The sequence below is a fragment of the Sipha flava genome, unplaced genomic scaffold (genome assembly GCF_003268045.1).
Source record: "Sipha flava isolate LNK unplaced genomic scaffold, YSA_version1 35a_pilon_pilon, whole genome shotgun sequence".
NCBI lineage: Eukaryota > Metazoa > Arthropoda > Insecta > Hemiptera > Aphididae > Sipha > Sipha flava.
Genome location: NW_020273058.1, coordinates 1129085 through 1201173, shown reverse-complemented (window position 1 = coordinate 1201173; position 72089 = coordinate 1129085). Strand labels below are relative to the sequence as shown.

Here is a 72089-nt window from a genome sequence, read left to right as displayed (position 1 = left end):
AGACTTCTCTTGGCAACGTGCCTGCATCCACAAGGCTCGATATTGCAGTTAATTTCACAAAACGGCAACTGATTTCTGCTAAAAAATTGTTTACCATGGGAAATATAAAATCCTGGGTAGTGTAAAAATGTTTTCGCGAAATGGACTCTGCAACTTTACACCGTGAAATATTTTGTGTTGTTCTTTCATCCTACGGGTATTATTATTTATTCCTAGTATTTCACTGAGTGTAAACGAAAGGTTCCAGTTCTACGAGGTCGATGATTTTCCATGCAATTTACAATCTTACTAAGTGGATGATACATATTGAATATACAATGTGTGTAGTATAGACGATCGCAAGGTTTTACGTGCTGCGAACATTTTGCTACCGACTTTATACTCCTTACGAATAGCAATTGAATGTTTTATGAAGTGAACTTAATCCATTCAAAAACGTATATCTAAAATGTATGTATGTACGGCTCGTTAACGTTGAGTTTCATCAGGAGTGATTGATCCGGTACAGTTTTGGTCGAATCTTTCGCTGTAGTGCAACCGATATTTCTACACCAGAATCGGTGGTTACCCGATGTGGTAAAATACGATTGAGAACGTTATTTTTGGTAACATGTTTCAGAATCCTCGAGTTTTTATTTTTCCAACGTTGGCAAATGTAATCGATCGATAATATGAGCACAATAGTCTGTTGATATTTATCGGACTTTTATCGGATTAGCAGGATGTTAGTAGTAATTAAGATACCAGATACGAGAGAATGACGGTTAGGCTTTGCAGTCATAGCACAAACTATTCGTCTATTCGTATTAGATATTTTTATAAGTTCTACATATTTTTAATATTTATTCATATTATATATTACATATTATTAGGCGCCTATTTGTATACGATTATAATTATTAGTTTATGACTTTTTCAAGAATATTGATTGCATGTATACTGAATTTTTCAAAATCCAAATAAATGATGTGGCAAACTATGGCAACGTTGCACATTAATTCGTTCTCAATCGTAACGAATTTGGGTGTTTTTTTTGGGTCGGCGGTTTGTTCTTTGTTAATTTTAAGTGTTCTCAAGCGTTCGGGCAAAAAGGTATAACGTTCTCAATCGTTCAATAGCCACCCGATGCGAGTCCGTCGAACCCAGGCCGGCGTCGAAATGTGATGCCCGCGGGGAAAACGCGCTCCCGTAATATCATAACCACACGGTCGACCTAATCGAACTCGACTCGTAACGGTTACCGCACACGGTGGTCGAACACACGTACTCAGCTAAGGTTATCGAACAACGAGCGCCCAGCGAAAATCAACTGCGTTACGCGACCTGTGCTGCTGTACGCGCGTTCATGCAGACGTTCGGCGAAAAGTCTATCATCGACTCCTGTTGGTGATCACGAGTGCCGGTCGTAGCAACTAATAGATCACCGCGCGAGAAGTTCACTCGCCCGCCCGTACGTTCAAGAGGAGTTACAGGGACCCGCGTACCCGGCGAACGTCGACATCTAATACGGATCCGGGAGGCTCGCGACCGCGGCAGCCGTAAACGTCGTGCACGTCGCGCGCTACGGCTCGCGCTCGGTCGTTAAAGTCTCTCCCGGACGATTTCATTCGTGCGAAACGGCAGCACCAGCAGCATACGAGACGCGCGCGCGCGCGCGAACATTGACGGTATCGTGTTCCGCGAAAATAATACATTATTATTATTATTGTACATTCTCGTCTTGGCGAACGCAGAACTGCGATCCGATAAGAACCTGTGTAGGTAACTCGCGGTGCCCGGTGTTGGATTTCCACGCGGACCGCGGGGCTGACCTTTGCGCACCGTCGACGTTACACGCCCGTAACCCGTACCGTCTGGCCGCAGCCGTGTGCGCAACCGTCGTCGTGACCGGTCCTCGCCACCGCCGTCAAGATCAAGGACGAACGCGAGCAGTCGCCCGGCGTTGCGGGACCGGTTGTCGCCGCCGCTGCACTCCTCTTCGTCCTCGTCGTCTTCGCTGGACGGTGGTCATCCAGCGTTTTTGCTATTATCTCGTTATTATTACTATTACTCGCGCAGCCAGTTTCGTTTCCTTTTGTGTAAACGCACGCATATCCTACACGCACACACGCGCGCGCGGGCACAACCCGTCCGCGGCGACACAAAGCCTGGCCGTGGTCCGCGTGTAAATATTACTTGTTTGTTCTTGCACGAACAGAATCGTCGTTCGGGTACGAGTTTCCGACCGAAGCATCTTCACCGCTACCGTGTTTTTCTGATCGTCCGGTTGGCGGCGGCGGCGGCGGTGGTTTTTTTTTTTTTTTTTTTACAAATATCCGTCCGAGTTTTTTTTGCGGACACCTTTGTGTGTGTGTGGCTAAGAAATATTTCAAAAACGTCCACGTATTTTTGGTTCAAAGACGTATACATCGTTTGGCACAGAGGAACGCTCGCAGAATTTGGGTTTCAAAATTTAAAATAGACGTGTTGAGAGGAAAAATCCATTTTCTCGCGTTATGAGATTGAGAACTCTTTATACAAAATACTCACACCTACCAACATATAACGACTTTGGCTCATTATTTTTTTTTCCATCGCACACAAAAAAAATTAATAGACTGCACGATAATACCAAATTTTTGCACGTAGTTTCCAGTTAAAAGTCGTAATAACAACAATAACATAAATAATATACTCATCATGGTTAGCTACCATGCTCGTACTAGTCCTTTAGAATTCGTACCAATATAACCGTTATCAATATTATTAAATGTACACCGACCGTAAAGTTAAACCTGTGAGCTTTTGGAAATTGGAATAAATATTTTGTCAAATGTATACGAAGATATAGACCATAATTTATTGTTTTTGGCACTAGAAGAAATTCTATATAGATCCCTCAGATTTTAAATGCTGTGGGTATTATTGTAGTAATTTGGGTTTGTACACGAATCATATCATTTTTTAATAACAACAATTGACCAATAGTTATTATTGCAAAATAATTATTTTGGGGTTTATATTAATATATAAAAAATTGCAACCACCCCGAAATAATAAAATATACCTACCCAAGGCACATAAAGTTACCTATCAATGCTAATAATCGTTCATATTTTTTAATACTTTACATGCGATTACGTTATATTACGAATACGTTGTGTTTCTCAAAAACAAATATATTCTTTCTAATCGAAGGAATTAAATTAAAGAATAAACAATATTTTACAAAAAAAAAAAAAAATGCTTGAGATATAGAAAATGTTTTAAATTAACTAAAAATTTAAAAATCTTAAGTTAGCTCATTTTAATCAAGATACGGAATAATTGTAACTTGTATTGACTTATCCACATTTTTCAATTCAAGCAATTTAAACACATTTTATCCAAATTATTTAACTGCTTAAATTTGTTTTAAAACAAAGGTTATTCGTATTTTTTAGTAATTTGTTTCGTGTTAAATTAAGTACCGCTTATAAGAAAATTAAGTACATTTTTATCCTTGCAATATATTATTTACTTTTTAAAATAATACATTTTATAAATCTTATTTTCATCCTTCTAAATAAGTTTAATCCTAAAACTCACTAGATTGTTTCAATGTCAATTTTTTTTAACTTAAATTGACGGTTAAAAAAATCTATTATCTTGGCCAGCCTTGAATAGAGATCGTAGATTCTAAATAGATACTGATTATTTCATCAACCAACAACGATATAGTGATTTACATATAAATACCATGATAGAAATGATTGCATTTTATAGTTATTACTAGGGCCCGGATTTCAATGCAAAGTGCATATTTTTTTTGATTTATCATACACAATGCTCTCTAAGAACATAATTCGTTTCATGTAACGAGGGTTTCAAAACTACAAATTTTATTTTTTTTTTTTTATTTTTACATATTTCAACGTTTTTTCATTTTTAATATTATTGGGTCATTTTTTTGGTTTTTGATGCATATTTATTCGATATACTAAACAAATTTAGCCTATTCAAAATAAAATCAAAAGACAAATTATTTTCTTGATATTTAAGTAGGTTTATCGGTTTTTTCCAAACACATTGTTAATCTTTATTAAATAAATATTTTTTTCGATTCAGTTTTTAACTTATCTTAATTTATTATTGACTATGGAACGTAACCAGTATTCGCTCAAGTAAAAAATTATTAGATAGTTCGTATTACCTCGCAGACGTTGCTCGTATTACGTATGAATGTGATTTTAATGTATTAATAGTGTATTAAGTAATACCCAAAATATAAAAAAATTTGTCATTTTTGGCTATTTTTTAAAGCATATTCGTATAATTTTAAGTGCATTTAAATCCGTGCCCTAGTTATTACCTATTGCATTATTTTATTGTTATACATTACTATGTGGTTAAAATTTATCTGTTCTAAATTTAATAATCGAATAATAACCAATCACTTTAATTTTTCCAAAGAAATAACACGTTTGGTTATTTTAATTTCAAACCAAAGGAATATATTCAAAATTTGAAGATATCATTATGCTTACGTTCATTATGTTATTGTTACGCACATTACGTTATCGTTATACTATTTCATTATGCATTTCAGTAAGTTGTGTTAAACTAGTACACCATACTACGTAACACCAATAGTTGTATTTGATCCCCATTGCCTACCATTATTGAAGACCAACTCCAAAAAGAACATCTGTGATGATTCATTAATTTCTATGGAAGCTGCATTTGTGTATTAGTCAGATTTTATTTTAGTTACAATAGCTTATAGGCTCTGAAGACTAAATGATAAATTAATATTAAATAATCAAATTTATCTTCTACGTTTGTTTTTTCGTCTTAAATATATTTTAATAAATACGATTTATTATGCACTCAAATAAAAAACGTTCGTAAAACAGATGCAAATTTCGATCTTTATTGCTTACTACGATTAATAGAACCGCGTTTAAAATAAATTTTCGTTGAAAATACGTTCGTAAATTTGTGAAAATTGTTGGTTGCATTTTTTTTCTTTATTTCCGGTTGTTACAAATGAAAACCGATGTGTAAATGTACGAACAGCATGCTGCTGCAGCATAATTTTTTACTTGAGCTTGCAAAAAATGATATTAATTATATAACTTGGACACTGTTCAATAATCTACCTCAACCGGTTATTATAATAGCGGATAGGAATCGTTTTAATATTATAATAGTAAAACGTTATATTCGAGTGTATCAAATGTTAGTCATTCGTCCTATGATTTACTCGAAGATAAACTATTATTTTTTGTCAAATAATAATTTTTTAATGGTATTAATGTTGTTAACAATGTGTGAACGAAAAATGTTTTATGATTATGTGAGTGGCCTGATGTACAAGTTCCACGCCAAGGCCTGTTACGAGTTACCAAACGATTTACTCTCGAGGTCCATTAGACACAATTAAAAAATAATTTACCATCAGAAAAAAATAGGAAAAACACTGCTCTATACTTATTTATAATTATATCGTTTACTACCCACCAATGCTGTACAATAAATTAAATGATACCATTGATCGATATAAACTAATAAATAATATACCATTTGTGATGTTATTGGATACTGTTAAATATTTTTCAATTTCCACGTCCAAGTGACTATATTTACCGATCATTAGTACGCGCTATACGTCAAATCAAAAAGTTATCCTTTATGATTTGTAAGACCAAATAAATGTGTGACATTATGACAGTTGATAGTTGAATAGCTGTCTTTAAAACGTAAAGCTCATGAAATATTTAGCGAGTCATAGCTCATATGAAATAAACAATATTAAATATGAGTCAGCTATCCGGATCGGACATACATGATTCACGCGCTTACATTTAATGAAAAAATATGATCCCCCCTATCTGCACATACTGCGGGGTCCTCCTCACTGTTTGAACATATTCTCACCACATGTAGTGTTTACGACACGAAGATAAAAAAAACTACAAATGTCCGACCACCTAGCTGAAACATTAAGTCCGGAACCAACCAACATCTTCAAGCTCTGCCAATTTTTATCGATAACACACCTCATCGACCTTGTGCGACAAGCACCCATAAACCTTCCTACTACATCAGTATACTTCAAACGTTATAAGCCTCCAAGTATATATATTTATATCTCCAAACCTTATGTTTATTTATGTACTAATGTTTAATTTATATATGTATTTACTTTATTCGATCTGTATATTATGTTTTGCGCTGTAATGTCCAATGGCCATAGCAGCCGCGGTTTGTAAATTAATAAAAACATTATTATAAATGCCAAGAACTGCTCTATAGATTTTCCAATATTTTTGTGAAACAATATCGTTTTTATTTTAAAAAATATACCTGTAATATATGTAGTGGAGAATGAAAAAAGATATCTGTTGAATCAGATATTTCAATCAGAATACATTATGAAGTATGACTATACTTAGCATATTGAATACAGAAAGCGTATTGCCAAAAAATATTTAAACTTTAAAATTTTATTTTAACTTATATTATTAGCCCAACAGTGGAGTTAGCTTACAAATATTATTAATCGATGGTGCCCCCTTGCCCCTTATCTAACCACGAAGCGTATCAATTGCGGTCTTGTTGTTTGCAGACGCGATTCTTCGGCTGCATCCCGAGGCGCAGGTGCACAAGGTCCGCGATCGATCGTCTGCGCCCTAGAACCCAGGCACAGGAGCGGTCGCGGTAGAGACGGTTAAGTAACGCCGGCAGCTTCATGGTGTTTGAGCACGGGTCGAGTGGACTCAAGACGTACGCCAACGTCGTGTTCCGCTCAGAAGGCACGTGCACGGTGACGGCAACACGACGCTGCGGTGCCCCAGGGCCGTGGTTGTGCCAGGCGTTTCCCGACGCTATCGGCGGACGGACAGGTGCCAGACACTAACCACCTTGGTGACCACCTGTCATCACATGTACGACAGGCAAGTGGCCGGCGAACGGCCGGACGTCAAGGAAGCGGTGCGAAACCGCATCGAAGATGGCGACGTCAATTCGCTCGTAGATCACGCGGGTACGTAAGGGTCGGTAAGCGGTGGCCGCGGTAAAGTTAGCAGTTGCAGGGAGACAGTAGTGCCGGTGGCGGTGGATCCTGACAACTCGCATGGTACGAACGCGGCATTACTGCATTACTACCGATGGGCGTTCGACAGGGAAGCACCCGAACGCCAAATGAGCGGGATGCGACCGTTCCGAGGGTGACGTCGAGCAAGGTGTAGCGTCGGTCCGGAACACATAAGACGCCGTATGACGTGCGGTACGAATGCTGCGAGTGGGCACGCCAGTGACAAACCTGCCCTAGGTGAACGTGCGCGTCTGTGTGAGTATTGATACGTTTCATACTGTTTTGTGGCAATAATTATCTATACATTTTTTACTTTTTCACATTTTTTTAGATTTTTTCATTTTTTAGCTATTTTTTTCGAACGAACCGTTATGTCTGTAGACATGTATTAACTATACTTGTTATGTGATTGTTTTTTTCCCAATATATTAATTTGTTCTCATTGTTCATCGCGTATGACTTGTTGTTCGCCTATTAATTAACTTTCAGTGATTTTATTCGATATTATATTGAACGTCGTCAACGTTATAATATCTCACGTATAAAACGTACAAAACGTATAATACGGTTTTTTTTTTGAAATTCACTCTTAAAAATTAAAAATACTTCCTATTTCAGATAAGTATGGTTTTTAATTTTTAAACATAGTAAAAATACATTTTACTACTATTTTATATTATATATTTACTTTAATTTTTCGTTTATTATCTATTACTATAAAATATTAGAAGTGTTACAAATATCACAAGTACAATACATTTACTGCAAATACTTCTGCGATGAAATAATGATAATTATTAACAATAAATTAATATCACTACAGTTGTTTATTTATAATTTATATTTCCTTGTTTTATTGTGTTTAAATTCAAAATGTTTAAATTATAAATGCTTTTTTCTTTATAAGGGATTATCTTTTTATACAGTACAATACGTGTTTTATACTATACCGTATTATACGTTTCAACCCTGCTTTATATACATGGTATTTATTAATTTAAAACACTTTTTCAATTTTTTATTTTATTGTATACCTAATTTAAAAACCGTATCATTGATAATAAAACTCAGTATATGTATGTAAAATATACATTATATATATTATATACCTATATATGTATTTTATATTGAAGAAATTCTAACATAATTTATTGTTATACTTTAACACTTACGAAGTTATTGTAATGTTTATGATCAAGGCAAATTAAAAAAATTTAAAAAAAAAAACACTAACGAATTATTAAATAATAACACAATATTTACACTGAGAATGTGAAAAGCTCATGGTCTAAATTGGATTTATATTCGTACAACATAAATGTAGCTTTTAAAATGTGAATAAGACGGTAAACATGGTATTTTGCTATGTAGATAATATATCATGTAAAAACTGAGAAGTCAACGTTTCGCACACCTTCCACCGGACGAAACTTTAAATGTCCAAATAAAATATTTTGAGTTGCCAACTATTGCAACATTTGACTATTTATCAACTGATGGAGCAAAAAAAAAATAAGTTTTTTGATAACTATAAAAATACATGTACTCACTCATGCAATTAATAAAAATTATTCAAGGGAGCTCTATTGTTGTAAATGTACATCGGTATAATATACTACGAGAAAAAAAAACCGGTTTAAAATAACCTTTAGCTAAAGATGGATAGATCAGCTTATTCATGTTGTAATATTTGTTGACAACAACGAAATAAATAATAACAGCTGTTTATGTATTCCGAAATTTACCAAATTTTCTCTGTGGAAGCTGTCGAGTTTTTATACCAAAAAATATTTCAACGGTGAAATCATCACTGTAATTTAAGAGCAGTTTCAACTACCTATTTCAGTGTTACTTATAAGTTGACAGTACTTATTACCATGGTAATAGGTTTATAAACTTGGTCTTACGGGAACCCATTTTGTAATCGTAACCTTAAGGATAAAGTGTATATATCTCATAAATAAAAGTAAAAATGAGAATTTCTGTAACAGATTAGCTCTGGAACCACTTATTTGATCATAAAACGATTTTAATGAATGCATTATTTTGCAGAATAGACTATAAAAATAATTTTAACTCTGTATGATGTTATTCCGTTTATTTACCTTAAGCTGGCCTAATCATATAAAGATTTCTCTATATAAAAATATGTAAACAATAATCAACATTTGTATAAATATAAAATACGAAAGCTGAAAACATTTTATTATCCTACTTATCGTCCGGGGAAACGCAATGATTCTAAATATTATACTATTAATAGTGAATTTAGGATTATTATTTTTAATAACTTATCATTGATAATTGGACTAGTGTATCTGATTTTTAGAGCATAAGTGCAACGAATTCCGCAAGTTTATATTTTACGTAAATACTTACCGGGAAAAAAACGAAAATTGATAAAAATATAAATAGTGCTTTAACTATATAAGTACAATTATACATTTATTAATAGTACTGAATATTAATATATGTATTATTTTGTAAGGTTTTGATATTTTTCATTTTAAATTTCAAAAATCATTAATTTTCGATGTTTAATTTTATTGAAATATATACTTTAGGTAAACACTAGTTCAACACAAAATTAGTTGCAATGACCCTTTAAATACCATTAACAACTTAAGGAAATTATGTGAAAATAATATTAATAGAATATAGAAATATTGCATACATTTACATCAGAAAAAGTATAAATTATTCACTGTTATAAACTTCTTTGTTCTTTTCAGACTTTTTTTTCTTATTTTTGCGACAATGTATCCACTCCTCCTCTGATACTTGTTTCCTAGAACGTTTTTCATGAGTACGACTTCTAGAACGATGATGATAAAACTTGTGTTTATATTCCGTTTCTTCTTTATTGGTTGAATCTGGACTTTCAACACAACTCGCTCTGTGTCTACTACGTTCCCTGTTCCTATCACGTTCTCGTTAACGTTTCCCATCACGATCTCTTTCACGGTGCCGATTACAAACTTCACACTCTCGTTCATATACTCGATCTTCTGATTCTTTGAGGCATAATACTCTTCATCTCTTACCAAATCAGGTCTTAATTTGTTGTAAGAATCTCCATTTGCCATTCCAACTAATGATTCATTACAACGCATTTTCCTTTGCCGTTCATAGTGTGCTAACCATGTGTTTTCATTAATCCCGTAGCTACAATAATCAGTTATATCTGCACCAGGTGTTAACCAGGGTTTTCCTTCAGTAGTTTCAATAGAACACTCCTGAGCAGGAACAACATTTTAGTGCCCATACTTTCAAAGTCTTCCATCATTGAAGATAAAGTAAAATTCCCATTTACTACAATAATATCAACATCACTACCTTCTTCAATGTCCTTGTTTTTTTCAAAAATGTTTTCAGGAACATCCGAGTCTTCATCAATTGCACTCGTTTCGACTAAATTTTTAAGGGCTTCAAGTAAAGTTTCAGCCATCGTATTTGTATTCATATTCGTATCTGCCATCGTATGATAGTAATACGAGTTCCAAATAATTATAACAATAATACTAAAATATTATTTAATATAAATATTTTATAATAAACAAACGTTAATAATAACTGTTACCTAGTAATTTTTATCATGATGTTAAAAAATTAGTTTACCAAAGATGATACAATCACGAATCAAACAAAATGTTTATGGGAACTTTCCTAGTACACAATATAGAGACTGATAAATCGTCGTCAAACTTCACTATTCTAATACTACCAAACAACTGTTATCGCAATGAATAAACAAAAGTACTCGTAATATATATTAAAACAGAGAAATCTACTGTAACTGGAAATTTGTGCTCGGAAACTGAACTGAGAAGTGTTGTTTCGATGGGCAACGAATCACATAATTCCAGCAAGCTTTGGATTTCACTAATTATAGTGTGTAATAAGAGACACGTGTAACTATATAAAACTAAAAAAAAAAAAAATTTCTAAATTTAACGACCTGTGATTTAACTATTGATGACTTAGTTATGTTAAAAAAGTGTTGTTATCATAAATTTGATGACCTGCAGATTATGCTGGCTTGCAATTTGAGATTAACCCCGAGACTTAAATAACTCCGATTTACTCCACTTCTGTCGACCAGATTATAATTTATTAAAAAATAAATGTGTAGAAAAATTTTCTCATATAATTTAAATGTTGAGAGTTTGTTTGCAACAATGAGTTTTTAACTTTTTTCGTGATTGGCGAAAAAGAAACGTTTTTAAATGTTTTCACGTTTTGTTATTTCAATTAAAACGTCAATAAGAAAGGTAAAAAAATTAACAAAAATTGACCAATAGATGGTTTGAAAAGCTGTCTACGTATATCATATTTGTATTATAACATGCACGCAATTCGCTCAGATTCAATTTTAAATTAGCATTATATTTAATTGACATTAAAATATTTATTTTTCAATGGCTTACAGACATCCAATATAAGTGTACACATAAATGTATTTAATATCATATGCAGCCAAATATAATAATGAACTATGTTCAAAACAATGATAAATTTTCAGAATAAAGATTACTTATAGTTGATATACAAGAAACATTAAATGTGTTATTTAAAGAATAACGTAACTAAAAAGTTTGATGATTTATCTATAACATTATCTTGACAAAATGACTATACTCGTCGCTAGAAAATGAATATAATTATCAAATATAAATAAACAGGTATAAGTGATTTTACAATTTATAATCCCTAATGCAAGAATTAGGTAATGGATAATAACGTTAAAATATTAAAAAACTACATTTTTCGAACATTTCATTATGTACTTTTTTTTTTACTTAAAAAATCAATTAAAATATTTAAAAAATATGATGTAATATCCAAACACTTAATTTACTTTAGTAAACATTAATAGTTTGAGTAATAACAATTAGAATAATATTGCATAATATACATTCGATATTTACCCACACGGCTCATTATTATTTATTGCTATACATTTTTATGTTACTAATAAATCTATGTGTGTTACGAAGTACAGCATTTGTGTTCATAAGCCACACGCTATGTTTATAAATTACTTATTATCAGGCTATGAGAAGAAAATATACATCAAGATACTCATTGCATATTTGTATCTACATTATTTTTAACACTCAGATCATGTATGATTTTATATACTATACATAATGTGGTTAATAGAAGATTATAATTTGTATTTTGTTCATAGAAACATTGAAAGTTGATTATTTTCTACTCAATAATATTATTAACCTGCCCGGGAAAAAATATGTTTCTACATGAGCCAATATTCTACCCGATCTTATGATTAATATCAAAGTATATATTTTCATTGCACAACTGTATAACTGTTCATATTTTTGTTTACATTTTCAGCGGATGAAAATTGTTGAAAATATTCAAACAACTTTTTTCAAATACTCCTCCGTATAAACCTATATTAAAAGTTGAAACAAATTCACTCAGCACTCTCGCTTCTAGACTGAATAAAGTTTTGTTTCTAATTGTGTCAGAATATTTCGTTTTATTTTGTTAATTTTTCAAAAATAACTGACACCCAAAAGTATTAAATTGTAAAGCAAATAAGTTCCAACAATAATGTTTAAGTGTTTATAACAATTTTCAAAAACTTGATCGATCTATGGATCGTTATCTTTGTAATCTTATATTACATATAGTTTATTATTTTTACTTAGTAAAAAGCGTGGTAAACACAACCGTTCCAACTCGCAGTAATAATTATAGTAATATTACGTTTTCTCTCTCTCTCTCTCTCTCTCTCTCTCACACACAATAATCATACTTAACGATCGCGTACACTCTAGAAATGACGTATAAGTGCAACAATTATACGTTAACACAATGGCATTATAAATCTTTATCGGAACGGTCATCAAAGATACCGATCGGTGGTTAAAATCTCTCAGTTAGATGGTCGGCGGTGACCAAAACGATCCGGCGCAGTGGTTACTACTACAAAACAGTCGTTGAAAAACGACATCATTATTTTCCAGGTATGCATTAAATCTGGTGCCTTTATAAGCGTATATCATATGAGTACGTGTACACCTGTGTACCTACACTTAACGTTGCGACACGATGCCGCTGGCAGAGGGTCGAAGACCTCCGAACGGATCGATGACTTGCCGCCGACAATATAATGATTATTTCAAGAATGATTTTTATCAAATCTAAATACAGCGATGTGGAATAACACGAGGAGCAACGAATATTATCACTGTAACACGAAATCACTTATGAAGTGGCACTGAAGTATTGACCGAATAATAAAATTAAATCATAACTATTGCATTTTTATCCGAATATTTTTCAAAATACAAATTTTATTACTAATAATGAATTATTGCTTTATATCAAATAATCTTTTATTTAAATTTCAAATTTTATAGTATATTTTTATCTTAATATTATGAAAATTTATTATAAACCCGTTATCATAATATGTCGTGTTCTAAATTATTGTGTTTGAATACACTTAAGATGGCTTATCATTTAGATCGTAATTGGGGAGGGGGGAAGAAAATATAATATAATGGAATTGACGTAAATATATTTTAATATCTATAGTTTATAACTATATTAAGTATGATTAAAATTAAACGATTAACATTTATTTAATATTTAATTTTTTATTTAACATTACTTTTTGATGAAAAATATAATGTATGTAGTTAAGAGGATAAATTTTAAAATATGTCTTTAAAATTTCTTTTTTTGAAATTCAATTGCAAGATATATAAAAATGTTAAAACGTATAATAAAGCTTTTTCAACACAAACGAAAGAACAAACAACTACCATCAATAGTTTTACAAAAAAGTTGTAACCTCTTTATAATAATACAGTGATATACAATGTATATTGATAAATATATTAGCATTTTCGTGTATTTTTTAAGCTCAATGCACGTATTTACAACATAATAGTTTTCAATTGTGCACTTGAAATACCAATATCATTTTTATTTTCATATTACTGTTTAAAACCACTTTTCTTAGGAATTGTAATAAACATTTTATACTTTTCTGTACCTCCATAATAATATAAATTTACAGAAATAGCTAATAGATTTCACATCAGGAACGCAACATTTTTATCTTAGTTTCTATTTTTAATTTATTTTGTTATCAAACCACATTTTATAGAACCTGTCCAGTAGGATACGGAATTGGAGACTGGGTTTGGTCACTGAAGCGAGTGGTTGGTTCAATTTAAAAGCAAATATTCTACACCATATAGCATTCAAAAAAACTAAATGCATGAAACCATTAAACTAACCATGCATTTAAGTCTCTCTAATAGAAATGCTCTGGGCATATTTGTATCATAGATCTATAACACAAAATGCTCAGCATGTTATAGTTATGTTAATAGTTATTCAATGAACGTTGTTTAATAATATAGTTAAAATATATTATTTATTGTCATTCAATATCAATTATAGTGCTAAAATTAAGTTCTTTTTCACTCTACATAAAAAGAGTGGTTAATTTGTAAAAAACAATTAATATTATTTATAAATAAAATTCTTATTTTAAGTAGAACTTTTAAAATGTTATACAATATTAACTAACCCTTGAAAAACACTTGTTAACATTTTGAATTACCCGGCTTCAAATGGAACAATCTTGGCGGGGACATAGTATTTAATGGATAGCCATACACTAAGTATAGCCTTATTTGGTATAAATGCTTATACAATCAAATAAAACGAAATTTCAAATGAATCGGTAAAGCAGAGTTTAGGTTCAACGCTGAACTAATCGGTTCTCCATCATGGAACCATCATTGCTGGTGCTAATATTTTTTTAAAATCCCTTTTTATTGCACGTCTAGAGTATTGAAAACTATGTAAAATTTCAATGTATATCAATTTTATCGTTTTTGAGATATAACAATGATCAATGAGTTAGTGATATTTGCATTTTTTTTTAAATAGATTTTTATTTATTTATAGTTTAATTACACGGTGCTTCCCGGTAAGAAAATATGTTTTACTCCTCTTTAACTCCTCTTGGGTGTTACTCGCTGTAGAAGCCTTTTTAAATGTAAATTACTCGAAATAATGATTAAAATAATAATTTGTAATGTATTGGAATTAGTAAATACAATCCAAAATAAGCGGTGAATGTCGATTTTGAAGGAGAATATAGTCGCTCCTAGAAATCATTCTCAATAAAATAAACACGTTAACAATTTTCTAGGTGCACAGTAAAAGTCCGTTTACAATCAAAAACTTATTGTACGTTCTATTGAGCATGTAAAATAGACACAAAAACGTACATTTTATAGAATGTAATACACTTTCCAGTTTTTTTCCACTCCAGCTTTCCATCTTAGTTTCAACAGTATTTCTCTTCACTCTTCAGTGGTACTCAGTTATTTTAGTGCTTGAAAGAAGTGATGAAAGAAGCACTGTTGTGGTTTTTTTACTATCATATTTCTAATACGTGTGCAACGGGATTTTCGTAGATCGTACATGTTCACAAAAAAATCAAAAATATCACTCGAATAAAATTGAATATTATTTATTAAAAAATATTCGTAAATATACTATAGTATTTTATAGTTACAAAAATAAAACGAAATTAAGTGGTTGAAACTTTATAGACTAGAAGAATAAAAATTATACTTAAAACGGACGAAAAGTTGTACAATACATCAAGCCTGTATTTACATGTAACGGGTTGTCGTTCAGTTTCACGTAAAATGAATCCGTACCCATCAATCTTACGATCCAAACTTGGATTTAATTTCGATTCGATAAGACGTACGACTTACTGTATACACACTACATTTTACTTGATACGATTAGTCGTGTTCGGATAAGACGTACAATAAATCGTTGCGTGTAATCGGCCTTAAGATGAGGTGAGAGTGAGGTTCCTTTCTGTTTTTTCGGTTGTAATAACAACAACAAGACAACAACTGCTCGTTTGGGCCTTATTAGGTGTACTGATGCTTCCTTTCCTTTTTTTCACGAAAAAAGGTAACCTATTTTCTTCACCAAGGTCTAATCTATATCCGTACAGAATTTCATTAAAATTGATTATGTAGTATAGGAATATATATAGACCATACGTTGAAACAATTTTTCAGTTTTATTGTTATAGATATACTCGTATAAATATACAATAATTATATGTATAATATATATAAATATGATACCGGTAGTACAGATAATCCGTCATTATGCATAACGCATTAGCGCAATACTTATATTAAAGTCTAAAATGTCCATCTAACGTACATAGTTATTAAATTACCTGATAATTATAGTGTACAATGGTGAAAACAGAGTTGGAAAATGTTATACAATATTTTATATGAAGACGTATGCAATTCAAAATATCACCTATCAACCATCATTTCAAAATAAGTAACTTTTAATTTAAAATTAGTGATAAATTATTATAAAAATAAATAAGTAGTTATATTCTTTAATGAATTATTAATTTTTTCTTAAATATCACGAACAAATGCAATTTCTTACTTTGCCTATACATGAATTACATAAAAATATTCTTCATTTGACAACTGATTCAATTGAACAATCAATATTTGATTGCTATTTTCATTAAGTATGCGCGATTATAGATTATCTAGAGAAGAGGTGGCCAAACTTTTTTCGGCTACGATCTACTGAAAATATACTTCACCTTTGAAGATCGATTTTCTTGGAAAATTTTTTTATAAACCAGAATAAAAAATATAAACTTTACAAGTAAAACTCATCGAAAATTTGTTCATAACCACCAATTAACCACCATTAATTTTTGTGCACGTGGCCTAAAAATAAATTATAACATTTTCGACTCTGAAATCGTCCGCGATCGACCGTTTAGCCGCCCCTGATATAGAGTATAATGGGTAAACGACGATTTTTCTTGGTATAATTATTTTTATAATTTTTCAACTATAGCGTAATCGGTCATATCTATAGACTGAAACCAAACTGTATAGTACTGGTGGTCTAGAAATCTGTGAGTAAATACATACGCATTGGTAATAATAATACGTTGGCCACGTTGGCTGTTTTATATACTTGCAACTCAGGCGTACTTAGAAGTCTCGGGCTTAAATTTGTGTTTTGAACGTGTATTTACGTCGAAGTATATACATTTACAGGTACAGGAAATGATTCTCGGTTGAGGAGCCATAGCATAGTAATGATAATATACAAAAGTTTACGAAAAACGTGTTATGCTTTATTTTATGGCATTAAGTAGTGCGGTAGAGTTAAAATAAACAATAATAATAGTAATTATAATGTCTTATGTGAGGTGAATAGAGTCAATGTTCCGGATCGATATGTTCATTTCTTCTCAGTCGAGGCCTTGGCGGGATCAGCGAAGACGGCGGACGCTGCGGAAGCAGCGGCGACGGGCGACGGGTTGGGATTGAAAGCTGGGTACTGTTGCGACTGGAATTGCTGAGACGGGCTGTATTGATGCGAAGGGTTGTACTGTTGGCCAGTGGTGGCGGTGGCAGCAGCGTTGAAGAAAGACGGTTGTTGGGGCTGGTAAGCAGACGGCAGTGCGGAGTACGACGTGGCCGTGGGGGCGGGGGCGGCTACGAAATGACCGTTGTACGGGGAAGCGAACGCAGGGACGAACTGACCGTTGTACGATGAGAAGGGATACGATGAGTAGGAAGCGCCGTGGTACGGTTGAGCGGCGTACGGTTGAGGTGCGTATGGTTGAGCGGCGTACGGGTAAGTCGTGTACGGCGACGGGTAAGACGCGGCGACGGCGGCGGGCTGAGCGGACGAGTAAGCGGACGGGTACGGAACGGCGGCGGCCGCTGGGTAACCGGAAGCTGGGAAGTACTGTGGGTACGGCACGTAGTTGTACTGTTGGTGCTGCTGCTGATGCTGCTGCGAGTACGGTTGGTAAGCGCCTGAAAAACGAAACGAAACTTCAGTACGACGAAGTGTGGTCGGTCGTCAAGAAGTTTAGAAGTTTGCCCGAGGAGTTTGATGATATTGAGAACGGTGCGATTGATGGTATATCCCGTTATGAATAACGAAACAGAAACGACCACATCTATTAATATACTAATGATTTCCGTTTCGCCGACAGTTTAACGACGGTTCGGAAAACGACGTATCGTAACGATCCTTGCTGTTGAAAAACCCGATGTCGTTTGCACTTACCGAACGACGACGGGACGGCCTTGGGGCCGAACGCCGACTTGGCGAACGGGCTGCTGTACTCGGCGGCGAACTGATAGCTCGGGCCCGGGTAAGCGACGGCCGCCGGTCCCTGGTAGGAAGCGGACTGGTGCACCGGCGACGGGACGGCGTTGGATTTGTCCGAAGTTGACGACGTCGCTGTCACGGCGGCCACCACGGTGGTTAATAGAACCGCTGCACACGAAACCTGGTCACACGAGCAAACCGCATAAAATTTCAAGATTAAAAATATAACAGTGACAATCAATATATGTATTTGTGTACACTTAAAAAATCGAAATAAAAAAAAAAACATTTTATGGAAATTAATAGTGATATTTATGCTTCGGACAATAGGAAATGTTATTATGAAAATATAACATAAGCCATGATCCGGGCTAGAGCCGTTGGTCATATGATATGTTGGTCATAGTTAAAATCTATTGGCATATGAATGCCAATAGATTTTAACTTTTCAAAACGCGTCGAAAATATAAAAAATATTACTACCGACCACGCTTTTTACCAATGCACTCGAAATCGAATTGTACGCAAAAGCATTCGATTTGTATGTTTTGTCACAATCAAGTGCGTTGATGGCTATTGTTATAAAACTGTATGGAAGCAATTTCTATTAACCATTTATTTTTTCAACTGCATCGAATCCGAATTTACGACCTTGACAACGTTGGATAATTTGACGTATGAATACCGTGATCAATAGCTTTTCTGGATACGTGCGCGCCTGGTGCGGTCCCTCCTACTATAGTCACTCAAATTGTTATTCGTTTTGATGGCAATGAAAAAAGTGCTATTATACTATAGAAGAAAAATGGCCTAAGGTTTTTGATCTCGTAAAAACATTACGTCATACTGTTGATAAAATATAATATTTTAATAGGAAATAATTAATTCTATAATCGAATCCAAGCACCGTTATTCCTTTTTTGTGATTTTTTCATAACGACTTTTTAAGGACATATTTTCGAAAAAATAAAAGTATAGTAATTCAAGTTTTATAGTCAATACAAATTTGAAATTAATATACAAACGGAAATGTATACTATAAACTATTGAAGTTAATTAAACTAACAAAATAGGCAACAAGAAGAAGAAACAAAATTAATTTTGAAAGATAATTCCAGTTTTAGTTAGGTACCCAATCAAATCTTAAGACTAGAGAACATTATAAATAAGTGACAATGAATGTGCCATATGCTCGTGAATCGAGGAAAATTTGTTATTATTACCCAAATAATACAGCTTAAACCTCTTTCTCTCTCTGCGCGCTTTTCTATCTGAACGGTCAAAACGTTAAACTTTTATTGTTTGCAGTTGTAAGTTCTACTATGATCAAAATCCAAGTTTGACATTAACTTTAAAACAATAATGAACAATTATTATTACTTTTTACCCATATCGACTAGAACAAACAGATCACAAGTTTTTTATTTATTACTGTGATTATTCAAAAAAAATGTTACTCATATCATCAAAGTATTGCTAACAAAACTCGGACTTTGATGACTTAGACGCATGTATAAATATGCCACTGAATACGGTACAATATATGTTTATATGAACACTTACCTTCATATTGACGGATAAAAGTTTAAAAACTGCGAATTCTTGAAAGTGCTAGTGCGTCTCTTCAAAATCACTGCAGTGCAACTGTGTCCCGATCGCTGAGCGCTTTGATCTTAAATAGGTAGTGAGCTAAGGAAGTGAGATGGAGGTGTAGTAGAAGAAGGTGGAGACGTTGAGAAGAAGTAGAAGACTATCGGAAGATGAACAATAATGGAACAATGACGAACAACGGGCACGAACAAAAAGCGGCGATACCGCACGTACGTAGACTGACGGGGTACGGATGCGGTAGTGGTACCCCCCAAGGAGAATTCCCCCAGCGGAAGGGGGGCACTCGTTGCCAGCAACTCCTTTATCCGGTCGCAGATGCGTCTCGGGGCTACGTTTCTTCGGGAACCGGTCCCGGTCGGCTGTTTGCCATTCAACCGGTTGCGCGGAGGGAAATAATGATAATAGTACGTAGGGTAGGTGTGGGGAGGGAGGGAGGAAAGGACGAATGAGAATGATGTGATACGGTCGTGCGCAATCACGACAATCGTTTGAAATATAAATGCCAACTTGTCTGGAGACGTAGGTATTGATGAAAAATATTTTTTTCCTCTCTTCGCCCCGGTCCGCGCAAAACATTGTAGACGCGCACGGCGCACGAGAACCGATTTTTCACCGACGCTCCTTGCCCGTCGGTACGACGTCGCGTGCATCGCACGCCGGCACCGAACTGCTCCCGCGGTAGCGGTGAGGGAGCGGCGAGGATCGACCTCGGCCGTTTGAATGTTGTACGCGCCGCACGCCCTGCGGCTACGGTACGATTCGCACGTTCCGACGGACGTTCGCCGGGGGAAACGTTGCCGAACGGCTGCGCGCCGAAAAACGTACGCGCGACCATTTGTCTCCTACTACCCCATTGTCTCCTCGATCGCGCGACCCTCGCCCGTCCGGCGGCCGCCGACAGAAGTTCGGGGCGAACGAATGGGTTCGCGAATACTAACGCGAAACACGTCACAGGCGGTGCCGCGCAACGGATACGACGTCGTGGGGTTGCGCTTGACGCGATAATTTACATAGCTACTCGCACACACCGTTCTGGCACCGCGTTTCGCAGTCGGCGGCGCGACGGGGCGGCACATCTCGGGCTGTCCGAATCCGAGACCGTCCGCCGTCTAGCCCGCCGCCTTGACGCGCACGTCCAGATACACCTCGAGGTGCGCACCGCTACGACACGCACGCGCGTTGCGTGACGGTGCGCGAAACGTCTAATCGTTGTTGTGATCGGGCCGCGAGTCGGACTGACCATTTACTCGGACGGTGATCGCGGGCGGACGTTAACCGTTGCCGCACGTTTCGTACCGGACGGCGACCGTCGTTATGGTCAGCGCAATGTTGCGCGCAGCGTTCCGAATCCAATCGTAATGATTACGCGTGGCCAACAGCTGTAATGTATCGGACGCGGAGTCGCCGGAAGGGGCGGAAAAATGATTCATACACAAACCCTGCGCGCCCGTACATTGTATTGCGTTCCATTGTGATCGCCGGGTTCGGCCATCGGCCGCCGGGAATGAAAATCGAGGGAATCGATTAGGTGTAGGCGCTGGTGAATTTCAGGTTAAAGCGCCGCGCACGGTGTGCACGATGCAGACCGGATCAAAGAACATCCAAGCCGTCGGGTAGGTCTTGGTGTGCGGTAGCTCGTTATTGTTGTTGCAGCGGTTCGAGCAACTGCATTGTAATATGTTTTGTACGTGCCCATTGTGTGTTCGAATCGTATTGTTTTACTCGAGATCGCCGATGATATTATCATCGGGTGGGAAAAGGAACCGTGAAAACGCCCAAAACGTTTGTACGTTATAATTGTATGTACATCACAAATACGTGCGCAGTCAAATTGAATATTTTTAATTATTAACGAAAACCCATCACTATGCGATTGTTATGATTAAAAATTTATTTCTCGCCTGTGCGGGTTTACGACAAAATACATTTTACGTTCCAGCTGCAGGTAGACCGGTAGACAGTATAAAACTTAAAACACGTTATCGAAATGAATCCTGGATAAAATTTAAATTCAAAAATAAAACCTAAGAAACTAATCTTCGCTAAAAACACAAAGTTATCGATATGTTACGAGGTGTTGAAAATTAATAAACCATTTTCCACAGACGAACGAGAATTCAAATAGATTATGATTTAATCCTCGCATGACCTCTACGACCAAATCGTAATGTTGTGTGGGTAATTTTGTATTTGAATTGCGATTGTGTTTAACACACTTGGTTCACGGTTCACTTGTACACAAAGACCTGCGCACGAGGGATATAGGGTGTCCACGGACACCCCCCCCCCTCAAAAAAAAACATGTTGTAAATTGACCCTACCAATTTAAGTCTTAGAACGAGGGATCCGTATTTTAACTAATGTTATTCAAATTAAATGCAATTCGTTCTGAAATAATTGACAAAAAATAAATAATGTTTCGTAATAGAAAAAAATAAAACTAAGTTTTCTAAATTTTCGTGCAAAAACTTTTTATGATAATATAACAGCTAGGTAAAATTAACTACTAAAGCACAAATCATAAATAGCTGAAACTATGTGAGAAAAATAGGATTGAGATTCAAAGAAAATATATTCAATGGGACTAATATACCACTTATAACTTTAATTTTATTATTTATACATTATACCTAATATATTTAATATATCTATACATCTTGTTCAGATAGGGCCCAGAAATTATTTAGGCATATTATTATAGGCACTCTCTGAAATACAGGTCTGCGTACGCCAATGTTTGTACACTATCACTGCATTAATTATTTATACGAACATTTTTCAACATTTCTGATATACATCATTGTCGAATAGAACGTATAGAATTGCCGCGGAATCGCAGGCACGTAAAAAGTACGCGACGGCAACAAATATAAAAAATATTGTGTTTGATACTGCACTTGAAACGTCTTATTCGAGTCCGGCGATAATTTTAATTCAATGGCAGCGGAATAATTGCCTCGGAATTAGAATTTATAACAATTTTTAATCACTTTTAACGAGAATGACTAACGTAATTAACTCGTAATAATGTTACCTATTACGGATTTACTGAATTTATAGAAGTACAAAATAGTAGTTGGTCGAGACCATAAAATAATTTGAACGTTTACTTGAAACAGCTGGTTACCAGCTCTAATAGTATCAAGAAATGATTCTTAATCATTCGTCATTTACATACGAATAACATGAAATGGTCATTTATTCGAATATTTAGCTGGCTTCCGTATTCAATGAACCGAAAATAAAAACTAAGATCAAATATTATTCACACACTTAAAATTATTTACAAAACTTTTTTTTCTCATTATTTTTGAAATTGTAGTATCTTATTTTTAATAAGTAATATATATTCAAAGTTATTAGTATGCTAAATTAAGAACCTTAAGTGCAAAATTATTTACATTTTATAGTTTTTTTTTTTTTTTCTATTATTTCATACTGCTAAAATATTTCAAATAATTAATCCACTTGACCATATCATAAATATAATTATATGTTATTTATATTCGATTACAGTTATATTGTTACAATGGTCATAATAAAATACAATTCTTACAATGTTCATAACTTAAATAAAAATAATTATTTAAAAGCTATAAAATAAAAAAACATTTGCTAGAGATATAAATGTAATCTCTTGAAAATGTATAGTGCTAAAAAAAAAAATACAAAAACACTGCGTACAATTTTACTTGGAATGAAACAAAAATTTCAATTTTCTTGGATTTGGATTTTATGTTTTTATTAAGTAGAATTGAATTAAAAATGAATAAAAATCCAGTATTATACTTTTTAGGTGCTATATATAAGTTTATTTTCTACTTCTCCGAAATGTTTTCATTGATGATATTTTACATAAACACAATACTAAAAAAACAAATGAATGGTTTCTTCATTTGTAGTTTCATTTACCGAATTCAATTATTTTTACTGTTTTTATAACTATAGTTCTTAATATATTTTAAAATTCATGCATCCTAATTTAATAATGAAAAAATTATATGAATAACTGACATCACATACAAGAATAATATAAAAACCAATAATTTAAATAAATGTTTTTTTATTTATTTTTTTTAATAATTAATTAATTCGTAATGCACGGTTTTTCATTAAGTGGATACATCCAATTAAAAAAAATATTCATATTTTAAAGATGAGTATTTAATTTAAAAATCTTATATTTAGTGCCTCTTCATTATGGACTAATATTCTTATATCATCGTAACGTTATATTTAGCATTTAAATTTCTTTATAGTGAATGCCCATTAAAATACATTATGAACAACATGTTATCGAATTCCATTATGACCTTGTTTTCAATAGTATGATATAATCGTACACAACTAAAAAAAAATCGAGTTATATTATTCGTTAAAATTCATTATAGTTATAATATACCGTTATATTATTCGTCAATGTAAACCAAAAAAGTCAAGTTTTTTTTATATATTAATAAAATTACAAAAAAAAAAACTAATCTGAACATGTTATATACAAAGTTTATAATTTTTTTCTTATAATTATTATTCATGATTGTTTTTGTTAGCGATTGAATGCTAAATTTTTTTATTTTCTCGTTTTGCTAAACTGGATTTCGTGCGGGAAGGGACGTATGCGATTGTACCGTAGATAATAAACCGCGTCTGCAAGTCTGTAAAATAATGGTGAAAAACATGTTTCGACTTTAACGAACGTACACGAACCCACTAGCTTAACATATGCAGTTACATTATAAGCGTCCGAAGAAAAAAATATAATAAATTGGCACGGATGTCTCATAAGAAAATTTGATATGGGTTTTGTAATTTTTTTTGTCGAACCTATTTAAAAATTTGTCATCACAACCAGTTTTACATTATATTATATTAATTTGATAGCTATACAAATTTATACTGTTGAACTATCGTATTAATAAATTATATGTTCGTTCATTTCACTTAAATGAGTTTATAATTTGTCAATATTTATTAATCTCTTCTTACGGAAATTTTAAAAAACATTTATTCCGACAAGAATAACTTCATAAAAAGAAAAACAGAATTTATCGAGAATTAGTTTGATGAAAATTCTAAATTTTGAACTATAGCATTTAAGATAAAATATATTACTTTTTCAATTCACCTATCGTACTAACCGGCCAGTAAGAAATATAAAGAATATCACGAGTTTCTGTCATTGATCTTTTTGAACAAATATAGATAACGGACAGACCTTCTAGCATTCAATTATTTCGATTATAGATATTTTAGTTAAGTTTAGGTAATTTTTGGTTTTCTAGAGAACTAACGATTGATTAGTAAACACAATATTGGTATTATATTGGTATATTCCACTGAGTTTTTCCGTCGTCTGACCAACAATGAAGCGATTAACTGATAAATCAAGTCCAACACGCTCATTTACTTTTTTTTCATCTGATTTTATACAATAATTCCAAAATATTTATTATTTAAGTATAATTGTGTTTTAAGATAAATACATTTATATTTTTGATAGAATGAAACATAAGGTAAAAAATTGAGAGTTAGTAAATCTCTTTAAATTCGATTCCATGTACAGCCGTTATATCGTGAAAAAAAAAAAGAAAAGAAAAGCTACAAAAACTGTTTAGACAAAAACTAGTTAGAACAATTTTATATACTTGTTAGTTTTTAACCAGCAACGTTTATTATTTTGAGCAATTTACAAATGTATCTAACCTAACCTAACCCTATTAATATGTATTTTGTATTATTTGTAATTGCCTATTTTGCATGACCGTAAAACTTTTATTAGTATAAACCTTGTATAAATCTTTATATATTTTATTTTTTAAATGGATACATCGATTTTTAATTTTATATTCTGAAAATAAGTATCAATCAAAAATCAAACTGATAAATAGTTACAATTATTTAAATTTAAAATCGGGAGAGTGAAATGTCAAGGATATATCTTTCAAAATATAAATCCACTACTGTGCTTCTATTTTCAACTTGAAAAATGACAAAGTTATTAGGAATGGATTCAATAATTGATTTTTTACATTAAACGTTTTATCAAAATATTCTTCTTCAAAAAACGAAATTAAAAATAAATATTAACACAAAATAGAATATATGGCTAAGAAAAATTATGACAACAGAAAATAGTAAAAAAATATTGTATTACAATTATATGAAAACCTAAAAGTATATTAAATACATACTTTGACAAAAAAGTTACTTGTAAATTTTCCTTGTTGAAAAATAATATACGGTCAAATTTTCAAAATTAAAGATTCTAATTAATATAATTATATTTGAAAAAATTAATTTAATCGATATATATGGATTAACGTATTTTTGATAATCTGACGGAATTGGTTAAATATTACATTTTAGTTCGAACTTAGTGATTTTACATCATTCATATAAATACTAAAATTATCTTAAAAGTAAAAGTGCCAATTTAAAAAAATCCAATAATCGAACTAAAAATCGTCGATTTGTATATTGAATGATAATACATCAACAGAAAAAATAATAATTGAAAATATCAAATTACTATTTCTGTCAATAGAGTATTAAATTAAAAACAAAGTTGCCAAATTGAATAATAAACGTCAGTAAAAATTATAAGTTAATAGTTTGTGTGTTGTTTTTATTAAGTTTATTTTATAACCAGTGGTTAGTTACATTAAAACGTTTTAAAACGTACATTTTCAACATGGTTTTTATTCGTTTACTAGTTGTATAAAATTATTTTTAATGATTAAAATAACGTTTCATTAAATTCTAAAAAAAGTCAAATATTCTCAATAAAATCGTGTTTTTCAAAATTGCGCGTGGAAATTCTAGAATATTAACATGATTAAAATGAACTTACTATTTGTCTGATTCGAAATCGTATTTCTATTAGTATCAGTGTAAATGTATTGCTATGCTACGTGTACTACACTTGTTAATGTTGTCTGTACTATTTTTAATACGTCGACGTAATATAGACCGATGGACGGTTTTAGAAACGGATAGAAATCAGGGTGGATACAGTGATCATTGGATTTTTTTGGTCAGTGAACTGAGATAAAAAGAGACGTACTTAATTCTATCGTGTACGTCTGTGTACTGGTACTAAAAAAAAATATTATTCCTGCGACACGAAAACGGTCTCGATTCGTTTAAATGCACCGTAAAATCAATCGTATTTTTACGTCCTAAAACGGTGACGATCAGCAGTGGTACAGCCAAACGTAAGATCGTCAACGTTTCTCCGGGCGCGCGCGTTCGACTCCTAAACGTACGCGGTGTAGACAACACCTGGAGTCGCGCGCGCTCGTTAAGTCGACTGCGCACGCGTTCGGGACCGTATCGTCGTCGTCGTTTTTTTTTTTTTTTTTTGCGGTCCGTACGGCCAAAGCGCGCTTGTAACGCGGGTATCAAACGCTTGGGAACAAAAATCGACAGCGGCGCTCGTCCGCGGGCACGGAAAGACTGGCCGGCCGCGGGAAACAGAAGAGAACGAACGTTATGGGACGGGCGCGCGAGGACAACGTTTCGCCCGACGGATTCGGTTCGTCCGTTTTTTTTTCGGGCCGACGCGGCCGAAGGAGACGTCGTCCGTTTGGCACGCGGCCATCCGGTTGCTGAGCGGTTGCGTTTCCGCGAACGGGTTTTCCTGGGCGCGCGCCCGGCCGAGGAGGGGCGGAGGTGCAGAAACTGGATCCGCGGAACACGGATCCCCACCGCGCGCCCGGTGCCCGACCAATGGCCGTCCGGCCCGTCGCCCGTCCGTTTCTCACCCCCGGTGTGCACCAGGCATCGCAGCACCTTTGTCACCGGGGGGGTTACCGGTCGCGAAAAAGTTCCGTATATAAGCACCGTGACCGGCCACCGTTACAGCACAACACGTTCTGCACACCCACCGGAGCACCCAAGCACACTCAGCTCGTCCGCAGTCAGAAAACGTCACCGACACCCGTCAACATGAAGGTAAGCGCGAACGGCCGAAAACCGGCAAACGCTTCGGGCACCGGACGAGACCGGGCCGTCGCGTTCTCCCGGTCTGCGTTGTTAATCCGTTCCATTTGTCCGTCGCAGGTCTTGTGCATCGCATTGTTCTTGGTCGCCGCCGCACTCGCCGAAAACAAGGAACAACCGCAGAAACGTTATGCTTCCTACGCAGTCTCCGGATCCCCGGCTCTAGCTGGTAATTTATAATCGTTCTCTCCACGTAAACGTTACCCTCGTGGGAACAAGACAAACACCAATTATTATCATTGTTGTCCCTTAGCACGTCCGCGTGCGCAACGACACGAGCGCCGGTGTTCGAATATTACCGTAACGGACGAAACCGTGGGAAAACGACCGTCTTTTTTTTTTTAATTCTAAACAGTTATGTTTTTAAAGATTATCATAGTTCCGTGTATAGGTACGATCATAAGAGTACACCAGTAACAGATAGGTACACGTATTCGCTCGGTTTATTACATTTTTTTATCTCCGGTATATCTACTAACGTTTTTAAAGTTTGAAGGATTCCTTAACTATTTTATCAAATATTTCTACAACGTCGATGAAAATCGACGTTTCATTTTCAACTATTTCAATTTATTTCGATGTCGTTAAAAACATTTTTTCGTAGAAAATCATACTTATAAACTATTTCCAGTAAAACGCATATAACGTTTAAGTTACATTAGGTGGTTTTTGCTATTACTATACTTTTAATACATATCGTGTAATTTGTTTGTAATGAATCGCACTTGAAAATATTTAAAGTTAAAAACATTCTGATTTCACGTGTAAAGAAATATCAAGAACTGAATGATTTGTTTTTTTCAAACACTTGATTTTCTCATCTCGAATACATGATCTGGAAGTATATTTCGTTCGAAATTAATTATTCGACCAACTATTCTAAACAATTTAATCTATTTATTCGAATAATTATGATTCTAGTGAACCGTTTACATACAACGAATCACTTTAATATGTACATATTTTTATAAAATTAATAATTATCATATAATACCAGTGTATTCTCATCGAAACCCTTAAATAGTTAAATTAATTGGTTTTATCATTTATTCTTCTTAAATTTTAATAAAATGTTGTGCTATTAATCGTTGCAGGATACGGATCTGGTTACGGCTACCAATCTGGATACAATTCAGCTGCATACCCAGCATCCTACTCAGCCTACTCCACTGCAGCCCCTGCTGTGGCCTACTCGACTGCTGCCCCTGCTGTGTCCTACTCATCTTACCCAGTAGCTGCTCGTGCCTCATACCCGGCTATCTCTGCCGCTCCAGCTGCATCTTATGCCTACCCCTCATCTTACTCGGCTTACTCTGGTGCATCTCCAGCTGCCTTCTCTGCCTACTCCAGTGCCTACCCATCAGCTTACTCCAGTGCATACCCGGCATCTTACTCCAGTGCCTACCCAGCATCTTTCTCCAGCTCATACCCATCATCTTACTCCAGTGCCTATCCAGCAGCTTACTCCAGCGCATTCCCGTCATCTTACTCCAGCGGCTACCAATCATCTTACTCCAGCGCATTCCCGTCATCTTACTCCAGCGCATTCCCGTCATCTTACTCCAGTGCCTACCCAGCATCTTACTCCAGCTCATACCCAGCATCATACTCCAGTGCTTACCCAGCATACTCTGGTGCCTACTCTGCCTCTGCTCCAGCTTCTTTCTCGAGCTACTCCAGTGCCGCTCCATCAGCTTACTCTTCCTACTCCGCTGCATCGCCAGCATACAATGGTGCCTTCTCATCATACTCTGCATACTCTGCTGCTCAACCGTTGGTAAAATCCGGAATCGTCTCCAGCACAGTCGCACCAAAAGCTTACGGTGCACCCGAATACCTTGGCTCTCAATCTTTCTCCATCAAGAAATAGATCATGGGCAAATATTTTTCAAATATATTTACGGAACGAAAACATTACAATGCAAATCAATGAATAATATGTCTTTTAAAAATAATAATAAATAATTTCTTTTCAAATATTGTTAATATCTTGAAATATTTTCAACTGTTCCTTATTTCCTATTTGCGCATTGATAACAGTCACACTGATTTAAATGATACCAAATCACTCGTGCTTATGCAAATATTGTTTTATAGTTTTATATTTTATAGTTTTGTATTCCATAGTATACTGGTATACTATGCATGATATGCATGCAATTGAGTGCAATTAGCTATATGTAGATAATTACTGAATATTTATTGAATATATAGTACATAAATCATATCCTGGTCTCCGGGTATCAAGCTATGGAAAAAAATGGTTCACGGTAAAAAAAATTAGGAATAGTTATTGTTTCTTGAATTTGGACAAACTGTCAGAAAAAAAATCAAATTCCAGTAAACAAACTTAATAATATAAAAAGCTTACACAAATTATTTTATTTATCTTATTTGTACGATATGTACATTGAATTGCGATTTAAAAATACAAGTATATTTAGAAGAGATATAAAAGAATAATGTATTATTCTAAATAAATAAAACTCAAAATTTCCAATTGTATTCCTAAATTATAGTTCAACAATAATGAAGAAAAATTATTTTTCCAACTCAAAATTATAAATCTATAGTTTTTTAATTTATTTAAATTTGTAAGTACTTGCAGATTTAATATTAATACTATATTTAATCTATTTATTTGTAGAAAAAATTTTTTGTTATTACACTTTCGGTTCAAGTATAGTTATTAATAACTTTTATATTTACTGACTATTTCCTATTCATAACAAATGTATATTTTGTGCATTATGACACGGTTTATGCATAAAAATTGACGATTTAATATATTATAATAACCTGTATTATTTAACTACTTGATTAATATTTTTCTATTCTTGAGAAATTGACACCTTCAATCATTTTTTAAACTTCCATTTTATTTTTCAGAATTTGATTGAAAAAAAACACTTTTAGTTATAAGTTATAACTTATTAAATAGTTTTGTTATTGTTATTCGAGTATAATTGCAGAGCATAAAAGTACTCAAAAATTGTCTAAAAAAATTACAAGAATACCCTATAATTGTTCCAATTTAATGAACATATATAATTTAAAATCTAATTTATTACTTTATTGTATACATCAGCGATGCACAACTTTTTTCGATCCATGATTCCCAAGTTAGTTTATTTCAATAAGAAAAACATCAAAAAGAAACTTCTTTTTTCTTAAAAATGGAAAGAAAACCATGAAAGTACTATACATGTTGTAGAAAATTAAATTTTAATCTTAGTTTTCTAAACAATAATATCAACAATGTAAAGTTTGCAATTTGTCAATTTATACTTGTATTTCTTACAAAATTGTACCAATCTGTATACAATTGTATAGTTAATCAATTTGTACAAATTTGTTGTTTTATTTTTTTCTTTTGTTATTTTTTTTTTTTTTAATATTTTTTAAAATATTCTTACTATTTATAGTACACAGGAGTATTCTGTTATGCTTAGGGTGTTATATGAAAATGGTAGGAGAACATGGAGAACTTTTCAGTTTACCTTGAATTAAAATATTAAATTAAAATATTATACCTTACAGGGAATTTTTAATATTAAATAAAATAATAAAAATAAATAATGTTATACTAATTTTTGTACTATTTTTTCATTACTGTATAAAAAAAAAAAATTAATTGTTTATCTAATATAATTTTTCAAAATCCAATGTACTAATAATTATTATTGTAAAGACTATACGAAAATTAAAAACATTTAATTAAGCTAATGTATTTAATGAATAGAAAATAATTACAAATTTTATATCAGATACTCTATGTTGGTATGAATTATTATTGATACAAATATTTTAAATTGTTTCATTCTATTTTCATTATTTTACATTTTGATTAATTATTTATTATTACTTATTTTTAAGGTTTGAAAATAACTTTGTGTCATTATTAATATTCCTGGTTTTCTTAAAAAATATAATTTAGTGTTTAGTTTCTATAGTAATGTTTCATACTAATATAAGCTTGAAAGTTTTTATTCTTAATAAAAGCTTATACCTCGTTTAAAAAATTTATAATCATATTTCAAATATACATTTTTTTATAAGGTAGGTATGTATATAAATTAAAATTCCAAATCCAATCCTAGTATTCATATAATTTTAACTATGATAAGCTATCAATAAAAGTTTTTAACGAAAGAATATGATGCATATAATATAATTTTAATGGAAAAATTTGAATTTAAATTAAATTATTAATTTTCTAAAAATATTCAAAAATTGTCCATATTGAATTCCTTAAAAATTTGTCTTACGCGCCTTAAATCGAAATATTATTATCTAATCACAGTGTATAACAGTAATGTATAAGAAGTTGCTTTCAACAGGCTAACAAAAAATATATTTTTTTATTATCCAATTCCTCAAATCCTTAATACCTCTTATGTCATAGAATTAAAACTCCCATGTATGTAGTAATTTATCTCATAATATTGATTATTAGTAATTAACTAAATTCTATTTCAAACGTATTTATTTATAAAATATATAAAAATAGTATTTTATTGATTTTATTAAAAAATATTTAATTGTTTTTTACTTAATTTTTTTTAATTACATTTTTAAAAATAATCTAGCTGATAGCTTATATTAGATAGGCGCTTACAGTTTACGATATTTTGATATTATCCTTTACATTATTTAAATTTTGTTTATATCATCCACATATGTTGTTTTATTAACGAATAAAACTATTCAGAATAATTTTATTCTTTATTCAGTACACCACAATTATTCAGAATAAAAAATTATTCATAAATAAATTAGTTATTCAGGCTTTTATTTTTTATTCATTATTTTGATTTATTTTTGCCCAACTCTGTCCACAGTATGATAACAATTTAATTCCATTTATGCTTTGATAGAGCATACATTTAAATTTTAAAACAGCAATTATCATATAATTTTGTGTAATTTTGACATGATTAATTTATACGATTATATTTATTAAATATTTATTTATTTTCTACTAAATAATACCTTTTTTTAATGTTTAATACTCTTAATTTACAATATAATGACTCTAGAAATTGTACTGAATGACGAATATTAATCTAAAAAAGTAAATATATATTTTATATTAATTTACTTTAAAAATGTTCATAATTATTTCTGAAGAATATAATTAACTCAAATATTCTTAGGTCCATAATGACACTGGAATCTTATAACTGGACACATTGATCAAAATACAGTTTCCACTCAAAACTTCTTTCAACAGAAGGAACCATCCATTATAAAATCGGGGAAAAACAAAAAACTACAGACTAAAACCACGCCTCACACAAGTGGATTTTTTTATCTCCAAATACATCATAATCATTATCATCATCTAAATCCGAATCATCTTAACCACTATCATTATATCACTAAAAAAATAAAAGAAAAAATTATTTTTGCTTGTTCTCTATTTATTTATATTATATAATCCTAATTTAATATGAGACACAAAAAAAAATGTACTAATTTTTGACACTAATTGTTAAAATTATTGTAAAAAGAAAAATAATTTGTTGAAACAACTAATTAAATAAATTAAAAAAAAATAAAACTAATTTTTGATGCCAGTCATTTCCTGGTAAAAACAGACAGTTGGTGACCGAAAGTCCATAAAACACAATTATAAAAAAAGTTTTGTAATTAGTGAACATGCAACTCTATAAGGCTAAACATCTTGGAATTTCCCATATAAGGTACTTTGTGATGATTGATGCTCAACTACTGCTCTTTACACAAATTATTAAATATGTAAAACATTAATATATTTATACGAGTATATTTATATACATTGTATACAGTATCAACTTTGTTTTTTTTTTGTACTGTAAATCAGTGCTTACGATATATGATACTCGTATAAATTAAAATTTAAGAACTACAAGATTGCTTTTTTAGATCGTTATAAAGAAAGTAAATTTTTTTTTTGCGTTTTATCTGTTCTGTGGCACAAAATTATTTCGATAAAATAAAAAGGTTTGCAAAGCTTTTTGAGTAGAATGTTGTATAATTTTTACATTATATACATATAATGGAATAATTAAATTTGAATAATTAATATTAATAATATATTTTTAAACCTATTTTATTATTTTAATACATTTTCAAAAGAAATCATACAAAAGTTTTAAATTGTTTAATAAATATTCTTTAAAATAGTCCAAAAATTTAAGTCATAGAACTTATCTTGTAATTATAAACTTTTTTTATTCAACCTTTATAAAGAAAATGTTCATACATAAAAAAAAATATATTACTTCTTATATTTAATTTTTGATACCAATTCATCTTTTACTTTTTTATATTAATTTATAATATTCCGTTTTATCTTAGAAGACGTAACTGAAATTTCTAATCAAATATGTAATTTCTAATTTGAAGAAATTCAAAAACGCAAATTCAAAATGAATAAATATTTTTAGTATTATTTTAAATCTTTACTTCTAACACTTTCGTGGATTGAATGAAGATCATCATTATCAATTTGTAAATACATTTTTTTCGGTACATATGCTGAAATTTTTTGTTTACATGGTTTGCATTTTTTTCTATTATTCTCATCGAAAAATTTTATTTTTAAAAATTATATATTGTGATAAAAAATGATATCCAATATTTTTTAAAAACTCATTTACATATTGTAGGACTGTGAACATTACTGAAATTACAATTTAATGATGACCCATCCTTTGTACAAATTTTTGATTAGAAATTTCAGAATATTCTGTTTATCCTTAAAAATACAAGTGTCCGATTATCTATAAGATATCATTTCATTTTCATAGTACATCGGGTACACTTTTCTTAAATTCTTCCACCACAATGTTTTTCCATCAAGTTCACAGGTCCATTTACTATTTTTAAACATTGACATTTGATTAAAGAAAATTTTCCCCGAATAAAGTGTTGTGTTAATTATATTTCAGACAATAACATGATAGTTTTTTTTTTTCTAATCATCACTTCAATCAAAAATGTTTTTAACTTCAAATCAGAGTCACTACTACAATAATTTGGACTTGTGTATAAAAAATTTAAATGCCTTTTCCCGCGACTGAACGCTACGGAAAACCGTTTATTTTTAATCAATTTTAACCTAGGTAAGTATTTTTAATTTCTGTTATGCAGACCGCACAAGACATGTTAATGTACGATAATAAGTATAGAATAAAATTAATCATTCAATCTCCATTAATAATTATAATGACAAAATAGTTTTATTTTCTTTCCATCTATATATTTTTCAATTTTTGCACATGTGCATACCCGGTTATTACGGCATTACTTCATATTATTGATGTTGTATAATTATTTTATGTTTGTTATTGTTAGAAATATCTAACTCATTTAGATTTACATTATATGGGTAGATAAAAAAATAATAATTTTAATTAAAATACCATGTGTTCAGCAACACGTGCGATAATAATATAAATACAAGTTTCGTATTTTAGCCATTAATTTAACTTCACATAATCAATCAATGTCATTAAAAAATCAATTTAAAATTCAGACTATATAAATTTGTATATGCAAATCTTAAACGGCTTAGTAAATATATCAAAAATATATTTAAAATGTAACCTTGATAAAAAAAAATAAATATATAATATGAATTTTCTAGTTCATAAACACTTGGAATATCAAAAGAGTAATTGACCCTTTTAGAATAACATAATATATAAGTATTACATTGTATGTAGTGTAAAAAATTGTAGATTTTTTTTTGAATATTATAACATATTTGTTATACATCAAATATAAATATTAAACTTAATTATTACAATCACCACCGCCTAAAACATCATTATGAATCTGTTTTTAATGATTTTAAAAGTAATTCATTACTATACTTAATAATATATTTGGTCTATTAAATAACAATAAATAGAGTGAAGCCGAAATTTGAAAAATAATTATTTAGAAGTCGTCTATAGATAATATTAATCTATATTAAATTTATATTAAGGTATATCAGTATATGAATTATTATTCAAATTTCTAAGAATACTCAATAATACTAATTTTAAATTAAATAACAATAAAAATATATGAAGTGTATTTACGTTCATATTAAATATAACTAGTATTTTTTTCTAAAGTTTAGAAAAAAAGTTTAAAAATAATGTTTCCATACACCATTCTGAGAGATTTTTAGGGGCTTGGTGCAGATTTTTTCAAATACCCTGTTTACTTTTTTTTCTGAAGCAATTTGAATATTATATTTTATCATAAAAAAAAATACATTATTATTTATTAACTTTTTATCATAGATTTACAAAAATTAAATCCCGTAAAAAACGCTAGGCCCTTAAAATAACGTGTTGCTAGGCAGCTGTCTTTTCTGCATGTCCTTTTACCGATGCTGTTTCCAAACACCACATTTTTATGATATTTTATGTATTTTTTTTTACTTTTTGAAGGTATATTTATTTTTGGTCTGGTCTATAAATTTATAATTTTATATAATAGTATATTATAAAAATTGGCTAAAATTTTCGATGGAAATATAAGATATTTACAAATCCTTAAATATACGTTTTATTTTCTTGTTTATATCGTATATTTCCATAATATTTAATCATTTATTTCCTTATTTTTAATTGCGAGAGTGATTACGAATATGTTACTGCATGTGTTCAAATTAATATATTTTGAATTGTTATTGTTTTTAAAAATGCATAAATTTGTTTTCTAAAATTACTTTAGATTAATAATATGTTATTTTATGTGACGGTTTTTTAAAATAATTTTTTAATGTTATTGAGTTCTTTTAAAATGTATTTTTAGTACGTTTCTAATGGTTATTCAGTCATCAAGTTCCGGGTCCTAATAATAAATAATAGTATTTCAATGAAAGTATAAATAACATTTTATATTTTATATAGTGCTTGATATTTTCAGTAATCCTTTTACCGTATTTATCATGAATATATATAAATTACCAAAATAGAACATATTTCAAATGAAGTACGTCATCCAATAACATCTTGAAATACTAGTTTTTATAACAGTCAACAGACAAATAAATCGAAGGATTATATTACAATTTATATAATATTTATGGTTAAAATATCAAAAAGTTAATTCAACCATTATTTGTATTACTTAATTATTTTTCGCAGGAATCAAATATTGTAAGAGTCACTAGAAAGTATAAATTTTACATATCCTACATTAAATATGTAAACAATTCATAAAAATAATACTAATTGGCATAATTTAAATAATATAACTAAACATACATCGCACAACTTCTAAAATAATAGTAATTAATTATAAATATAATAAATTAATCATATTAATAAAGTTTTCATTAATTTTATATTTTTGATAGTTTTTAACTTTTAAGTTCAATTTTTTGAATATACTCGTATTTTTTTATCTAGATGAATTACGTTAGAAAACTAAAGAATTGATGGCAGATCATTCATCAAACAGCCATTATTGTTTATTATCTATATAAGATAAAAGATAATTAATTATTTATCTAAATAATGCTCAACATTGGGTATTTATCGAGTATTTATTGAGTATTTATTTTAGTTTGTGTACGTACCCGTAACCTGCATCTTTGGATTCAAGGAAGGTACCATGTAAATGTAATGATAGATATTATATTATTTAATATCGTAAAATAATAAAAGTAATACTACTTGTTTAAGAAAACGTTAAGAGGACGCCATACCCGCTGTGTTGTCTCCGTCTTACACATATCCGACATGGTAAATTTGGCTGCATCCGAGTTGGGGTCAGAGACGATTTTTAAGATAAGGACATATAACAGTTGCGGTCACGCGAATTGTAGGTAATATCCTAGTTGCGGTCATATACCTATTACTTATCTGTAAATTTTGTAAATAAAATAAATAAAATTGTACAGTGGCGTACATATAACTTTTGTATGGGGGGGATCAATTGCAAACAAATTATTATGGGAGAAAAATTCCTAAACAAAAGGACTTGCACATTTAAATAATAAATTATAATATATATATATATATATTGAATGTGTTAAAATAATAATTTACTGTAAATCCTTGAAATATTTTTTTGTTTCCTTATAATTTCCTTACATTAATAATACTATATTATATAATTTTTAAAAGACCTATGGGGGAGGATTTGACCCCCACATCGCCCTTGTATACGCCCCTGCAATAGTAGTATAATCACGAACTAGATGATCACCAATCAATGGTACGGAAAAGGTTAGTTACAGTGTTAAACGTAAAACAGTGGAGCAATTGAACGAGCGTCCCTCCAAAATTTTTTATTCTGAGATTTCAAGTACAGTACTCAGTGTCCTGGAGTCAAATAGCGTTACATTGATTAGAAAAAATATACACACTGCAAGAATGAATGTTCACCCAAAGTTGCCCCGTGACTTTTCACAATTACAACTGTGAATTCAAACCTACACAATAAAAATAGTGTAGACAGTCCTAAGTCTGTTTATAAAATGGAAAAGAAAATTTTGAAACTTTATTGTAAATAAAATAGCATCGTATATACCATAAATATTAGATGTATATTTTGAGTGACCGCAACTAGTATACACCGGTAAATTTTCGTTCACCAGTTCTAATGGTGTGCTTTTAATTTTGATATTAGAGTGGATTAACCTATTATCAAAATTATAGGTAAGAACGTTATCTGTGTTCTCTTGTCGATTTTTTACGATATTTTAATTTTTAAGTGAGTTAGGAGTACGAAAAATATTAATATTTGAAAATGCTCATAATTAAAAACCGACGAGAGAACACAGATAACGTTTTTATCGAAAAGTTTAATAATAGGTCAATTCACTCCAATATCAAAACTAAAAGCAAACCATTGGAACTGGTGAACGAAAATTTACCATGTCGCACGTGTATAAGACGGAAACAACACAAGCGGGTATGGCGTCCTCTTAACGTGTTTATTTTTTAATATAAATTATCTTGAATTGTTATTTAAAGTTGACGTCCTAAGCGGCGTCCTAAGCGAGCGATTTCAACGCGAACGCGGTATTCTCGAGGAAGTGTCCTACGTGACCAAAATCCAGGGACGGTGAGAGGTTGGGACAGGGAGGGCTATAGCTCCGAGTGGGCCCATCGTCTCAGCCTTTTATACAAAATTGTTTTTTAATCTCATTCGCCGTAGCATTAGATGCCAATTTAAATATTTTTACTGTAGTAAATGTATTTTTAATAATAGATATCAATTGGAAAATCAAAAACTGTTAAACGAGGAAAAAATCGAAAGATCTTTTAATCAATATATGTATAGTTTATCTATAAGTTAGAATATTGAATAATAATATCATATGCGTTCATATTTCGTTTGATATATATTTATTTTTTTTCATACTTTCGGTCTTAACCTATCCGTTTTATGTACAAGCTATAAGATCAACGAATTACCATTTTCTTCCTTTTTAGTAGCAACTTATGGTAGATATATATTTTAACCGCATCCAGCAATATTACAAAACAGTATATTTTTATCTTATCTAAAGATTATTATTACCTTACGATCTATGGTTCAATAATCAAAAATCGTCGTGGCCACTGATTTCATACAACCCTATCGCGTTATTATTACATGACTGATTACAATATTAATTAAGATACACAAACAAGATAATATATTCACGTATTATACACCTGAGTTCTTTGAACCTAGTATTATTTCGACTACCTATGTATATCCGTATACGCGCATTATAATACTAAAATAATATGTTCAATGTTGGCGTAAAAGCATAATACGGGATTTCAAATAAATAATGGCATTAAAAGTAACATAACCTCGCGAGATTTACATTTATATGTAATAAGAAATCAAAAAAAGGTTAATTTTTTTATTTTTTATTCGTGACTGTAATGTTTTGCATAAAATCGATTGCTTAAAAATATTACATACCATGTTACTACTTACTCGTATTGGCCAAAATAAACGCCAAATGTGTTTTTTTTTTACATTTCAAAGAAAATCATCAAAACCGGTTAATCTACTTACTGCGAAGAAAAACAAATAGCCGTTAAAGTAATTGGTTTCATACCACGACTGGATAGTAAGTATTATTTTCTTTACGACGAATATTACACCTGCAACTTAGTGCACCTATAATTTAAGAACCCAACACCAATAATAATATATAATTACAACTTATATTCGGTGAAAAAAATAAAATGTTTCTAAGACCAAGGTATTATAATGTTATACTATAGGTATAGTCCCGATTTTGAAGTATGGTTAGTGTTATATTCAATGATCATCAATAATCATCTTAAGACTATCATATCTCAAGATCTTAAAATAAAAATAATACCGCTTATTATAATACGTACTGGGAATTTACAACAAATATCTATTGAATTTGAAAACATTTTAAAAGCTAAACATTTACGAACAATATTCTTAACGACCATAATATAATTAATACACAATACATTATTTTATTACATAAAAATTAATTTTATTATATAAACTAAAATTTTATGCAAAACTTCGACAATGCATTCAAAATTTCAAAATTTTCAGTCCTCAATTATAAATAATATGTACAATTATAATATAATTATTGTACTATTCTATTTTTTTCTTAAATATTTTACACTCATAACTTAACGTTGATTTGTGGGTCTTTTCTTTTTTAGGTTTTAACTTATCTTATGTAATAAATATTTAAATAAATCCACATCATATCAAACCATAGTAATCTTACGTATTTTGTCAAATATCGAATAACAGGAAAGAAGTCATCATTTTGAGTAGTCACATGTTATACTCTTTCATCGTAGATTCATATTTAATACAACTTATATTGTTTGGTATATTTATAGTCATATAGATATAAAGTTGATTATTATTTTAATATTATTTAACGGTATGTGCCGAAACAGGTTACATTTCATGTATATAAAAAAGTAGTTAAACATGAAACATAATGTAAATATCGATCCAAGTAAAGAATACTACAAAATGTATAATTATGCAACTCTACTATTTATTTTTCCGAAAACATGTGGTATTATAAAATATTTAACCTATACTACATTATTATACTAATTTATTTGACAGTTTTTATTTATTCTACACGTAATTAATTAATTAAAAAGTAAGAAATTTGAATGTTTTCAGTCAAAAATAAAATAAAACTGTCAATATCATTTAAAATGTTAAATTATATTATTTTACCGCATCCTGCACCTGTGCGTTCATTAGCGTCCATGAACTATGCATGAACTACGTGTACATTCAACTCGTAAGGTTATGCTACCGCTGTATTACTTCACCACCACAATAAGATTACAGAATTTTTAATAGTCATTTAAGATATTTTTAACATATTAAAGCTCCCGTTTCATAGGTTTTTCAATTCATAGGCATTGCGAAGTCTGTCGAATATTCTTTTATCCTCAATTATATCTTCTATAGTTCATATGATCTCGGTGTCTTTAAGTGCATGACCAATCATTTTGTAGAACGTATACTATAATAACGCCTCCTGTCGGCTAATCCCTCTTAACTTCTCGTCGATCATTCCCATTATTTAATGTATTCGTCACATTAACGCGAATGCCGCATTATAATTAGCATATTTTACATTATTTTCTTTGATTTACGTTTATGGTCTATATTTTTCAGCTATACTACACACTCCAGATAAAGGTTTTGATTAAAAAAAAAAAAATGTCTAATGTCTCGCGATTCGTGTTTTAATTCATTCAATGTTAATGATTCATCTACTATTTTTGAGTACATTATGTTATAAATCTTATTCGTATATACCAGGGATGGGCAACTCAAAGTTACTAGAGAGCCAATTTTTAGAAAATTAAAATCTAACGGGCCAGAGCATAAAAAAAAAATCATTCAAAATATGAATTTTAATATTTAAAATTTATAATAATAAATTCAACACACACGACAGCACGATACGAATGATACGAAGAAACTGATATAGTTAAATAGTTCGGTGCAAATAGCTATGGTTAAAAGCTATACTTATACATATATATGACATTTAAACATTTAACAATGTTTTATACTAAATAACAATTATTATATCGAAAAGTCAGAATATAGACGGTAAACTTTAAAATTGTATGGTGTAATTTTTAAATATAGTACGGGCCAGATAAAAAAAGCTTGCGGGCTGACAGTTGCTCACCTCTGGTATATACCAAATGTACATGACGATAATTCTCAACTTGAGTGAACGAAAATTATCGAAATTCTTATGAAAACTCTTCAGCAACAACTTGTATATTATTGTATATTAAGCATACATCAGAACTAGTAAATGTTATCTTGAAATTAACTAAGCAAATTTAAACAACTTATAATATAATAGTTCGTTTATCGATGTAATTATGAAAATATTAGTGTTGATAAGTCTTGATATTGTATATTTTATAAACCTTTATAAACTGAATAATAAATCGGTTTGCAATCGATTTATAAGACGGTAGTCGAACTAATACAAAAAATTCAATATTTTTAACACTATACACATTTATTGGAATTAATATATAGTAAATATTATACTGTATGAGTTATTTAATTAAAAAAATAACATAATATTAAACTTTATAGTTTCAATACAATTTAATATACTAGCTATAAGTTTAAATATTCTGTTTAATTAACTTTTTATCTTGACGCATTTATTACAATTTTAACGATTTTTAAATAGACTAAATAATTACACAGTTATGTTATATAGGTAGTTCATGTTTTTTGTAATACGTAACATAATCCCGTATTGTTTAAAACTGAATTAAAATCATAAATCAAATTCCTCGGAATCGTATATATATAAATAAAAAATAATGTTTTGACTTATTTGCTAATCTTTATTTACTAACGATTTTAAACTCAATAATATTTCAAAAATAGATTATTATACTTCAGTCATAATAAAATGCGTACTTCGCTTCACTAAGAATTAAAAAAAAAATAATAATTGTATCGGAGGGTTGTTAATTCCATTGATTTATGGAGACCATTATAAACTTATAATACATTTTATCACGCACCGTTTAAAAAATACTGCTAGAACGAAAAAAATATAGAATTTCATCCTTATTTGGTTGCCCATAATGATTTAATAAAAAAAAAAAAACTCAAAACCAACAGAACGAACAAAAAACATTCATCGCATATCAAGGCCGTGTATTACACTGCTAAAAATTTACCATGATTATTTTTGTAAGAGATCTCGTTTTTGTCGTGTAAAAAATACTACATTCCACGTGCGCACTAAAAAAATATTGTCTTTCATAAAACGTACACTCGAAACCAATTTATCAAATGTTCATCCAAATTGTATCCCGTCTCATTTTTCGTTACGTTCATGACGTTGTTTATATACTATTACTATTTCGTTCGACAATCATCGTTAATCGGCTGCAGCACGTAAACTATAATAACGCTAATTACACATTATAATCACTAAAAAACGTATTATTTTCGATAATTATGCAAAACTTTGATGTTTGCTGTACAGTCCACAGCGTTATTTCATATTGTATTTTACGTTGCATATGCAATTTTTTTTTAAATTTTTTTTCCCCCACTTCGTATCCAATTATCCAGTCTACGGTGTACACACAATAAAACGCGCTGCGAACGCCCGTATAGCTGTATAAATACATTTCTGTATTATAATTCGTAATTAGTTTCACATCGTGTATCCTTCAATTGTACAACGCATCCGCTGTCCGTTATACCGATTGACCTATTGGCTTATTAACTGGGCGCGCGCGCGCGAGTAGGTAATGTTATTTTTACGCACCCGGAGTCGAACATCGGTGATGGGTTGGATAGCGCGCGCAGTATATTCCTATCATTCGATCGGCCGATAAACGTGAAGCGATTTGTATGCTAACGGTACGGATAATCTTATGAAATTGAACTCGTGCAATGTTGTGTGCCGGTGGAAGGTTAAGAAGAAAAAGTGTTCCGCGTTTGGATTTCGCGTGTCGTCAAACGTTAATCGTATGGTAATATATGGTCCTCGCCGACTTTCTTCCCCCTGCGTATTGGCGGCGCTATTGTACGCGGTTTGGTTTGCTCTCGGAACGGTTATCGTTCCGTTACCATCGGATCGAAAACAATACACTGGTTCAGACGATCCGAGAACAATTTGTTATCATACTCCTTCGCCAAAAACGAATGTGTTGGGAACCTTTATTTTGGACACTTCTATCGAACCGATCACAACAGTATGACAATATCAAACTCGTGTACGAACAAACAGTATTGTCAATCATTCAAAAACACGTATTTATATTATGATTTTAAATACACTACTAATTATTTTTGTAACATTCAGAAGAAGTATTTTTAATTAAATGTACCTAAATCCATTAATTTAAATTCTATAAAATCCATTTTATAAACTTTTATAAAAATTACTTTTTGTGGTTGAAACGATATTGATAATTATAATTCTCCAAAAATACCTACCCTTTTATTTAGTTTAGGTACTTGTGAGAAAAATGCTTTTCAGAGTTTAATTAATAATGAGTAGTAAACCATTTTTGTTTACTATCTAGATATGATAAAAGATAATTAATTAATTATTTATCTAGATAATTTATCAACACTGGGTTTTTATCGAGTCGTTTTAGTTTTGAATAGTATGTGTACCCGTAACCTGCATCTCTGAATTCAAGGAAGGTATCATATTAATTTAATTATTGATACTATATGATTAAATCGGAGCATCCGAGTTGGGTCCCGAGTACTTGGGGTTGATCGTAGGTAGTGTACTCGTTGGGTCCTGAATTATGTTAGTTAGTACACTAGTTCCTGAATATTTTTTGGTAAGTACTACATTATACTAACATTTTTCTTCCCATTTTAACAGAAATAGGACTGTCTGTGATCTATTTAGACCACAGGTATAGTTTAAAATGTTTTTTTTATTTTTTAGTTTTTTTTTTTCATTCAAATATAAATTATTAGAATTGAGTTGGTAAAAATATTAAAAATTATAAAAATACATACTCGTATTATATAATATAATTATAGCCATATTGGTAAATGAAAAAATATTAATATCAATTAAATAATATAAAATATATATATATTAATTAATATTAATATTTTTATTTTTAAGTGAGTTATGAGAACAAAAAATATTAATATTTGAAAATGCTCATAATTAAAAGCCAACGTGCGAACACAGCTGTGTTATCTAGATAACGTTCTTACCTATAAGTTTGATGATAGTTCTATTCACACTAATATCAAAACTAAAAGCAAACTATTGGAAAATACCATTGGAAATGGTGAACGAAAATTAACGATGTGACACGTGTGTAAGTCATAACTCCAGGAATATAATATCATGTTTATTTTTTATATTACTAGTATCAATTATATAACATTTTAAAAAAATGTATAATTCATATAAATATTCAAATACTTAGTGAGTTTGCATAAAATAATTTTTTCAAAATAATCTTAAAAGTATTATAATCTTTCGTGTAAATATTAGTATTAATATTTAGTTTTTTTATGGTATTTTTTACAATACTGGGTACAAACATAAATGAGTAGTGCAAATTGAAACAAATCTTTAAGTATATAAGTGGTTAAATATATAATATTATATTTTCACGTGCTTTTATCCGTTTTATTATTTGCCACGTATAATTATTATTATTATTACTATTATAATGCTTTACTGTAATTTTTTTAAGCATTTAAATGTAACTTTAACGCACGGTTAAAATGTTGATGTGTTATTTTTAATCATAATATAATGATTATGTTTATTTTTAAACGTGACAAGTCAACTGATATTAAGTAGTTTCCCTGTACATAGATAATTCGAAATACGTATCTTATATACTTAAAAACTATGAACAGTTCTAATCGTATTATGTAACATTTTTGTTAGACATTAATTTTAATTCTATATAACACATTGGTGAAGTAATTAAACTAAACAGTGTCTTAAACAGTCTCATTGCCGGTTTTATTAAAGATAGAGAGAGAGAGAGAAGTATATTTGGTCTTATAACACGTCATTTGAAAATCATAACGACTTTGGAGTATAAATATTTTAAATTTTTTGTGTATAAGTATATGTATTAAATATTATGTGTGTATATATATATATATATATAGAATACATTAAATTATAAAAATAATTTAAATATTTTAAAGTAACGGACAATATTGGAGTTAATATAAGATAAATAAATCAGATCTTTATAATTTTGCTAACATACAACCTACAATTCATTGACTGATTAAATTGCAGAATTTACCGGTTCTCCAACTAATTGTTCGATTAACTAAATTAACTTGAGTAACTTGATTTATAGCATTTATTTTTATGTATTTTTAAAATATTTCAAGATCAAGTACATCCATGGTTCATTTAAATAAATAATGTTCGTCAACATTTTACTGTTTCTGCAGTGTAATTAATTGTGGTCGTTATATAGTTACCTGAACGTACATGAAAAATGCAGAAAACTGATCCAAAATATGTTAAATTATATCATGAAATGCACATGAGTTATGTATTAAATTATAACGGTAAAACTATCATTATTTCAAGGCAAAACTAGTCGATGAAGCCGACAGACACCTATAACATGCCGTGACGGCTATAAAAAAAAAAAACCGAAGAACGCGAGCGTCTCACCGTGCAAGGAACTGTTACAAATGTTTCAGAAATATAAACTTTTAAGTTTGTTGGTAACATTATAATGTAATATTCCAAAACTATTACAAGTCTTTGCGAAACATATATTTTTGAAAATTGTTTATTTTTCGAAAAACCACTCCATCTATGTGAAATAAATACGTTGTAAAATATGTTTCGTAGATTACATCACAATAACTATATAATTCATGTTTTTATGTAAACAATAATTTACCAAATATTCTGTTTTTATAATATTATCGTATGGGTCTGTTTATTGATTGATTATCGGCCGCTGCGAATCGCAATGATAAAAGACAATTATTATACATTAATACATTATTACTCGGTGTCTCCGCGTAAATCTTATACGATTTGAGGTTATTTGTTCAATTGTTAATTTAATAAATTATGTGACTGCGTACCATTGCCTTTTGACTGCAAGTTAGTGCATCTGTATACTGATCTGTACTATACAGATATAATACGGCTATAATAGACTAGTAGCTGGCTATATACTAATCTATGGCTGCAAGCATCAAGCATTTCAAATACTTTGAGAAAGGTAAAACTTTTTATAGTTCAATTAATTAAAATAAATACATTTTTGTTCCAAATTACCTGGTAAGTTGGCGTTACTTGCATTCATTGTGCATGTACAATTAAAAGTTCTATACTTCAAGTATACTGCATTATTAAATTTATCTAGTATAATTTTTAAATATATAATATTTAAAGTAATTTATATTATAATAGGTATTGGGTAAATTGTTGTTGTAGACCCAAAAAACACGTGTTATGTGCAAAAAAATTACATTTTGGTATTAATATTTTTTAAATAAAAATCTTATAATCTAATTAAACTAACTGAAAATGTGTTAACAAATATGATTTTTTAAAAAAGCTTAGTTAAAAAAATATCTTATGTGCAAGACGATGTTGCAAAACTGTACATAGATAGAATAGTTTGCTGGACGAATCTTACTTTGATTTTTTTTGGTATCAGTTACATTTAAGTAAAATTGATTTCAATATTATTTTTATTTTGTTTTATTTAATTACCTACTATACCTAGGTACCTATTACATAAATATTCTATTAAAACATTAACTATCACCTGCCATATCCTTTCAGATTCATTAAAAAAAAACAAAATTGGGTAGTTGACATATTTTCTCCTACCAAAGACTATAGCGTAGTTCCAATAAACTGGCTTATTGAAACAGAAACCCAAAAATTATCTATCAGTACAATAAAATATTGTTATTGGCCATCTACAAGGGTAACTAGTATAGATTTAATAGATACTATTGATCCAGATCCGTCTTGGCTGCAATATAAAATCCGTGTAGTCGGAGTCAACAAGACTTACAGTATGTAAAATCCAACTTTCAATACAAAGTCATTAATGAAACATTTAAATTTTAGTTGATTCACTAAAATGGCAATTTTGATTTTTTATATAACCTATATAGGTAATTTCAATAAAGCTTGGCATGAATAAATTGAAGTAAAATCGACAGACAATGAGAACGTTTTAAATCATCCATTTAAAAGAAACAAAAAGAGTAAAACTGTGGAAACTAGTGATATTAATGAAAATGAAAGTCAACATTTATTAGTTTCTTAAAATTATTAACATTACTTTTTTTATAAATAAAATATTTTGTCTGATTTATTCTTTTTTAAGATTCGAGTTATACCATTGTGCCTTGTAATAATCAAAATTAATTACTGTTTAATACAACAAAAACTCAACAAAATTCAATATAAGCACTTATTTCTAACCAAAAAACATTTTATACAAACTTAAAACCGTCTACATCAATCTCTACACATGGCAATGGTTTTTCATCAGTTGAATTAAATCTACCTAGTTCCATTATAAGTATATAAGTATATAATTATATGCTTTACACTGGTATAATTGTCTTAAAATCAAATGTAAAAAAGGAACAATATAATAACTTCCTTATTTTGTTTACATCTATTAGAATACTGCGTTCAGATAAAATGTTTAATACACATAGTGATTTAGCTTCAAACCTTCTAATAGAATTTGTTCAAAATTATTCATGCATTTATGGTTCAAAATTTGTCAGCTACAACGTCCACAACTTAATTCATTAGCCTTTTTTTTTTATAATTTGCATTGGCTAATAGATAATTTTAGTGCTTTCGAGTATGAAAATTATCTTAAAAAACTTAAAACATCAATGAAATGTTGTAAATTTCCACTTGCTGAAATTCTAAATAAAATATTAGCATCTGAAGGTGAAGAGTTAAAAATTGTTTTAAATAATGATTTGTTTATTTTAGATTCTTTTAAAATAGATAAAAATCTCTCAAATTTTAGATTCATTTATTACAATAAAATAACTGTTAAAAAAAATAACTATATCGTCTGCTGTGATAATATTAAAGATCAGTGTGTTATTCTAGAAAATGAGGACATTGTGATGATAAAAAATATATATAAATTAAACTCTAAAAATTATAGCACAATTAAACTATCTGTTGTTAAATTTTTAACTGTAAATAATTTTTTTACACAATCTATACTGAGTAGACTCGTTGGAGTGGTTTCTGTTAAGATTTCGCTACTTCCTATCGCTATTTCATATTTTAATTCTAGGCAACGCATAACTTTTAAAAATAATTTTCCTAGAACCAATTATGGTTACGCATCCCCCTAAATCGTACTTTTCGCATAATAAATAATATGCATAAAACTGATTTATTTTTTGATCCATTGTCTTATTTTAAGAATAATATTTAAATCCTACATTTTTTCTACCCATTATTTAGCTATGTTTTCTATGTTATAAATGTTTAGTAAGTTTTAAGTTTATATGTTCATCACATTCACTATGTATTCAATTAATATCTATCAATGTAACTTACTTTTTTTTTTTTTTTTTTTTCAATCTTTAGATTGGTTAAATGACTTTGATGGTTCTCCACTTATCCCTATCCATTACAGCTACTTTTAGTTCCTTATAGTTGGTTTCCCCTATATCGTCTATGATTTGGTTCATAAATGGTGTTCTTGGTCTACCTCGTCCAATGTAACTTACTCTTAATTATTTAAGTTCCACTGTACTATTTATCTTATTTAAATTATCCCATATTTTCTGTAATTATGCCCTTTCGGCGTTGAAATTTAAATAAATAAATAAATAAAAATAAAGACAGATCACATATCTAATGCTTATAAGATAAATGTAAATAATATTATATTTAAGGGTTTTTTTGTCCAACTTACAAATAATGAAGCAATTGTTATTTCACTTTGTCATAATATGTGATTATAAAAAATATTTAATTATTGTACCATGCATATTTAATATTATGAAGCACTGAGATTAGAATATTAATTTATTTTAATAAAAACTATTAATAATACTTGTATTATATATATTTTTTTTTTTTATATAAATAAATTTGTAAGACTACTATAATTTGTGTTTTTATTTTTTTCTATCAGTAAATGATACATAAAAAGAAGTATATTATTTTAGTAATAATTAGTGTAAGCAAGACCCCCCTAGATTACTAATACTATTATAGCTAGTAAAGTAGTAGGCTTGAATGTTCCTAGAAACCTTTCAAAAAATATAACTGGAACATAAAATTTAAAACTATTCATTTGAATTCCGAATTAACATTTCAGGAATAGTTTTAAAAACGTGTTACAATCATGTTCCCGAAAAACTGTTTACGAAATATAGCCTGGTTTATAGTACAGTGATGTTGCAATAAAATGTGATGTTTTTATTTTTTATTTATTTTTTTTTTTGTCTGACCATATAGAGTGTGGGTCTTTAAGACGGCTTTGCCGAATCGCCGCTATTATCGATTGCGAAAAATAAAAAACGAAAACCTCACATTGTAAATCAAGTGATACCTCTCACCAATAGATACGTACGCCAATTAAACTGATAAATTATGTTTTACGAACAAAAACCGAAAATTAAAACGATGACATACGAGTATGTGGTAGAGAAATACGTCACTATGGTATACCTATTATAGTATAGTTTTATGTCATGCAACCTTTATTACTTTGGCCACTCGAAAGTTTACGTGCTTCAATCCCGCCGTTAACATGTTTTCGAAAAATACTCTATAATTTTTAAAAGAGACTAGAAACCTGCAAGGAAAATTCAAAATCCCGAAAAATAGCCCAGTTTGGATAAGGGTAATGTCATTTTCAGTTTAGTAACTGTGAAAAAAATAATTTTAAAAAACTTGAAAACCAATCCACGTTGCGTACGATTTCCCAACTGTTTCCTTATTATTACAATATTGACCGTACGTTTACAATGAACCAAGGCGTATGGTTACTATGCTTTAAAGAGAAGACACTTTTTTATCGTTCGACTATCAAGAATATTTCCAATCGATGATTAAATATACGTGATTTCAACAATTGTTAAAAAAAAAAAAAAAATAGTCGCGATATTATTATAATTTATTATAAACAAGTGGACGTACAATCCGTCGTGGTTACAGTTACTGGAAGAGGGGAATAACGAAATCTTATCACGATGAACTGCTGAATTCCATCGCACGCTTCATCACGTGTCTCTTGTACACGCATATAATGATATAATAATAATAATAATAATATACATATTATAATATTATATTTTACATATATACGAATATCTAATTAGATATTTCGTCCTCGGGCTGCCACGGCGGTGGCGGTGGTGGAGGGGCAATGACGTTTATTCGACCGGGTCGCCGCCCAGGTGCTCCTTCGTCTTCTGCGTCGTCCGCGAGCCCGCAAATGCATCGCGCGACCGGAGGAGCCACCGTCTCAGTCGCACACGTTTCCTTCTAACGTCGGGCGCTCACAAACACTGTATCGTCGCCGCCACAAATCATTTCAAGTCCGTAAAACCGTACACACACACACACACACTCCATTCGATCGTATTATAGTATAATCGATACGCCGCACCAAAGTCCAGCAGTCGCCTCCGAAGTTTCCAGCTCAGATATCCGCGCCTACTCGAACCGCTGTCACCAGCAGACATGAAGCCGTTCAATCTCACGGTAAGCGTATACGTGGTATATAGGGTTAATTGTAATGTATATTCAATGTAACCGAATAACAGTCGTTAACAATAGTATATAACCGAACAAGATTGAGCGCACGCGCGTGTGTGTGTAAGCGGGACAGGGAAGGATTCGGTTAGCGACGTGCCTCCCTTCCCACACGCCCTGGGAATCGACCGTCTTGCTGTGTGCGGGATGTGTTCTACCAGTGCCGTTTTACATCTATACGATATACATGCAAATTTAAATAATACGTCGTACATAGTCGTGTAGGTTTTCGCACCACTATAACTTACGTATTTTTGCACGTCGCGTCGTGTTCAGTGATCACCTGACAAAAATAACGAATCGTTCGACTAATAATTCAAAACGGACATCCGTCCCCATCCCTATCCCGTTAATCGTAATAGCTACATGAAGATTGACGAAAATAACGGTGCGGTTCCAGTATGGAGCGTTTTGTAACCATACGTGATCACTTTTCTGTTTACTCGTATATTGTAACAATTGGTTATCACGTCAGTTTCCCCGAACCACAAAGTTATTATACCTATTATTACGCATTAATTTTTTTCAACGATGGTAACGCGTTCTTCTTACAAACGTCCACATACCACAAATTCTATGCACGAGAGTATATGCGCGAGTATTAACCCTCCATGTGTGCTGTATTAATATAATATTGTGCGGATTTTTTTTTTTTCATCTCGACCGTGGGTGAAGGTCGAGGCCTCGTGCTAAGAGTGGTCATGCGTGGGGTACATACTGCTGTGCTTTACATTAGCGACGAAGAGTAGAAAAACCGGACCGTCCAATTTAATTTTTTTTTTCTATAAGAGAGAAGTACAACTTAAAACTATATTATCGACGAGATCGTTGTATAATTATTCATTTTAACGATGTAATCACAAGACTATATTGGATGCCATCCTGTCTACAGGATTCAACAAGGTCTCCTGGAATTAATTTCCTGATTTAATTTTTTTCTTTCTTATAAACCACTAGAATCTACTAGGAATACACAAGTAACAATTAAAACAAAAATAAGTGAATTATATACTTTGTTGGCATAACTCAATAAATCGCGTTAAATCGATAAAAAAAATGTTCACGTTGTCCAGCCTTGTAAGGAATTATCCCATATCCACACGGTTAAAACGTATGCGCAAGAACATGAATACGAAAAACGAATTTAAGTGCAATTTAAATACAATCTGTGGTAGAAAATGTGTATGTTTTTATAGCCAATGTCAAGAGGTTATTCGTAATATTTTTCTCATTCGTCTTACTCGATCAATATGACGTTTATTTATTACACGCATCGATGTACATAGAAATGCAAATACTATAGTGTATGTCATAATATATGTTGATTTATTATTTAACGTATAACGAGCCAAAGGAATGTTTCAAACTGTTAATATTACTCGAATAACTTGTAGAAGACGAAACATCGTCGATTGAAGAATCAACATGAGGCTAATGGTTGTATATTTTTCCTTTCGATATTCCAATGTCCTATAAAATCATGACAGGCAAAAATTGTGTACTTCGAACAAAGCACGAAATGAATATAAGTGATTGTACCTATTAATGATAATATTGAAAAATCATCGGAACGCATAGAACACGATAAATACTCGTACGCAATAGCGAATACATCCGAAATCTATTCCTCGGAAAAAGTAAACATATCGAGTGGTGTGAACAGCAATAGCTATAATGTGTTTTCAGAAATCCGATATCGTCAAACTACGTTTGTATGCTGTAAAATTCAACGGTAGAAATTAACAGCAAACAAAAACATTAAATAGGTTCTAAAGAGCTATTAAAATCATCGAGCATCTATTCACCCACTGGGTATGGATAAACTTCAACTGCTGATACGAGTAGTTTAGATTTTCTTTTCGTCATTACCGTCGCTCGCGGTTATTGCATATATATATATATTATATTTTTACGGTTTATCGGTTCGAAACGTACTTCGCCGTCACAGGTAATACAGCCGACGGCGGTGACGAGAGAGTAGTTGTACTGTAGTATAATGCGAAGTCGGGCGTTTTACAAAATGTTTAATTTAATTTGAAACAAGACGTCGGTGAACCGAACGTAAACGCACTACACAATGCGCAAAATCGAAACGTAATATTCCTTATCCGAAATCGTATTAATTCGGTACACACAATAACGATAATAAATGACGTACGGCTGTAGTTCTCGGCGAATGCGATTTTCCGTTGTTAAATGCCCCGAACAATGGATGGTGTATAGCGGAATATCGGCTTGATGTCTTCATTGTCTTTTTCCCCGTTCGCGTACAACAACTGACCAGTTTGACTCGCACTGTTATATACGACGTGTGCGCGCGTCGCGCGTACAAAACAATGCGAGATAATGCGTGTAGGTAATATAATAATATACGTATCGTCGTATGAATGTAACCATTTATACACCGGTGCACAACAGCCGTTCGGCGAACGAATATTACACTCCGATGCGAAAGCAATAATAATTAACATCGAAATAGCGTTTTAATCTCCCGCGATTCACACTGGGTCGGAACAATGCACAGCCGTACGTACGGAATAACATTATTTGAAAGCCGAACGGGTCACTGAATCATTTTGATTTTTCACAATAAACGCGCGTATTTTTTCACACATGCAAAAAATCGAACGTTTCGGTGTCGATGGAAATCTTTTTTAAAATCTATCGATCAAGGTCAAATGATGGCAGCTGGACCAGCAGCCATGTAATATTATACTGCCATGCAAATATGTTTAAAAAGATTCCGATGAATTTTGAATCCCGCGAATATTCGCGGGGTGCAGAAATTACGTGGTGCTATACTCATAAATAATGGTGTAACACGTAATGCGTAACACGTAATGCGTACTTGCATGTACTTGGAATCTTTTTCCACTTTGAAAAAATATTAGTTATATCAAGTATAACGTATTGAAAACAGTGCATATGAAGTATGACTAAACAACTTTCAACTAGTTATTATTAAACTAAATATTAAATTATTAATTTAAAAATTATTAATTAGTTATTAAAAACTAAAAGTTTAAAAGAGAAAACAGTTAATGATTTTAATTGTAATTTCATTCCTCTTTAGAAAAAACAAAAAAGTTCTGAAAATAATGCTATAAATAATTACACATTTAAATTAAAAAAAATATATATATGTTTGAAGTCAAACAACTAAAAAATTAAGCATGTACTATAATGATATTTTCATATATATATATATATTGTATATAACTCAATCGGCTAAGTGATGCACTTTAATATAAATACCGTATCCGTGTCGGTCTACGGACGATAATAATTAATTCTACCTTTCGAAACAAAATACATTTTTATACACTTATAATCTACGGTCCCATAGATTTTTTCTCTGCAGAACTGTTCATTGAATGTGTATTTCATTCCATAATTCAGTGGATTTGTGTTGTATAATTCTACTTATTGAATGCACCCATATCATGAAATTGAAGTTAAAGTATACAATTTTATGATCCAATGTTTTAACGTTTAGTGAAATCTTTACATTTTATTCGACAATTATTTCCATGACTTGCGCTTTATGAACACAACAATGCATTTGATTTGATAAATTTATCGTTATTAAATATGGAAGTAATTATCGTAAGAAATTATCTAAATACATAAAACATCGTTGTAGGGAATAATGAGTCGAATATTTTTTAATTCAAATTTTCCTAAGACTTTACGGACAAAACACATCGTATTAAATTTCTTAAAAATACATTTCTCATAATTATAACTTCATTGCCTCGAAATGCAATAAAATTTCATAATATTTTTCAATAGCTTTTTCTTTCACACAATCCTTAACTTGATCCTCACTTAAAATGTATATATATGTATATGTTTTTCGTTTAACCATCAACTGCCCGATTATCGTGTTCCAAGTAAGTAACACGTCCACAATCCGCAAACGTATCGTTTCGCAGATCTCGAAGACTCGTCAGCGACCACCGCGCACACGTAATGTGTGTTTACCACACGCATATTAATGCTGACGGGAAACCACGTAGTCCTCCCACGTGCAACGCGCTCAGCCATAATATGGCGTATAATACATTATTATTTTTATTACAGGTGTATATTATTATCTCTTCTATCGTGAGATGATTATTAGTTATGTCGACGACGGACGCGACAGTAGTTTATTTTCACCGACGCGTAGGCCGACGTTGCTTTAACACCAACAAGGCTACGCGATATTATGATAACAATAATAATAATAAAATGTTAATCAAAATCACCATAACAATAATAATAGCAAACGGAAAAAACGAAACCCGTAAAATATGAATTAATATTATTATTTTTCGTTCTCGTCGAGTAGGTAAAATACCTATTCGTCGCCGTCACCCGGGCGTCGATCGGTTCGGGAGTCATTGGCCCTGAGGTCAACGCACACGCCCCGCCGCCCCACACCCCGAACCAGCGGTGGCGGTCGAGGCTAAACGTCCAAAGTTCACGTGTTAATCATAACACGCAGTAAATTACGTCGTTTCGTATTCTTCTTTTTTATTCTGTTTTTTACGGGTGACGAATAAAAACGAAAACCATAAACAAATAAATGAAAACACTTACGAACGTGTTATTATCACGCGCTTACAATACACGTGGACAAGATCGCCGTGAGACGCACTTCTTCAGCCACCCGATCGTTGCGTTTCCGTTCTCTGGACAAATAGACCGTAGCCCGCACCGGAGTCAACAATAAAAACGCGTCCGATCGCTTGTCTCCTCGGGAGATGATTTTTTCCGTTCCGACGACCGACGCTCGTGAAAAAAAAACCCTGATAAGAATTCACTACGGTCGCCGTCCCTCGTCACCGTCGGAACACCGAGTGAACGATTCCGGTACACGTGCTACGGTAATGCGCTTCGGTTCTACCCCTAGCCAGGGCTTGACTTGAAGGGGGACGCAGGAAAACGGAGTACCCCTACTAATTTTCAGACATTTTAGCGTTCCCCTGTTATTATAACGTTATAATTAAAACACTTAACAAGTCTTGGGGGACGCTATGAGGAGCACACGGGGGTGATGGGAAATCGTGCCGCCGACGGTCGATTTTCATCAGAGATGTCATTTGAGGGGGGGGGCACTTGCACACCCTGAATTTTTTTCATATTCAACTATTGACTATTGACCTAGGCGTCACTGATACATTACCTTGCAGCCTTGACCTTCAGTTTTCCAATGTTTAACGTTGTGCATGCACCACGGCTAATCAGTAATCACTGCTAATCGTAAACGTTGTCCTGGTTGTGGGAAAAAAATCGGCCTCTTTAATTGCTTGCACACCCTTAAAAAAAAAGTGAAATGGCGCCACTGATTTTCATGCATAACAGTACGCGTACATCGATACACTTATGTTACGTGATTACGTGTTAAGCGATCGATTTTTTTTTCATAGGCGGGTGTCGAACACTTCTCCCTCCCCAATCTACCCCAACCCCACGGCTGCAACTGGTTAGCGCCACTGCGCGATACGGACCGAGCGATGAGACGCGCAGAGCAAACCTAGCCCGAAGCTCGCGGACGTCGTACCCGTACGGTGTTGATTCGTACGTTTCCGGCGCGACACCGTGCGCGTGTGACACGACTAGATGTCATATTAAGCGGTTACGGTACGCGGAGTGCAACGGTCAAGGTGCACGCGCGTGTCCGACGTCCGGCACAGCACAGCACCGCGTTTCGAGCGAAAAAAGATGTTCTCCGGTCTGACCCGAATCGCCCGGTTACGTGTACCGCGCGCTAGTTTCCGCTAGTTTTCCCAAAGTTTCCGTGTGCGGAGTCTACGGCCAATTGTAAACTCGCCTAAAAAGTGCAACAGTAAATTCCCCTAATAGTGAATCATCCCTAAAAGCTTTTTGCTGCTGAATTATACGTGTATAAATATTGTAAGTTCCCCTGAAACATATCGCTACTGAATTTATGCTAATTATATCATATTAGGTATTTATATTATAATCATTTGACGTTATCCAGAGAACACCACTCGGGGGTGGTTCCAATGTTATCCAAAAATCGTTTTTTCCGGTATGAGCATTTTTATTTGTATATTTGTAGCTTTATCATCGTGTAATTTTTTATTATAACCGTCAATAGTTCTTGTTAATTTTGTGTTATTAATGAGTAATAATGAAAAAATTGATTTGGAACTTGCTAACTATTTGTTGTTTGTAATTTTCTATTAGCTGATTTAATAATTTATGTCGTATTTTTGCACACCTTTGCGTACTTAAATGTATGCATAATGCATTAGTATGTTCTACAAGAACAGGTTTATTTTTTAATAATTTATTTGTTATGTAGAAACATATTCGTTGTACAGAGATAAATTTACTCATGATTTACAATGAAGACCAAGGTTTGCAAAAATATTTTGTTAAACATAAAAATACGTTAAAGAGAAGTTTCAATTTTAAGTTTAGGGGAGTGAACATACGTGAAATTGAGTAAAAATATGTTATCAGGGTAGTGTGCATAGGTGTAATTCAGTAGCAAAATATTTTTAGGGGAATTTACCACGCGATACCGGAGTGATCGCACTGCGCGAGGTTTGTTTCATTCGACTTTTGAACGCCAAGTGGCTCTACCGATTTCCTATAGACTCAATAGTACGTAACTTTAATCGATAATAGACGAAGCGAAACGATTTCAGCGATAAGTTTTGGTATCACATATTATAAGTAGTACACGGAACGGTAAGGCTCATGCACTGCGAACCCGGCTTAAGTTATGTGGGCCTGTGGCGGATGCAGGGAGGGATTTTGGGGGTTCAAACCACCCCCGAAATGAATGGATGATTAATTTCAAATGTAGTTATCCTACCTTTTGTATATTAAAAAATGAATTGTTCAAAATACAATCAAAATATGCTAGAAAAAAAATGTTTTGTTAAGAAAAGTGAATTTGTAATAATTTGTAATTTTCCAAACATTCTAAAAGGTATTGGTACTTCAAACTCAAATTTTTGAAATTCCATGATGGCAATACTTCATAAAAATAATGCGTATTTGTAAGTCACTTATTATCAGTAAGTAAAAATAAGTAAATATACGTAATCGATAGAATATTATTTACAATTGTACATATGATTGACGGTTTCCCTAAATGTTGTGTTGTATGGTCATGTGATAACGATCGACAATAATCAATCTATAGTCAATATTCAATTATTTCAAAATAACGGTAATCAGGCCCGTATTTAGAGGGGCACGAGTAGGCACATGTCCGGGGGCCTCAAGTCTCAGGAGCGGCAAAATATTTTAGCAAAATTTATTTTAAAAATGATGTACCTGAAAAAAAAATAAAACAATAAAAAAAAGAAAATAGTATGTTTTATTATGTTATAATTTGTTTAATTTGTTAATTAAAAAAAAGTATTAAACGATTTTCATTTATAAGTTATATTTTAATATTAAAAAATCTGGATTATGGACGAAATAATAAGTGTTAGATTATTATTATTTATTTATTTATTTTTTTTTTTGTGAGGGGCATAAATAATATGCCCGGGGTCGCCAAATTTTTAAATACGGGCCTGACGGTAATTATTCTTATTTTTTTAAACCCCCTCCAAAATTTTTTTCTGCGTCCGCCCCTGATGTGGGCGAATGGCAGTAGAAATCAAATGTTCACGAGCGGCAAACTTCGCACCTAGCTCGCATATTCTGTAATTTCAGCGTGATCCTTCGTTTTACTATAAAAGCTTCATAATAACCTTACGCTAGAACTTTGGAAATCGCTGTGAATTCCGAAGGCACTGTATACGTGTTGGATGAATGTTTATGGTGGAACTTTCATGATGAGATCTCGAACTTAATCGAACCAAGATGTTATCCGTTATTGACATAACTTCTTGTGGAACAAACGAATTCAATCCCCGAACCTAATATTATAGATTTCCATATTATCCAGGCTCAGCTGTAGCCAGGTTTCATTAAGGATTCTGTTGCAAAACATCAATAATTATAACAAGGCATATGTTTACGCGTAATGATATTTACATTTATACGCAAATATATTCCACGTACACGAAACAAATAATGATTTAGGTACATATGTACAGTGCCGAAAAACCCTACGCTTAGGTCAGACCGCATCCTGACCAAATTTTTAAAATGAGGCCGTAGATCAGAGGTGCCGATCTACGGTTTACACTTTGCAATATTCTGACCTCGTGATTATTCTTGCGAGGAATGCCGGATGGACACTACATCTACGAACGGAACGGAAACGTTAAAATGTAAATTATCTAAATTAAAACACACAATAAGATATTTTGCATACGGTACGGTTTCTGTCGGTACGTGTCTGACTTTTATGAATCATGCTTAATACTTGTAATTTGAGAGCACAAATTATTTTTCTATGCAAAGTAAAAATGTAGGCTGAGGTTCTTGAGGCCGTTGTATTTTTATTTGGCATGAGTAAAATTTTAGAAATTCGGTACCACTGCATATGTGCTTGTGTACTTATAAACTTCTTATTTTGAATATTGGTGATTTTATTCGAATGTATTACGAGTACAAATGGAATTACTTTCAATGGTGTTCCGACTATATATTTTTTGGAATGGACTTACCATAGGTTACTGAGTAAACGTTTATAACTTCGGCAGATTAAATGTTTAAATTGATCGAATTGAGTACTATTTTTACAAGAAAAAAAAAAAATGATGACTCGCAATATCTTTAAGTATACATTTTTGCATACATTTTAAAATATAAAATAATTTTTTAATATACAATTATTCTATTCCTATTTTTTAAAAAAATCCCTGAAATCATGAGGATAAATGTTGTCATTCCTACAGTCCTTCTCATAAATACTGCACCCCTGAAAGAAACATATGAGAAGTAAAATAATTAAATGGTTTTTCAATAATTCATTGTTATATTACACGTAATTTTAGATACACGATTTTTTTTTAACTGTATATAAATTTTTAGTCTTATATTTATAATTTTTAATTATTATAATATACATATAAATACATTTCCATTTTCATTTAAATAATTTTTATCTTTTTTTATCTATTTATAAATGAATGCATCCACATTTTAACATTTAAGTCTTGTATCTACTGGAATATAATTCAAACAAATGCATAATTGAGATTTCTATTTTTATTAATTACTACACAATGAAAATAATGTTACTTATTATTTAATACTGTATGATATATTGTTATAGTGTTACAAATATTTCCAATCACGAGCAATTTTTTATCGGTCTTGTGTTATTAAATTATATGTTCGTACTATCTAATAATGGTAAACCTGTTTAAAATGGAAGTATAATATTTATGTATATATAAATTAGTATTTCAGAAATGAATATTTAATTTACTGGCAATTTTTTGAAATTTTGTAATTTTATTTACAACAGTTTATATTCTTTATTTAAATAGTTCAATCTTAAGTGGGTGTACTTCAATGCAGCCATTTTAGGTTAAATTGCATGTTATATCTTTCAAACTTGAACATTTAGAAATAAAAACAATAACTTAAAATTTAAAAAAAAAATATGTTTATCTCTGAAGTAAACAGTTTTTAAATTTTTTATTTTTATAAAACTTTTTACATATTTTTGCATAATTTATTTTCATACGAATATTATTTAAATTCTTTTAAAACTAGTGTCACTATCGCTCCTTATTAAGACAATACCGGTAACGAAATTCATTAAAAACATATAACTATAAAAAATAAAATATTATATATACTTATATATATTTTCAAATAAACATAAAACAAATTGGATGAGATATTATTAAGGAAACATAAGATACAGTAATGTGGTTATTCACATCTGGAATCTAATCATTAATATATTCAAATACAAAACGATTCTGATCAAAACTCAGTTTAATTTGTTATAATTATGCAGTTTGGAGTGTATAAAAATACTATAAAAAGTAAATAAATGGTCAAAACCTAAGAGATATTTTAGTTGCTATAGAACATATAAAAATAATGTAGTATTTTAAGCTCGGAAAACTACAAAAATAAACAAAACCCCTATTTTTTATAAAGAAATGAATAATGCTTAGCTTTTCTAACATTTATTTTAAAATGTATAGTAGAATGAGCCGTGCAATTGTTATTGAATTTCTGTTACTTAAAAAGTGCACAAAAAATATAACCAATGTTTTCTTCAAATTCATATGGCCGTGAAAATAGTTTAATATTTTCGAAACAACACATAATAAAAAAGTAGGCTAAAAATAAATATTTTTGCTATTCTGATTGATGTGTGTAACATATTACATGTTTATACCACTAAACAAAGTATACATTTCGATTACATGAAAAAAAAAAATTCAATTTGCCTTGGTACCGTATATGACTGAACCTACCTGTATCAAGTATTTAGAAAGTTCGTGATAAGAAATTTTCAAAATCTGACTAGTAAAATTTTTTAATTTTCTCTTTATAAAATATTTTGACGTTTTAAAATGGTTATTATTCTTTGTGCTTTTTAACGTTATAATAATATTACATGGTAACTTAAGTCTATTTATCGGTCTTTTGTGCTATGCCATCTAGTAAATTTTTGCGTCGTCATACCAGTCAAGGTATATAGGTACGTGATACTTAAAAGCAAACAATAGTAATATAGTTATTGGTTTAGTGTCATCCGCTGATTTACAACACATATATACATTCGACCAAATATGATCTAGAACCACTGATCATACTCGTCCGATTAAGGTCAGCGCACTTTTAATCGGGCCGTTTCCAATACGAATATTTTCCATTAATAGACATCATTCGGCAGAACACCCGTGGTTCGATAATGATTTTGCAAGCCACCGAGTGAGTGGTCTACGAAATTCTATAATTTCTCATTCGTTTTGGTCAGACTAAATATGTTAGTTATTGTTGATGTCCTATTGATGTGTATTACTATTTTTGAGTTTACTTTTCAATTCCTTTTTCACTTTAGATTTAGTTGTCCGGGTTGAAACTGGTTAAAAAATATACCGTTATAAGACTGGGGATCTTCTTGTGTACTCTATATAGCCACTGACAAACAGGCTTTTACACGCGGTGGCCGTCACCTGACAGCTAAACAATCTCGCCACTAACCACTCCCTCCGAAATGGTACTGGCTATCCGATAATAATGTACTCGTATACCATATTTCCGAATCAACCGATTGCCGAACTAACCATATGTTAACAAACATTTCCAATATGAACTTCACGTGAATCCCGACCGTATTTGGTTCATGATAGACTGCTGCAGTGTATTTTGGAAACATGTGTAGATACCACGATGTCATCGTGTTAATAACGTGGCCTAGAATAAGCTCTTATCCGCCAGTTGATAAGAATCTAGACATAAGTGGCAGGAAGGAGAAATCGTAATAATATCAGACAGTTATGCGCAATGTTATTGTTGAGCAGTAATACGTCTTCATTGTATGTGTATTATCACCCACTAACCCGGTTAGATAAATCATAGTGGTCGTGGTTAAATGTTTATGAAAAAATGTACTCAAATTATGTACTGAGATTATAACGGGGTTTTTCGTAAATAATATAATGGGTTCTACAACAAAAAAATATTATAAGCACGTATAATTATATTACGTATAATTAGTAATTGTAATGAGTATTTTTAATTTATGTTAAGATGGTCCGTTTCTCAACGTTGAATCCATGTTAATAATAAATTTTAAATTTTATTTTAATATATATATATATATTTAAATTTTATTAAAATGGCCTGTAATGTAGATTTGTGTTTTTTTTAATATCGTGTAAACGAAATATAACTCGACGTTTCATTTTAAATTCTGTATTTTTCTTAGTGCTATATCTATAAATAAATCATTAAAAATAACGAAGTCACTATTACAAACATATTCGAGATAGTACCTGATCATTGTGTCGTGCGTATTCGAAGAACAATAACATAAATATAAAGTCTTTGCACTTTTGCCGTCATATTATTAATTCATGGGCACACATGATACTCACAATAAAAACGAATCGTATACTCTAACAATGAAAAGTAAAATCAGGCCACTCAAGGAGGATTCAGAAGTAAATGCCAAAAATCGATTACGTATTTGTCCTTATGTACAGACGCATTATTATAATCGACGAACAATGGAATTAAAGAAAATCATATTTTTTATTTCTATATGATCACTGAACGCTGGAAGTGGGTTTAGGAGATGGTAGCACACCGCGGATACAGTGAAAGGTGGTCCAGGTATTGTATCCGTGTGGTCATAGCGCTTTTGATTGTCGGACCATCTACATGTTTGTTAACGCATCATAATGATAATTAATAATAATAACACGATGTTTTTGAAGGTAAAAATCGCGATAGCACCTACTCGGGGTTTTCGGAGTGAACGGTGATTTTGACACGCTATGTTGATTTTCCAGGTGTTGCTGTTTTGTCTGGTTACCTATGGATATGGTAGACCATCGACTAACGAAGAATCCGACGAAATCTCGAGGGATGCTAAGAAGGACAAGTACTTCCAACAGTAAGTACACATTTTTCTATACGCATTTTTATTCACACTTTTCGATTTTACTTGTAATACTAATGTAAATACACAATCAACATTAAACTCTAAGTATAAATAATAAACACTGTACAAAATGGGTTTAACACAATATTAACGCAATCGATAACGACCGACGTAAAAATGTATATTTAACTAAACTGACTGACTAAAAATGCAAAGTATAACTTCCTTAGACTTTGAACGGATCAAAGTTATACATTATGTTCTTTACTAAAACACGTTTATAGCAGTGCACAATTTTGGTGGTTTTCTCTTGTTTTCTACGGTTTTAGTGCTTTGTATACGAAATTATGGCAATGGAAACGGTCGATATTCAAAACGTGTAACATATAGCATAGAAGGTAAGCTTATTATGGAACACTTTTTTTTTCTTTTTTTTTTTTTTTTGTTATTTTTATCCTATTTGTTCTTCTTTTGTGCTTTATGCATACATGTACTAATAAATTACAATATAGTTTTTATAAAATGACGGTAAAAGCACTCTATACATTTTACCGAACAGTAATAGATTATAATAAATTGTCGAACAGATATACGTAATACGGATACACTATCGTATGACGTGCGTTAGAAAACAAATATGTACGCGTTCGTTCGACGTTTATTACAATCTGTTCTTCGATTCGAGGCAGGACGATCGGAATAACGCCGCGGTCGGTGTGCATAGGAAACGGTTTTTTTGGAATATATCTAATTTTTACGGACACCAGCGGCCTAATCGAAATTTTGTATATTCTAGCGATAACGTAGGCGAACTCCCTGAACGTCAAACGGAATCTTCGACCGCGGAAAACGTGTTGGACAGACTGAAATCGCTAGCGCGTCTGCGAATGGCGGACACGCAAAGACCGTCCGCTGCGACCGACACTTTTAGCCGGGAAGAGCTGGAGGCACTCAGAGAGCTGCTGGACAGGAACTTGCGAAAATATCAGAACTACGACGCGTACTCGGCCAACGGCAGGAAACGGCCTGCGAACGATCCGTACACCGGCCAAATCGTTCAGAAGCCGCAGAACACGGGACACCAATCGGTCACCGGCAACCGTCAAGACGGCCACGATCACAGCAATAACAACGAAAACGGCGACGATGAGATGAAACGCGTCGAATCGCAACAGATGCCCATCAGGCGGAAGATCATCAGGCGCACGGTGTTCGCGATGCCACTGGGCCGCAGTGGCGTGGGAAACGACATGAATCGGCTGTACGGAGGGGACGCGGACGACCTCGGCAGGATCAACTGGTCGTCGCCGTGGGCCGATTACTTCCCGATACTGATCAAGGACCCGTTGCAGACGATGATGAACTCGTTTTCCGAGATCATCGAGTACGGGCCGGCCGCAGACATTTGCAAGCGCGCCGAACCGACGGGCGGCAGCGGTCGGGGCGCGCGTACGTCGCGGTCGGCCGTCAGACCGGCAACGTTGAAACGGTCGCGCCGGAACACCGGGTCGGCGGCGGTAGAGGAAAAGGGCGTGCTGAACCACGTGAGGCCGTACAAGCCTCACGGGCACCACACGTCCACGACTACCGAGGCGCCGAAGCTGTACCACTGGACCACGGACAGGCAGGCCGCCGAGCACAACGGCGACATGGGGCCGCAGATCAAGAGACTGGTGGTGAGGCGCGGCGGCGTGGCCATAGCCGGCCCCGGGGGCATAGCGACCGCGGGCTCCGGGGGCACGGCCATCGTGGGCCCCGGCGGCTCGGCGTACAGCTCCAAGGACACGGCGTCCGGCGCCACGGCCGACGCGCAACAGCCGTCCGGCATCTCGATGGCCGGTCACGGGCCGCAGATGGTGCAGGCGCCGCTCGGTTACTACGCGCCGTACCCGCAACAGCAGCAGCAGTACAACGGCGGCTTCGGTCGGAGCGTGGACGGCGGTGGCACGGCCGTGCTGTCCGCGGACGGCGCGACGTACACGTTCCCGGCGGCGTCCCGGGGTCTGACGGCCGCGGGCCGGTGGACCGGCGGCGACGGGGACGCGCGGCCGTACGCGGCGTCCACGGCGCGCGAGATCGTTCTGCCGGACGGCGCCAAGCTCATAGCCACCGGGCCGATAGTGTACTACAACCCGGAGCCGTTGTCGCGGAAAAAGTCGCGCAAGGGGAAGAAAGGCGGCGCCAAATCGAGACGCGACCAGTAGTGACCTTGGACGTAGTTCCTCGGCGACGACGACAACAACTCAAGACTGCACGCACGACCACGCATTAGAAATAATTTATTTAACTACTACTATCCATTAGAGGCACTGTTCGCACTAACTTTAGTCTTAAGTACTCCTACGTTGTATAATAATTGTAATAATAATAATAATAATAATAATAATAATAATTTATGTTTGTAGTTTAAGTTACAATGTTACGCGTTGAACAACAACCGTATGTAACATCGTTTGTACAGCAAGCCCTTGTTACGCGGTACGTGTTTCGCGAAAACGGTTTACAGCCAATCCGCGTACCGCGGCCGTGCACGCGAGGGCCTACTCGTTTGCTGTCGTGTTACGAACAAGAGAAACGCGTTTCGCGTCCATTGCGCTGTTATCGTTAGTCCATAAAATGTAATATTTATTCGGTTTACCAATCGCTGTTGTGTTCATCGATCCATTAACGCACCGAGATGTGTCCCCGGCGGTACCGTCCCTAACAAACGTAATCCCTGACGAACGTCCCGAACACCGTTCAATCACGTCTGGATACCGAACACCCGGTACGTGGTGCACGCGTTTACACTCCGACGGGTATGATTACGTACGGCCATAGTTTACCGCCGTACCGTTTACGAGTGGAGTAGATTCTTTGTCGCGTGGATAATTTTTAGATGTTCCGCGTCACCGTTTAACGTTAACGTAAAAGAACGCGCTCGTAAAGTGAAATTCGTGGCTACGAGAGCCGTACGTATTCGTCATTGAGTACGCGACACAATAAGCTTCGATACGTCGTAATGCTATTGTTTCGATAATAATTAGCATCGCGCCGTCGGCTAGATAAATATACGTGTACACTGAAGTTATGTTCGATTTTCCAACTTAAAACTGTATATCACTGCGTTATCAAATATTAGCGATACTCCACCGAATACGGTCGATATCGTTTTATAGATATTATTACTATGTACACTACACGTGCAAAACGAGTACGAGCAAAAAAGAAAACGTACCGAATGTTATACGTAATTATTACAAACTCGATACGTAACGATATCGTATCACCTGTTGACTGATGGATGATTTTCATCCGTGTACTCCCAATAACTTAACACGATTGTTTCACTTCATATCACCGAATTGTGCACAGCGTGTTTATTACTAGTCGAATAAAACCTATTAGTTGTGTCTTCAAACGAATATATTACACACACACACACACACACACACACACACACATACCTATGACGTACAACGCATCTGCATTGATGCATGTCAGTAGGTTACAACTTATCCGCGGATGTGACACGAAGTACCACACTTGTTTACTTAACCAACATAACCATATGTACGAAACGAGTGAAAAAAGTAAAAACTCGGAGTCGTCTAAACTCAAAACAACGAGTGGCTGTTCTAGAAATCTTTATGTACTAAGTAAACAATTTTCTTCTTTTAATGATATTCGATCGGAATAAAACCGTGTGAAAGTAGACACATACATTGTGCTACCGATAAAATACTTTCAAACAAAATTAATTAGAATGAATGTTCTTAAAGCACGTGATCGTTTTATTCAATTGTTGTTATAACTGTCGTCGAAGGGCACGTCGTTGACTGTTGCGTGAACACACCGAAAAAATGCGTTTCGAATGACGAATGAACACGTGAATTGGCAAACCGTTAAGATCTCCTCTTAGTGTTCGTCATTAAATACAAAAAAAAAATCAAAAAAACTCGAAAAATTAACAAATCGTGTTGGTGCATACCGCATCACACTAGCCCGTATTACGTAAACAATAAAGACGAAATCGCGTGCATGCTATACGGAAAACAAAAAATTTCCATCAGGGCCAAACGCCTAGACCTAACCATGGTTATTGTATGCGCAGGTATCGGCTGCCGTACTGGGCAATCATGCCTACGTTAGGCGTTTGGCCCGGAGCCGACGGGACCGGAACAAGAACCAAAGGTGAAGTCACAGCCACCGCCGCCAAATCGTTACTCGCATCCAAATCCGTTGCAGTGAACTTGGATAACGGCAAAGTAACCGTGGTGGATGGAGTAGACCGACCGGAAGTCACCGCTGACGCAGTAACTCCAGTGCCCGGTGCAGCATCCCTTCCAGCAGCCTCTCGAACCGACCCTGCGGCTGATTATCCGAAGCGTCGAAAGCCGACCAAGACGCAGTTACCGAATACGCCCAGCGTTGGAGGACCGAGTTGGCTGCGAAGGAAGACGACGACGACAACGACCAGCACAGAGATGACTACGACTGCAGTACGAGTGAATTCGGATGACTCTGCGGAGGTCACCGCAGCAGATAACGTCACTGCGGGTCCCATAACCAGGATATACTTAAAACCCTCCGCCAGGGCGAAAGCCGGTACCGGTGGCGTAGCCCTGTCCAACCCGATAAGCACGGCCGTGGTCCGTAGGGGCGACACCGTCAGAATAGAATATTTACCGGACGCTACGGCAGAGGCGGGCGAAGGCGGCGTGGCCATTTCCCGGCCGGAACTGATCATCCACTTCGTCGACTGATATATGCAACTCTTTTTTTGCCTCCGATCTAAAGCACAACCGGACTTTCGAGGTCAGGGATGTCCATATTAAAATCAAATTGATTCGTTTCTAAAATAACCACATTTACAGATAAATTTAGTTATCTTATTAAGCCTCGAATGCCGCCGATTTAGTGCTCTATATTCCAGAGTGCTAGAATTAATCAAAAATCTTTGTATTTAACCGATCAAGTACCATTATTGTGCCATATGTACCTATTGTAGTAACATACCAATGAACTACAGTTGAATACCGTAAACTATAATTTTATATTTTAACAATAGCGTAATGTATTATTACGAATATTATTTATGAGTGTGTTTTACTTTTACGCACCATTATTAAATTTATTTTATTTTAATTATTAGGCATACGTGCTATTTTTTGTACTCTCTAATTAGTGTGTAATTTTTTTATTTTCTTTAACTTCAAAACTAACTTTAGGGTACGTATCATAAATATCACTTGTTTTCTTTTTATAGCACGTGCAGATTTTGTTATTATCCTAATGAAGTCTTCGTATGCAATATGTTTCCATAATATTACAACTTACTATCAATCATTTTTAATTTTATTGTAGAACTAAGCCCGATACATTTTTTTTTTTTAATTTAATTGTAAATATATGGTATTTCGTCTAACTGTCCATGATATTTGAAACTTTAACCGAAGGGAATCTAAACGAAACCGATAATAATTCGTGATTACATTCTATTAAATTCCTTTATTATTTTCCATGTAAACGTTGTTATCTATAATAGCTAGAAAACTATTTGATAGATTACAGAAATCCATTTTTATTTCTTCTCATTCGAGTTGTCTGTAGTTGAATTTGAAATAAACATAAATATTTAGGCTTAAATAAAAAAAAAAATTGTATTTAATTTTACAATAAAAATCCTGAATATATATAAATTTCCAAAATAATATATGCAGTGTTTTAGATATCTATTATACAAAGTAAATACATAGTTCTAAGTAATAAAATTTAAACAACCACATAGTACATATGTATACCAAGTATCTAAATAATATTTTTAAGACTGATTTATCTCAAAACATAATAACTATAAAAAAAGAAGTACCTATACTTACTTTTACTTTTTACTTTTCAGTGCTATCAACAAAAATAAATTACCGTTACTATTGTATTTTAAAAATAAAATTAATCAAATTGATGTTATATTTTATGTTAATATTTCGTGTCACGTAGAGCATTTTGTTACCAAATCATATAATAAATAACCAATACTGTTGAAATTCTGATAACACACATTTAAATATATAATTTATATATATTGAATAATTATAAAATATGTATTTTATTCATGTGTTACACTAATCATGATTTTAATGTTACGAAAAATATAAGATTCCGTTAAAAAAAATACATATATAATCGCAGTACATAAAAGTTTGTTATTTACGTATATATTTTAACGATTAAAATTAATCTTAAAATTTTCAATTCATAGAGTATTAATACTAATTAGAAATTAGAATAGAATAAAAGATTAAATGTTAAATGTGTACAATCACGTATTAAGCTCTAATAGTTAATGATAAATTTGAATTAGATACTTCCAATAATATCAAACATTGCCGCTTATCGAATAAAGCTGAGAAATGTTTAAAAATATTTATAAAAAAAATGTACACACTATTAGCGTTAGATTGAGACAAAAGGAAAGAACTATTTATATAATATATGCATTTAAAATGCATTTATGGGCCTGGTTAGATAGATTTATAATATGATAGAAAAATAAATAACGAAGAAGATAATAACTCGATCACGATAAAATGCATGAATTATAATCAAAATATATATTTTTTTATTTTGCTTTTATCTTAGGTCATAAACCCTACGTCATAAGCCTATTACAATAATAATACAATATAATATAGATCACACATTGTACAATTCGTCTAGGAAGTACTCTATCTTGTCAAACACATTTTTTACTATCCTACAATAAACGTGAAACGATTTAATGATTGACAAGACAAATAATATGATACGAGTAACATTATAACAAAATACTATACTAAAAATATTTATGTTTCATGTTTGATAAAATAATAAAATACACATCATTATTATGCTTGCTCTATATACAAAGCTATTCTCACATTTTTTCTAATTAGTTTCCTTTCACGATTTTCACATTAAAAAATATTTAAGTATAATTAAATAGTATCAATCACTTTGATAGATGGCTGATTGTCTGTATGTAAATAAGATCAAGGAGTATAATTATATCTATTAGATGAGAATGCACAGATTAAAAAAATGATAATAAACAATAAGATATAATATAATAATTAAAATAAAAGATACAATGTTATTAATAATAAGATTCATAAAACATCCTACGTACTACAAAGTTATAAGATTATTAGTACGTAGATTGAGTAAATTTAATAGAACAGTTTGTTAATTTTTTAAGATTTATATTCATATTTTGAATTATTAATTACGAGTAATCAATAAAATGTTGTAAGACTATGTTCAGCTTAATAAAAATAATTAAAATATACAATGATAGATTATAAACGCCTTAATAATTTATGGTATACGCAACACAACATACATTTTAACTATACTACTCAAATGATGTATTACTTTTATTACTTCAAACTTTACTTGTAACATTTCACTAATATCTTAGTTGTTTTTGCATTTTTTTAAACATTATTATAATTTTCATAAACTATAAAATATAAATTCAAGCCTATAATAATTCAAAGAAAAATATTTTTTTCATTTTTGTTCTATCTGATGCTGATTGCTGATAAAACGAAAATGTTATTTGTTCATAAAGAGTACAATTTCATTCAAGTAAAAAAACAGCTTATTTGTTTGAAAATAAATTTAATATCTTTTAAATTAAATTTTTTTGAAATATTTAACGACAAAATGTAATATTAAATACATTTTATAGCTATTTTTATAACTGAGAATCATGCATCTCGATACATTTTAAATTTAAATTCACTGGTAAATTAAGATAATATAAAATACATTCAAAGTGAGCGAGAAAGTATAAATTATTGTATATTCGTATACTTTTTCAAAAATCGTATTATCATTTTATGTAAAAATGATCTTGTGTATTATAATAATACACATCCGATAATCGGAACATTTAATAAAACAAATTT

General features: G+C 32.2%; 4 protein-coding genes and 1 pseudogene across 6 annotated transcripts; 4 read left to right on the top strand and 1 right to left on the bottom strand.

Moving 5' to 3' along the window:
• Positions 1 to 17245: 17245 nt before the first annotated feature.
• On the bottom strand, positions 17246 to 20076 carry LOC112687725 (DNA-directed RNA polymerase II subunit RPB1-like). The gene is made up of 3 exons (XM_025560606.1): positions 19823 to 20076; positions 18215 to 18440; positions 17246 to 17958 (listed from the first exon to the last, which is right to left on the bottom strand). The coding sequence occupies exons 1-3, from the start codon at positions 19826 to 19828 to the stop codon at positions 17375 to 17377; spliced, it is 816 nt and encodes a 271-aa protein (XP_025416391.1). The 5' UTR covers positions 19829 to 20076; the 3' UTR covers positions 17246 to 17374.
• A 7633-nt stretch (positions 20077 to 27709) lies between these two features.
• Positions 27710 to 29758, top strand: LOC112687633 (cuticle protein 16.5-like). Its single transcript, XM_025560458.1, has 3 exons — positions 27710 to 27823; positions 27932 to 28040; positions 28966 to 29758. The coding sequence occupies exons 1-3, from the start codon at positions 27818 to 27820 to the stop codon at positions 29739 to 29741; spliced, it is 891 nt and encodes a 296-aa protein (XP_025416243.1). The 5' UTR covers positions 27710 to 27817; the 3' UTR covers positions 29742 to 29758.
• Positions 29759 to 38742: 8984 nt separating this feature from the next.
• Positions 38743 to 49846, top strand: LOC112687594 (annotated as a pseudogene).
• A 1450-nt stretch (positions 49847 to 51296) lies between these two features.
• On the top strand, positions 51297 to 68086 carry LOC112687608. Of its 3 annotated transcripts, none has more exons than XM_025560407.1 (3): positions 51297 to 51602; positions 64067 to 64170; positions 64955 to 68086. In XM_025560407.1, the coding sequence occupies exons 1-3, from the start codon at positions 51582 to 51584 to the stop codon at positions 66360 to 66362; spliced, it is 1533 nt and encodes a 510-aa protein (XP_025416192.1). In that variant the 5' UTR covers positions 51297 to 51581; the 3' UTR covers positions 66363 to 68086. The 3 variants fall into 3 exon arrangements, with proteins under 3 accessions (XP_025416192.1, XP_025416191.1, XP_025416193.1); XM_025560406.1 differs by lacking the exon at positions 51297 to 51602 and adding an exon at positions 63888 to 63991; XM_025560408.1 differs by lacking the exons at positions 51297 to 51602; positions 64067 to 64170 and adding an exon at positions 64193 to 64556.
• Positions 68087 to 68243: 157 nt separating this feature from the next.
• LOC112687609 lies at positions 68244 to 69785 on the top strand. Its single transcript, XM_025560409.1, has one exon. The coding sequence runs from the start codon at positions 68244 to 68246 to the stop codon at positions 68901 to 68903; it is 660 nt and encodes a 219-aa protein (XP_025416194.1). The 3' UTR covers positions 68904 to 69785.
• Positions 69786 to 72089: the final 2304 nt, after the last annotated feature.

Coding starts and splice junctions, on each gene's coding strand:
- LOC112687725 (XM_025560606.1), bottom strand. Junction 17,959..18,214: donor GGCCGTCCCGTCGTCGTTCG/GTAAGTGCAAAC, acceptor TTCGTTTTTCAG/GCGCTTACCAACCGTACTCG.
- LOC112687633 (XM_025560458.1), top strand. Junction 28,041..28,965: donor CGGATCCCCGGCTCTAGCTG/GTAATTTATAAT, acceptor TAATCGTTGCAG/GATACGGATCTGGTTACGGC.
- LOC112687608 (XM_025560406.1), top strand. CDS start 63,956: ATGATAATTAATAATAATAACACGATGTTTTTGAAG. Junction 63,992..64,066: donor ATAACACGATGTTTTTGAAG/GTAAAAATCGCG, acceptor TTGATTTTCCAG/GTGTTGCTGTTTTGTCTGGT. Junction 64,171..64,954: donor AAGGACAAGTACTTCCAACA/GTAAGTACACAT, acceptor TGTATATTCTAG/CGATAACGTAGGCGAACTCC.
- LOC112687609 (XM_025560409.1), top strand. CDS start 68,244: ATGCGCAGGTATCGGCTGCCGTACTGGGCAATCATGCCTACGTTAGGC.